Genomic DNA, 60948 nt, shown 5'->3' with positions numbered 1-60948 from the left:
TCAGAGCCTCCCAGCAGCCACGTGATGCCCATGGGAGAGACACAGCTGACCCGCACAGCAGATGATTTACCAGCTAGCTCTGGTTTACAGCAAGAGAAGATACAAGTGGCGATGCTGAATGGTGAAATACTGCGAGTGTGTGGCATGGGTATAAGATTGGTGAGCCTGAGGATGTTCAAAGTCAGGCTGGACAGGGCTCAGAGCACCTGATGGAGCTGCGGTGCCCCTGTTCATTGTGGGGGGTCCAACTAGCTGACCCTTAAGGGTCTCTTCCCTATTTATGAGATACACGAAAGCTGATTCTGCAGTAACCAAGCTACCAACAGCAGTTGTTTGTCTTACAGTTTGCCAGCACAGATTTTAAAATAACAGCATTGATTACTCATTTGATAGTCACATTACAGTGCAAAGCACATGGAAACGTCCATCAGCGAATTCAATTAATTCTGGGGGCAGACCTGCCAGTACGAAATATTATGCTAACATGACTGAGAGAAGAAAAGCAAAATTAAGACTAGCTGACAAGCCTTGGCAGGCAGTTCTTTTCTCCATAAATTTAGTCCCATTATTCAATTCTGTTTGGAGCTGTCTCCATGTCTCTCTGGAGTTTGTTCTTTGAGAAGAAGCAATTAAGTAAGCTCTCCAATGCCAAAGTGCATACACTACTCTAGGGCTTTGTTGTTTCTCCATGGACCAACAAGGGTGACAAGCCAGCAGAATATGATGAAGAGCCTCATGCATACTCACTGTAAAAAAAAAAAAAAAAGGCAATTGTTGCTGGGAAGAAGGTGCATTTGCATTTGTGTCATCTGCAGAGGGTACTGCAGAAATGGAAAGTCTTCCACTGGAGGAAATGTGGTTGCATTCTGCTTTCCTCTTCTGTCTCACACCAGCCCCGTCAGAGGGGAGGAACAGCCACGCATCCACTGAGACGTTCCACTTCATGCACAAATGAGCGTGCACGGAGCTGTGGACAGTGCTGGGGCGGCACACACGTGGGTGTGCACAGGTGTGTCCATGCACTGCAGAGATTTGTGCATGGATGTGGGAGGGAGTGCAAGGACGAGGTGGTATGTGTGTGTGTGTGTGTGTGTGTGCAGGGATGGGGTGGTACGTGTGTGTGTGTGTGTGTGCAGGGATGGGGTGGTACATGTGTGTGTGTGTGTGCAAGGATGGAGTGATACGTGTGTGTGTGTGTGTGTGTGTGCAGGGATGGGGTGGAACGTGTGTGTGTGTGTGTGTGCGCAAGGATGGGGTGATACGTGTGTGTGTGTGTGTGTGTGTGCAAGGATGAGGTGGTACATGTGTGTGTGTGTGTGTGTGCAGGGATGGGGTGATATGTGTGTGTGTGTGTGTGTGCAGGGATGGGGTGGTACGTGTGTGTGTGTGTGTGTGTGTGTGCAGGGATGGGGTGGTACGTGTGTGTGTGTGTGTGTGTGTGTGTGCAGGGATGGGGTGATATGTGTGTGTGTGTGTGTGTGCAGGGATGGGGTGGTACGTGTGTGTGTGTGTGTGTGTGTGTGCAGGGATGGGGTGGTACGTGTGTGTGTGTGTGTATGTGTGCAGGGATGGGGTGGTACGTGTGTGTGTGTGTGTGTGTGTGTGTGTGTGTGCAGGGATGGGGTGGTACGTGTGTGTGTGTGTGTGTGTGTGCAGGGATGGGGTGGTACGTGTGTGTGTGTGTGTGTGTGTGTGCAGGGATGGGGTGGTACGTGTGTGTGTGTGTGTGTGTGTGTGTGTGTGTGCAGGGATGGGGTGGTACGTGTGTGTGTGTGTGTGTGTGTGTGTGTGTGTGTGTGTGCAGGGATGGGGTGGTACGTGTGTGTGTGTGTGTGTGTGTGTGTGTGTGTGTGCAGGGATGGGGTGCTACACGTGTGTGTGTGTGTGTGTGTGTGTGTGTGTGTGCAGGGATGGGGTGGTACGTGTGTGTGTGTGTGTGTGTGTGTGTGCAGGGATGGGGTGGTACGTGTGTGTGTGTGTGTGTGTGTGTGTGTGCAGGGATGGGGTGGTACGTGTGTGTGTGTGTGTGTGTGTGTGTGTGTGCAGGGATGGGGTGATATGTGTGTGTGTGTGTGTGTGTGTGTGTGCAGGGATGGGGTGGTACATGTGTGTGTGTGTGTGTGTGTGTGTGCAGGGATGGGGTGGTACGTGTGTGTGTGTGTGTGTGTGTGTGTGTGTGTGTGCAGGGATGGGGTGGTACATGTGTGTGTGTGTGTGTGTGTGTGCAGGGATGGGGTGGTACGTGTGTGTGTGTGTGTGTGTGTGTGTGTGTGTGTGCAGGGATGGGGTGGTACGTGTGTGTGTGTGTGTGTGTGTGTGTGCAGGGATGGGGTGGTGGCCATTTGCACGAGCACAGAGGTGTGCAAAGCGGTGGGCGATTGCTCCGTTGAAGCAAGAAGCAAGCGTGACAGTGCTCCAGTTGTAAGGAAGTGCATTGCTGGAACAGGGCAGAGCTGAGCCTGCAACTGCAGCCTCCTTTGCACAGCCCAGCTCTCAGAGGGTGAGACAGTTGTGCTTCCTGAGCAGCTCAGGGACGTTGTGGACAGAAGCAGCCGAGTCCAAAGTTCCTGGTGTGAAGTGCTCCGAACATCGGGCTCTCTGGGCGAGCTCCCGGCTGACAGCACTGCTCCCCTCTGCCCTCGCCCGGGCCTGCTGGGAGCTGCAGGGCCTGCTGGGAGCTGCAGGCCCCGCAGGAACTACCACTCCCAGGATGCTGTGCGGCAGCACCGGGCGCCGCCATGACAGTGCTGTGTGCAGTGCTGTGCAGGGCTGGGCCTGTGGGCTCAGGGCACCGGGTGCTCCTTCCCTGAGCCTGCCAGGAGGTAAGGCACCGTGAGGGTGGTTTGGGGGAGACCAAAAGACGTAGAGAGGACGTAGGTGGGACATGGAGGTGAGATAGATGGGGCATGAACTGGATCTAGAGAGAGGGGTGAGAAGGCAAGGTGGATATCCGACAGGTGGGGACAGGGGCCTGTACAGGTCAAGGGCCAAGTCCAGCTCTGCAAGCACAGCAACATGTCGGGGACGCCGGGCTGCGGCTGGGGATGGAGCAGAGCAAGATGGAGAAAGGGGGGAACATTCAGGGAGCGAAGAAATCTCCAAGTGGGGCTTTCTCCATAGCTCAGCCTGCAGCGCAGCCACACGACCTAGGCAGGCCTCAGACTGGGATCCTGCTGCTGGGTGCTGCAGGGTGCAGCCTGGCTCAGTCCTCTCTGCACCTGGGGACTGATGGCTGTGTCTGGGATGGCAGTGAGCCTCCTCCACTCCAGGCTGAGCCACTCAGCTCTCCCAGAATTCCCGTCCATCCCCCTTTCTCATCCCTCCATTCCCACGCAGAACTGACTGAGGAGGGGAGGGATGGGTCCAATGGTGGTGGCAGATCTGGGACACTGCCCTTTCTGCTGCCCTTTCACATTGCCCTGAAGGTGGGCCCGGGGGCCTGGGGAGGTGGGCTTTGTAACTGAAGGAGCGGCTGCAGGCAGGCAGAAATATAGCAAAGACATTTAATAATTGAACATAGCAAACAGTCAAGAAATGACAGTATTCCCAACCATTTCCCACCCTAACAATCCTTTCTGATCCCACCCTCTAAAACTCCCACCCCCAATCAACTTCCCTCCCTCTGCCAAAAACCTCCCAGCCCCCTGTTGTAATCCAAGAAGAATGGCAGCAGCCATGGATCAAGAGAAGGACTTGACAGAGCAGCAGCTGTGGAGCAGGATAAAGAGCAAACCGTGTTGGTGGTGGATGCGGCAGGAAGTGCCAGCAGGGCGTCCCCTGCTTCAAAGTGCACCTTTCCTCTTTCACCCACCACACATTCTCTCCTGCATTCAGGGTCTGAGGGATTTCTTCCAGTTTTACTCCATATCCGCATGGCCAGTGCGTGATACAGAGCCCAAGTGGAACACCTGCTTGGAAAATGAAATCAACTCCCCCATTCAGTTCTATGAGCGTGCGCCTTCTTCTCAAGTGATGCGTAGTCATATTTGAAAAATCCAAATTAGTTGGATATAAGAGAGGTAATAGCATCATAACCGAGCATTGCTAATACATTCAATGATTATCCCGCAGATTCCAGCACCATTGGTAACATCAGACCCCATTGGATTCACATCCAATCTATTAACATAGTAGAAGCACAAGATAACCTGGATAATGCCTAATAACTCTGGTTCCTGAGACAGTAGTTGGCAAACCTGAAGGCAAAAGGTCAGCGTGCTAGGACAAACAGCCAGACAGCAGTATGGTTAAATATGGCTGCATCCATCGACTGCCCGAAAAGCCATGCTTTTATAGCAGACAGACGAGGGCGTTTAAAAACCACAGACACCAATTGGAGGAAAGCTACTGCAATAACAACCCCTGGTCAAAGATCCCCCTTGAAAGCCACAAGCTACTCATTCTTTTCCTAGAGGTGTCCTTGGTTCTCATGCTGTTTCTCCCTCCACAGCTGCTGCTCTGTGAAGCCCTTCTCTTGATGCATGGCTGCTGCTCTGTAAAATTCTTCTGGTATTACAATGGCCCCCCAGATTCCCACCCCAATAATTCCTTCCTCCAAATTGCAACACTGAATTTCAGAGTGTAACATTATCAGAGTACAATTTCTCCCCCAGAATTGCCACCGCACCAAGTTCCTTCCTCATCTCCCTTTCTGCTCTTCTCGTCTGCGCGTCTTCCTTACTTTCATCCTGTCCTTTTTCTTCTGGTGATGGATATCTTCAGGCTGGAGGAGCTCTTGTCTTGCTGCAGCCACCCCAGCATCCCTTGCCAGCTGTGCTGTGCCCAAACTCATCCTCGCTGATCCATGCCAGCCGATCATCAATGTCTGCGATGTCCTCCGGGCTGCCTGCGCTTGTTGTCACTGCTGGAACAGCAGTCTGGAAAAGGCAATCTGGAAAAGTAAGTTCTTTGTACTTGAAAACTTCTCAGTTCTTTCTGATCTCGATATACAAAGAAGTTCCAAGTCCCTGTAGCTTTTGTGTTTTCTTTTGCAGAAGGATTCTGTGATTCTGTGTGATTCTGGATGATCTTTGAGATCCTTTTCAACCCAGGCCATTCTATGACTGTACAGTTCCATAGTGGAAAAAATATAAAATGCTAACTATGTAAAACATGGAGTCAAACCTGTGTGATTTGTCCACACCAGGAGGTGATTAGAAAACAATTTGTAAGCTACAAAGCTGCTTGCTGGAAAGGAAAAGAAAATAAAACTACAAGAATAAGGGAAAACATTTCTTCCTGAAAATAGGAAGAATAATGGACCTGCCATGAAATTTGGGTGAAGCTGCCTGATTTTATGAAGCTATTCACATTATTTTCTTGGTGCTGTGTTTCCCAAATGAGTGGTTTCTGGCTCTGCTTCAGCACCAGTCTGCATGTGAACATCAACTCTATTCACCATCTGGGAAGATTAGGACTTCCCTTCTCCCACCAGCACCACTGAATTACAGTTACTCAGTGGTTAAACAAAGGAATCCTTAAAGAAGGGTTTACAGCTGTCCTGTTATCTGAAGTGCTTGGGGCATTCTGATACTATTAAGCTCTATGTATTAACAAGTTAAAAATTAAAGGTAGGCATCTGATTGTTGTGACAGTTTCTAAGTTATTTGGAAAGCTGTACCACCCAACCACATCTATTTGATGGAGGTGACAAAGCTCAGTTTAATTTCTGACTGCTGTTTAAATTCTGAAGCTCGAGCTGGTTCCTGGAGCAGAAAAAGCTCGGAAGCTGTCCCTCCTACAAGCAGGCACCTCTGAGCAAAATATGACATCTCAATTTCTGATGGTAAGGTCAGGAGATCTGATACCAGCGTCTAGCTTTCGGCTTCATGCTATGTTAGTGGGACCTTTGGCATCTAGCACTTAATGATCTTGAAGGTTTCTTCCAACCCAAGCCCTCCCATGATCCTATGATTCTGTGATTTCATTCAGGTTTATTAAGATGAGATGAGTTCTCCTAAATGTGCTGTTCTCCATATGATTATAATTGGAGTCTAGATGGGTGACTGAAACCAGACACCAAACTTTCTGATGGCCAAAATGAAATGAAATCAATCCTTTACTGTGTCAGTAGTCTGTAACTAGAGCCCATCAGGTAATTCCCAGCCTCCTGCCTGTATCAGTGGCTGCACACAGTGAAAAAGTCTGATGGGATTTTAACCTGTAAAATGTTCCAAAGCAACCAGAGGGTGAATATATTCACTATGCAAATACCTACAGGGATAAGCTTGTCATGTATGTCCTCAGGAAGCACAGTAGTTAATGGTGGGACTCAGTAGGTCATGCTGAAAGTTGAGTCTGCTGATCTTGAAGGTCTTTTCCAGCCTAAATGACCTTATGCTAATATTTCTGTATTTATTTCTGCTCAGCTCCCAGAAAACCTCCCACCCAGCCCCCAGTTGACCCCGTGGTGAAAAATAAAACAGAAACCTCAGTGACGCTGGCATGGTCCCCTCCGAAGATGCACCTCCCCATTCCAATCCATGGCTACATGTGGAACCCAATAAACTAACTGGCTTCACGTGGGTGAGGTGCCACGAGTCTCATGTCCCCGTCCCAGAGTTCACGGTGAGCAATCTGTCTGAAGAGGCTGATGATCAGTTCCGAGTGTCTGCAGTCAATGCGCATGGACAGAGCCCGTCTCTGGAATTCCCAGGGAGCGTGCACCTTGGTAAGAACAAAAACCCCAATGGAAATGGGTCAGTGTGTGCTGAGCAGCTGTGTTGGCTCCCTAAAGATGTTTCCTTTGACTTTAAGGATAGTAGTGCATTAACACACCAAAGGCTTTCCTTTATTCCTAGTTCTCCTATCTCATATCAACCTCCAGCTACCACTAAAGTGATACAAGTTATGTTTCTGTGACAGAGAGATGAATATCCTTATCTTTTGATATCTCACATGTGCAAGAGGCAGAACTTTCTGTAACAGACCTTAAGCACAGAAGTGCTTCTTCCAGCACTCATGCAAAGGGAGAAGTAGAAATGTACCTATGATTTAATCTTCCATCTCTAAATGAGATACCAGACTTGCATCTAAAGAGCATTAAGACAAACATGTTGTTCTTCCTCAGACCCAGTCCTGGCTGTGAAATCCCCCCTAACAACTGGTGAAGCTGTACCTGGAGGGGATGCCATGTTTACTATTGACCTTACAACAACGTGTTGCGGCACTTGATGCCTCAATGGTAAAGTCTTACAGGAAAGTGAGACCTGCATCATCAAGAGAACCCAAACTACTCACAGCCTAATCATAAAGAACGTCACCAAGAACGATGATGGAGCAGAAGTGAAATTTGTTGCCAAAAATGTTGATGTCAGCACCAAGATGAGAGTGAGAGGTATTTGCTTTGATCCTTCTCCTTTCCTCTTACAGTCAATGCATAGTTGCTGTGATCTGATGATTAGAACTGGGGCTGCAGGCATTCACTGACTGTACCAAATACCTGAAATTGCATCCCATGGACTGACGTGAGTCCTGGTAATGACCTAAACATGATAGCACTGAGTGTAGGGTAAGCCAGTCTACCCAGCTGCTTGGTATCTGAACCAGATTGCTTCATGCCAGCTGATGAATGTCTGCAGTTCACAGCTCTTGGCCAGTGCATTCAGTCAGCAGGTTTACCACTGCATCACCATGGAGCAGTACTTTCAGCTCCAGGTTCAGACAGCCTTTCTGATTGCACTGGAATAGTTTAGAAGTAGGGGAGCAATCATTCCAATAATAACTCTTTCAATCAGATTTGCGTGACCAAATAGAACAAATAAACATTCATGATGGGAGGAGCTGTTTGTCATTGGGTGGAAACCTCTGCAGAAGCATGTTTAGAGCATTCTTAATCAGTAGAAGGAGATGTTTGGTTGATTTTTACTTACTAAATCCTGCAAGAAGACCAAATGAAATATCTTGAATTGCTCAGCACTGACACAATGATGAGTGCAGGAACAAAAGGTGATACTTTTTCAGAGATGTTGCAGCAAACATTGACCACGTTAGCCTGATATCAATTGAAATAACGAGGCCTTTGCTCCTGACAGGTGCTGCAGTGAGATTTACCAATAAGGGCAAAGATGTAGAAAAGATCTCCGCTCAGCTGCGTGAGGAAGCCAAACTGCAGGCTGAGCTTTCAGACACAGGTGCTACTGTGGAGTGGATGAAGGATGGGAAGGAGCTCAAGGCCAGTGAAAAATATGAACTGCACATTGTGGGGAAGAGACACACCCTGAAAATTCACAATGACTCAATGGATGATGCTGCAAGTTATCAGTGCATCTGTGAGGGGGATAAAATGCTCTATCAGCTTTCAGTGAAAGGTATGTGACAGTCTGGGCTGTCCTCTTCCAGCCCAGGGCCAGCAGACTGCATTCACCTGACTCCCCGACAGTCCAGCTGTTGTCAGACAGCATCTGGGGTGTTTTCAGTGGCTGCTTTGACTTGAACTGGCCAATCTGCTTTGTAGAGCCATTTGATTTCTGTGTTCTGTCCTGTGATTCGTCCCTAAGATATAGAGGAAGTCAAGGGAAAGATAGGAAAAAGAACATCCCAGCCTTCCTGCTCTTCTGTCAGGGTGGCCATGAGAGATGATGTCAACAGCTCTTTTTGTAGCAGTGATCCCAAACGTAGAAGAGACCTGTGAAGAGTCACAGGGATGTTTACTTAGCTGTCATTCCATGGTGGGCTTTTTCTTACACAGATGTAGAGAGAAACTGAACTTTCCCACGCAGGGAAAGTCTGTTTTGCTTCAGGGTGTAGGTCTGATCTCTGAGATCCACACGCTTGGCCTTGATTGCAATAAATGAGAGCCCTTTGTTTGCTCCAGTGGAAGACTTTCCATTTCTGCAGTACCCTCTGCAGATGACACAAATGCAAATGAACCTTCTTCCCAGCAACAATTGCCTTTTTCTTTTTTACACTGAGTATGCATGAGGCTCTTCATCATATTCTCCTTGCTTGTCACACTTGTTGATCCATGGAGAAAAAACAAATCCCTAGAGTAGTGTATGCACTTTGACACTGGAGAGCTTACTTAATTGCTTCTTCTCAAAGACCAAACTCCAGAGAGGCATGGAGACAGCTCCAAACAGAATTGAATAATGGGACTAAATTTATGGAGAAAAGAACTTCCTGCCAAGGCTTGTCAGCTAGTCTTAATTTTGCTTTTCTTCTCTCTCTTTGTCATGTTAGCATAATATTTCATAATGGCAGGTCTGCCCCCAGAATTAACTGGCACAGGCTGCCCAGGGGTAACTATCACATGTTTATGTGTTTTGATGTTTCACAGTGGGTCTTAAGTAAAAGGAACTCAGGTTTTGGTTGCCTGCAGGTCAGATGTTCTTTTGGGTTCAATATGTTTGCATAGTGACTTGCAACCATGGGACTGGTGTTCAAGGACCCTCTTGGTTCCTTCAGTTCCTAGGTTCTTTCTTGCCTAGATTTGACACTTTGTTTCAACAGAATAGCTGATATTCTCTAGTGAAGGCTATTAGTTTGGGCACAAGTGGTAACCTAAACCTGTTCCAACCTGTGCATACAAAGCTGCAAGATGGTCTCATTTCAGTCCCTCAGTCAATACTTTTTCTTTTTTTCCCTCAGAGCCAAAACCTGTGTTTATAAACCAGTAGCAGGTGCTGAAAGAGGTGAGTGTCAGCTGTCCAGGCTCAACGTGGACGTCAAGTGGTTCAAGGTATGGCATGTAATGGTATTTTCCTTTCTGACTTCTCTGGAAATGAATGAGAGGCTTTAATTTCACTTCCAAGGGATGCGAGTCTGAGCTTTTGCTTGATAGCTTTTGCACTGCCCTCTTCTCTTTATGCTCTTTTACTTGCCCAGATCAGCACTCTTTGTTATTATGTCCTGAGTTCATTTATCAAGTTGAAATGGAAGTTTGTTTTGGGTTTCTTGTGAACTCCTGAGGTCTTGCTGCACAAAATATTGTTGGTTGGAGCACAGTCTTGAGCTTCAACTCTAACACAGAAATTCTCAGCCAGGATTTTGTAGCCTTGTTGTGAACTGGGTTTTTGGGTGAAATCTCAGTTTTCTTTGCACCTGACAGTGTGAGAATTTGCTCTGGCACTTTGTGTACCTCCCCAGTGCTCAGCTGTTCCTTCCCTTACTTGAGGATAACGTCATTTATTCAAGGTGATGTCCAAACGGGCTTGTTAACAGTCCTCCGCAGTGCTTTAAGCTGTCATAGGTCAGCCAGAATTTCTGCATGTTCTATAGCCATTCCTACATGTTGAAAACACTGCACTGTGCTTAAGCTTCAGCATATGTTCCAGTAAGCACAGTTCCATTAATTCTAGGGGAGTGGGTGAATTAAGCATTGATCTGAAGGCTGCATTTGCTCAGTGCAGAGATGGAAGGACTAATGGAGATCTGACTTTGATATTTTCCCTTCTAGGATGGGAAGGAGCTCCGTCAAAGTAAAAAAGTGAGCATTACTTCCCAGGGAAATAAGAGAAGTCTCATTATTCACAAGTGGTGAACTCTCATTTTCTCTCTCAGTCTGCAACCAGGTTGGTTTGCTGTTTCAGTCCTGGCTGTTTTATGCAGGAACTCTGCTCCTGAGGTTAATCCAAGTTGTATCCAGGCCCTTCAGAAGGAAAGGGAAATAGTAGAACAGAAATAAGTTCTGATTCTGACATAAATAAGTGCAGACCTGGAGAGTTAAAAGGGATTGTGTGATGTTCAAGGGATTTTGAAGCAAAGATGTCCCCTAGGTAAGATTTGTGGCTGACATTCCCCATACATTGTGGGCACACAAGCTAAGGAGAGACTAGTGATGAGCATGCAGAGAAGCCAATGGTTCAGACAGGTTTGTAGTGACACGACATTGTAGAGTTCTGTCTAGTTCTCCTTGGCATAGTTTGGAAAATAAAGATGAGGTGATTGGTGGTAACCAATATGGCTTCCTCAAATTCAAGCCATGCCTGACAAACTTGGTGGCCTTTCATGATGGAGTAACAGCATCAGTGGATAATGGGAGAGCAACTGACATCATCTACTTGGACTTGTGCAGAGCATTTGATCCCGTCCTGCATGACATCCTGGTCACCAAAGTGGAGAAAAATGGTTTTGATGGATGGACCAGTTGCAGGATAGGGAACTGTCTGGATGGTCACACTCAGAGAGTTGCAGTGAGTAGCTGAGTGTCCAGGTGGAGGGTGGTGTTGGGACCAGTGTTCTTTAACATTTTTGTAGGCAACATGGCCAGCGGAATCAAATGCAGCCTCAGCAAGTTTGCAGATGACACCAAGCTGAGCGGTGCTGTTGATGTGCTAGAGGGAAGGGATGCTACCCAGAGGGACCTGGACAGGCTGGAGAGGTGGGCCCTTGGCAGCCTCATGAACTTGAGTGTGGCCAAGTACAAGGCCCTGCACCTGGGTCAGGGCAATCCCAAGCACAGGCACAGGCTTAGAGGAGAATGATTTGAGAGAAGCCTTGACCCTGAGGAGAAGAGTTGGTCTGGAGGGAGGTGTCCCTGCCTATAGCAGGGGGATTGGAACTAAATGACCTTAAAGATTCAGTCAGTTCTATTGTTTTTCTACTCTTAATTTTGCTTGGAAGGTTTTAGAATAAATTAGATTCTGGTTTCCATGAAGACTGTTTGCAGGGAGCTCCGTTGTAGCTAGTAAGTCTGTCTTTAAGTTCAAGGGCAATAATGCATTGACTGTGTTGAAGACAGAAAAGACTCAGGAATGGATGATGGTTTAGAATAAAACAAAATCCTACTTATTTTCTATGCAAATATGTGTAAGGAAAAGATGCTGCACTCAGTTCTGGAAATACCCTGACAAATATATCTCTAGTGCTTCACAGCTGGAGATATCAAGATTGTTAAAGCACTGGAAGATGTGGAAGTGAATGAATATGGGAGTGCATCTTTTGTCTGTGAGATTTCACTCGATGAGGTTCAGAGCCAGTGGTACAAAGAGGACAAGCTGAAGGCTGATGACAACATCAGAATGCGGCAAGATGGTAGGGTGTAAGAGGGGGATCTTTCTCCTGAGTGGGGGGTGGGTTGGAGATCAAGCATATAAGACATCTGAAATGAAGTGAAGATTGTTCAGAAGGGAGTTCCCCTTTTGTTTTGGGACTGAGGTTAGGGTGGAACAAGTGACAGGTGGGAAGCTTAGTGTGGGAAGTGTGATGCTATCCCACCATCCCACACTGCCAGGAGCAGGTAGGAAATGAGTGCAGTTCTTTCCAAAGTGGGGGTGACCAGGGCAGTCAGTTCACCTCTCCAAAGAGGTTTTGTCTGACAGTGAGTGTGATCCTTCTGTCTCAGGTACTTTAATGGTGACGGTGGCCGCATTTGGTCAGTCCTTGTAGAAGCCATGTTTAGATTCCGCTTTGGTGGGGATGTGGATGTGGGGGAATGGGTGGTTTCATTGACATGAGAGAACAGGCAGTGATGCTGTGAAACCAGATGGATGATGCTCAGCCTGGCCATGTGCCTCAGAGCTCTTTGCTCAAGGAAGCCAAGTGTAGTTGTGGGTTTGCTCTCAAGAGCACAGTTTGGTAGGGATGAGTTGGAGGTTGGACTAGATGACCTTAGTGGTCTTTTCCAGCCTTAGTGACTCTGTGGTTCTCTGCTTCAGGAAAGACCTACTCGCTGACTTATACACGTGTCCAAGTCAAGGATGCAGCAGAAATGAAATCTGTAGCAGAAAAAGTGCCCATCTTACAGTGAAAGGTACTTATGCTTCTGATGACGATTTTGCTTAAATTATCTTATGTTATAAACCAGCCAACAACTTTTGCTTTAATGTCAAGGAGGTTAAACACCACCAGAACCTTTCACAGAAATTAAAACTCCTACCTACCTACCTTTCTGCCCACAAAATATGCAGCTTCTCTTTTGGAATTTACTTTTGCTAAGTAAAACAGATTATTTTCTTAGGTAGTGGATTTTCTACCTCTAGACTTCAGATTTGTGTTTGAACGTTGAGGGATAAAAACATAGCTTGACTTTTTCTTCATTTTCTCTGTATGTTTGAAAAGAGCACAGGGTTTGTTTTTTTTTTAATATATACAATGCTAGGTATATATATGATGTTAAGTGTGATAAAGAAAAGGGAGACATTTGAGTTAGCACACTACTCAAGAGTTCAGTCCCCACCTTTGCCACTGTTACAATTATAAGGGCAAGAAAATCCTGGAAAATGAATTTCTCCTAAGTAGAGTTATTACATTGGACCTACAGAGACCTTTACTAGGAGAAAACTTGTTGTTCAGAGCTAAGTTGCTGTATTTATCCAAAATAATTATCAACGTCCGTGTTTCATTGAACCTGTATTCCATTTCGTAATGCGAGGATTTTGATAGCGGTATGGGAAGGTCATGGTTTGATTTGGATGTTGGACTGGGAATCAGAAGATCTGGGCTCTCTTCAGGTTGTCAGTCTTATTGTCTGACTTCTTAACAACATTCCTTTCTTTCTATTATTTTTAATGACGTTTTAAGGCATTTTGTGCTGATAGGTGTAGTGTTCTTTTGCAGTAATGCTGACGTGAGTAAGTAGGGTGATAATGTAAGGGTATTTTACATTCCTTCTAAATCTCTGCTTTCTCTTGTTCCATCCTTCTTAAAGAGCAATCCATTAATCTAGTAAAGGAGCTGTGTGATGAGGATGTGACTGAGCCTGAAGAAGCCAAATTTGAATGCGAGATATCCATTCCTTCTGTGAAACCTCCCAAGTGGTATCTACGTGGGGAAGTCTTACAGGCTGGCAGAAACTTGATTATGCAGCAAGAAGGCACCATCCTCCAGCTGACCATACTGAAAACCACCACTGATATGACAGGCACCATTCAGTTCTCAATTGGCAAATCAAAATCCACAGCAACTCTGCTCGTCAGAGGTAACATATCCTGGCTTGGTTTACATCATGAAGATGAAGAATTAATTAACGTACAGCCTTCCTTCACTGGGGTCTTTGAAATATTGTGTGTGTGTCTGGAGGGTCTGCTCCATTTCCAGTTCAAAGTCGTTGGACACTAAATGAGACAGCTGCATCTCAGTAAAAGATCTGTTTGAATAGCTGTGATGTGCTTACTATTCAGATCTACAGAGCTGAGGTTTTGTCCTTGGCTATACCAAAGAGGTCAAATCAGGTGAAATTAATTGTATTTCAGAACTAGACAAGTTGAAGTTTGGTAGGACATAAGTTTGATGCCATTTCTCATTGATTTCATCTGAAAGAAACTTCCAGGCTTTTTGTCCGCTGTTGTCCCCAGCGTAAGATTATCCATTCACATCCTAAAGTACTTGTTATATTTTTAACTCTCTCTTATTTGAATAAAAGCCTCAACAATTTGGAGCAATTTAATAAGCACAGAACAAGAGCTGGACCTTGCATTTGGTAGATAATATACAGTATTACTTTATAGAAATGTAGTCAATGGCATTCCCTATAGACAATCGTTTTTTTTTTATCTTTAGTTCAAATAGTTTAATATTCAATAATAGTTCAAAAAACCATTGTGAACATGAGATTAATTGAAATGGAGCAGACGCAAGAGACTTTCCTCTTCTTCCAATTGTCCTCATCCTTTCTTCTCTTCCATCCCTGCTTTGCAGATTACCATATACAAATCACCAGGAAGTTGGAGGACAAGACAGCTTTGGAACGTCATTCTGTCATCCTGTCCTGTGACTTCAGGCCTTCTCCAAAGGTTGTGAAATGGTTCAAGGGCCACACACCCATCGTGCCCTCTGAGAAGTACAAGATCAAGAGGGATAAGCATTCAGCAGAGCTCAAGATTCTGAAGCTGAAGCCCGATGATGCTGGTGTGTACAAGTGCAAGGCAGGAATTGCAGAGACTGAAACCACGCTGACAGCTGAAGGTAAGAGCAGGGGGGGTGGTCTCTTACATGTCCTATTTCACCTCAGATTTCTTTTCTTGAGGTTGATTTCTGCCGTTCTCTCCTGCTAACTTTATAAATGTATAATCTTCACTGAGAATACTACACAAAGATCGTCTAGTCCAACCATTCTACCACATCCCAGTATGATTTATAGTAACAGTGGTAACAGTTCACCTTGTTTCCCCACAGCCCGCAATGTAGAAGTAACGAAGCACTTGCAGGATGTAGAAATTGAAGAAGAGAGCTCTGCTGTCTTCTCCTGCGAGCTGTCCCATGATGACGAGGACATGGAATGGTTCCTGAATGGCAACCTCATTTACACCAACAATTACAAGGACATCAAGAACGTTGGCAATTGCTGCAAACTGACAATGAAGCAGGTTAAGCCTGAGGATGCTGGCACAGTGACAGTGAAGTCAGACAAGGTGTCAGAAAGCACGTGCCTGAAGGTGATAGGTGGGTCTGATCACACCCCTCCTGGATATAAGAGATGCTAAGGAGCCCCAGTTCATTCTATTGTGCAGCAGTCCTGCTTCTAAAGCTCACCTCTCTGGGGTGACAAGACATCAGGGGCTTTCTTCCAGTGGAAGGTTCCATTGCAGCAGATATCAACGAAGGAGGATGGTTTTGGTGTCCTGCCATAGCATTCCATTGCTTTTTATCATCATTTTCCTTAACACAAGAAGAGTTACAAGAGCAATTTCTTTTACTGCTTCAGTGCCATGCAGTGTCAATGCTGTTGTCTCCAAGTATTTATGACTGCAGGGAGAGCTCATTCAGTGTGTGTTTTGCCTCTGGGATGACTAATGACCAGGCTGTGAGTAACCTGATCTAGCTGTGAATGTCCCTGTTTATTGCAGGGGAGCTGGGCTAGATGGCCTTTAAGGGTCTCTTCCAATTCTAAGGATACTATGATTCTAATCTGATCTCCCCAGCAATTAAGCTCTTTTACTCTATGCACTCCAGAGTTTGAAGGATTTCATTTTTCTCCTTTCTTTTGCATTTGGTGGGTGTTTTTTCCCCATTATAAACATCTGATGTGTGAAATAGAAGATAGATAAAAGGAGTCAATAAAACAGGAAAATCAAAATTGTTCAGCAGCTCATCCTCTTAATCCTGAGGCCTGCTGTATGAGCTCTGCTGTACGTGAGGGCAATGCCGGCTCTCCAGCTTTAGAAGAGCTGCATCCCAATTACTTCATATGATATCAGTCCCACCCACCGGCAATGCAGGTTGTCCCTCCTGTTCCCTGTATTCTCCTCCTGATTAGTTCAGAATACCATAAAGCGCATTCAGTCAACGGACATGAAATCGCTTTAGGTTCTATCTTGGTGTCGTCAGTACTGGTAAAGATTTATTGATCCCTATTTAAAAATCTGAAAGCAACTGGAAATGTCTCAACTTCTCTATCACGTTGTTCTGTTTTGCCTGTTTAATTGCAGAGAAGCCTGCTGTCTTCATGAAGTCCTTGGATGATGTTTTTGATGAGGAGCGGGGTGTGATTAAATTGGAATGCGAAGTCTCTAAAGAGAAGGTCAAACCAGTGTGGAAAAAGGACGGTGTTGTGCTCGCTTCTGGCAACAAGTATGAGCTGGTACAGTCTGGGAAGACCCTATGTCCCCTTATCCATGACCTCGAGAAGTCAGATGCAGGTTTCTATACCTGTGATATTGGCACTGATGATGCCAAGTCAAAGGTCGGCATTCAGGGTAAGTACTGTGGAAAGTAAAGGAGTGCTGAAAGCACATTCAGTGTGGTCACTATGTCTTACACATATTCCCCCACGAGCCTTAATAGTTTCTACAATAGAAGTGTATTACTGCAATTTAGCGCAGTGATGTCTGGAAAATTCCCATTGCTTTTGATGTAAATGTATCTCATTTTGCCATGAAAATCACCAAACACGTCAAGAATGTCCTGGAAATGTTTCCTTTCTAAATTTCCCTAAAATGGAGAAATGGTTTGAACACCAGTAGGGGTAGGATGGTAACAAATTAGCTAATAGAAACATTTAATTTCTTGTCATAGGCAAAACCCTTTTTCTCACGCAGCATCCTAGAGTTGTCCTCTCTGTTAGGTTGTTCCCTCTGTGGCTCATTGAATCTTCATTCTGCTCCATGGACTGAGCTGCTCTAATTGTAGTTCTTCCAGAGCAAAGACAAGAGATTCACGTCTCTTTTTTTTAATAGCTTTCTGGTAATTCTGAGTGGAGAATGTCTTAGAGAATACATCAGTAAGGAACACAGCCATGTTCTGCAAATCCTGAGTTAAAACACCAGTGCTGCTACTCATGTCAGTCACAAATGCCTTTTCTACATATAAACCTCATACTAACGTATCTCTTACCTTCCAGAGCTGAATAGTGGCATTACCAAACGGCTGAAAACCACTGAAATCCAGGAGGGAGAAGATTGTACTTTTGAATGCATTCTGTCCCATGAAAGCATTGATGAGTTCAACTGGACACTGAATGGAAGCAGAGTGGAAAATGGTGGGCGATTTAAAGCTTCTAACGTGAGTCGGAAATATACTCTCATTATCAAAAGTGTGACTCCTACTGACGCTGGGGAAGTCGTTTTTACTGCCCGTGGTCTAACCTCCAAAGCCTCTCTGTGAAAGGCAATGAGATGGGAGAGATTCTGGGGTCTGATTCCTTCAACTGTCTTCTGATAAGATTGTCGTGAGAGCTAACTCATAATATGGTTAAAGTGAATAGCAACCTTCTACTTGAACCTTGAAGCACTGAGAATTTCTCTTAAAAATAAGTAAAAGGAGGAACCATTTGACACAAATGTGAGAACTACCCAAAGCACTGGGGTAGTGTTGGAAATGGGCATCTCACTACAGCTTGTTCCATTAACAGTAAATCAGGAATGCTCTGTTGAGGGAACTGTGGGAGCAAATATCCTCTAAGTATAAGCTGAAGGGATGGCCTTCACATAATCTAGCTGTACAACAAATTCCTATCTAGAGCATGTGCATCTGAGAGCATCATCCGAGGCTCCCAGTGTGATGAGTGGAGAGAAGAAAGAGGCAGTTTTCAGACATGGTTCATCATCCTCAATTGGGTAGATTTAAGAGAGAATAAATGCTGCCTGGAATTCTATTGTCTGTACTTTGCAGATTACTGCTGGCTGTAGGATGGCGTCTGTTGCAAGTGCCTCTCTAACTTATCTCCAGCATGTAGATGCATGTATTTTGAGAGAGGCATCCTACCCTAAGTGTATGTTACTCAAAAAGCAATGTTTTCTTCCAGGAAAACCTACTGAGGTTTCAAAACAGCTGGAGGATAAGACAGCAGCAGCAGGGCAGGACATCAGCCTGAGCTGTGAGCTGTCGAAGCCTGATGTGAACATCAGGTGGTACAAGGATGGCAAAGCAATCAGAAAAAGCCAGAAGTACGACTTGCAGCAGGAGGGAACTGGGGCCATTCTGATCATCCATGACTCTACTGCCAAGGACAGTGGGGAGTACCCCTGTGAGACAGAGGACTCCATAACAAAAGCCAGGGTCACTGTGCAAGGTGAGTTGAAAAGCACACTGGGGATGGCATGTAGAGAAGTCGAGGTAAATATCTGCAGCCTGTGGGTGATGTTTTTCTCTTCTGTTTCCTTGAGCAGGATCAATTCTTAGTTTTCAGAAAATATGATGGATTAAAATCTTTTCCTTAAAATAATCTGGAAACTGAATGATTCTCCAGTGTGATGTGGATCTGGGCAGCCTGGTCTGGTGGTTGGTGACCCCTTGGCAGGGGGTTTGAAACTAGATGATCTTTGAGGTCCTTTTCTACTCAGGCCACTCTATGATTCTGTGATCATTCTATGATTCTATGATCTTGGGTGTTAGTGAGCCACGAAAAGATGGCAATCTGAATTAGTCTATATTGAATATGTGTAATCAAAACTATATGCAGTTTATCAGATGAGATCCTACCAGCGCATGTATAATGGTATTGAACTTTCCAGATATCTACTGGAATTATCAAACCTATGTAAATGGGTGGACTCTGTGGTCTTCTTAGACTCTTTGCATCTCTATGTGATATTCTGAAATGAGGGCAAAGGAGATTCAGGACACCTCTGTATGCTTGGGACTTGTTGTGGTAACAAATCCCTTTGTCCTACACCCTCATCCTTTTTTTTTTCCTTCCAGAAAAACCTAATTACTTTATCAAGGAACTTTCAGATGTGAAAATTGAAGAAAGTGGAAGTGCACTTTTTACATGTCAGAGCGAGAAAGCCGCATCCTTCGTCATATGGAGGAAAGGCATTGCTGAGCTCAGGCCTGGCAGGAAATACAAGAGGGCACAGAAAGGACGAAACCTGCAGCTGTGCATAAAAAATCTGGAGAAAAGTGGCAGTGACGTGTACACCTGTGACATTGGTGATGCCCAGTCCAGAGCCAAGCTGGTTGTACAAGGTATGTGTGAGAGCCATATGACTGCGCATCCTGTTTCTCCACTACCAAGCCATTATCCTGGTAGAATTTGTACATTTATGGCAGGTCTTTGGGGCTGCAGCTGTCTGACCTGAATAGCGGTTCACAAGCCATGCACAGAGCAAGCTGCACGGAAAGGGAAATGACTACCGACTAGAGCAGTGCTATTGAGAACTTTATGTATCATTTAAAAACCAAAAATGCTGTGAGGCTGGTGACCCAGAAACCAGTGTGAACTTTCTATCTCTGACCTTTCTGAGTTACAAATAGTCCTCCGGAGTTCTAGGCAAAAATTCCCTTCTGCTGCATTCTGGGTAGTTGTCATGGTTTAAACAAAAATCTACCTGTGTCCGTGACAGGGGGGCCACAGGCAAGCGAGGTGCTAGAAGGAGCTGAACCTCTGTCCCAACTACTTCAGAAGCAGCCCAAACCCCCTCGTACATGGCTAAGATCACCTTCTCAGTTGGAGTGTAGCGCTCCTCAGACCCTTTATATGCTCGACTCCAAAGTCCCAGGGGTTGGCCTTGGGTTTCTCCTAAAGCTCTTTGCCACAAACTCCAAGTGGGACCTTTCTCTCCAGCAGCAGTGTAGAGGATGTTCTTCACATCCTGTCCCGTCCGTACTGACCCCAAGGCCACGGCACGGGCTATCTCTTGTTTTCTCTGCTCAAAAGCCTGCTGCTGCTCAGGACCCCATGAGAAATTATTCTTCTTCCGTGTTACCTGATAGAGGGGGCTCACTATGTGGCTGTAGTTTGGGACATGCATTCTCCAAAAGCCCACTACTCCCAGAAAAGATTGGGTCTCTGTCTTGTTGGTGGGAGGAGACATAGCAGTGATTTTTTCAATCACATCTGCTGGGATGTGTCGATGCCCATCTTGCCATTTTACACTTAAGAACTGGATTTCCTGGGCAGACCCCTTCACCTTGCTGCGCTTAATGGCAAAACCAGCTTGCAAAAGAATTAGGATTATCTGTTTTCTTTTCTTGAAAATCTCTGCTGCTGTATGGCCCCACACGACAATATCATCGATATACTGCAAGTGTTCGGGAGCAGTAAAATTATTCATGCTTTATATGATGATATGATGTGGAATACTGATAGCAAAATTACAAAATTATTAAACCATGACACCCTGGTATTTTTCTTTTTTTTTTTCTTAAATATTTTCCTTTTTTTTTTCTTAAATATTTTTCTTTTTACTATTTAAATGTTATGGGCACATCTTATAGAAACACAAGGCTGTTTACAAAGAAGTGCATGCTGTGTTGCTGTATGATGAGCAAGATACATCTATTCTTCATCTAGCAGGAATAGTTGCTGAGCCTTAAGAACAGTTTCAGAAAGCTTTGGGAATTTGGGCGTTTTCCTTGTTTCTGCAACACAAAATGAAAATTTACGCTGTATACAAAGAAAAGGGGAGTCCGAACTTGTACGTTAAATTTGAAGGAGATCAATCTGGGGTAATATTTAAAAAAAAAAAAAAAAAAAAAAAAGGGAGTGTGGTCATCAAATACTATAAAATATATTAGCTGTTACTAGAATGCCACTTATCTTCCCCCCATACGAATCACTGTCGTGTTGTATGTGAATTTGTGAGGTGGGTTTTGAAGCTGAAATTAAAAACTTCTTGTATGGCTGTCTTCATAGTGGCTATCCAGACTATCTGTAGAAATAACAGCTATTATGTAGTCAGCTATTCACCAGTTTTAACTGGTTATAAATTACGTTTCAGGGTGGAGAACATAGCATAGTGCCTGACACCTGTGTTGATCCTGAGGGCATTCTTGATTCTGTGCATTATGATGTCATGGATATTAAAGAGCAAGCTGAGGCAGCACATAGTTCCATTGTATCCCTGGAGGACCCAAAGGAAGATACTGGCTGGTTTGAAAAGCAGCTGGAGAAAACTAACTTTGAACTGATGGAGACCAAAGAAGAGCTAACAGAGAAAAACACCAAACTACTTAAAACTGAAGAAGAGCTGATGCAGAAGAACAGAGGTGAGTTATGCGATGTGAAAGGTAGAAGACAGAAATAGTTCATTAATCTAAAAGAGAAATAACCAGTTTGAGTAGGAATTAGAGGAGATGTTCTACCTTTGGAACCATAGCCTGTAGATAAGTGATAGTTTGTTCCTTGTGTATATTCAGGTTCAGCAATTCCACGGTTTTTGGTTATTTCTTTTCTTTTTTCCCCCCTCTCCTTTAAACTGCAACTAGCAGCTTTACGCTTTCATAAGTATGGGGTTAAATATATCTTATATATCTATATCTTGATTTTTACTTTTATATTGTAATCTCTACTCTTCTTTATGTCTTGTTGATGCAATGTTTTCGTTCCAAGAAATATAGAAAACTTTTGAATCACTCCCAATAAGTGAAGACCACATGCAAATTAATTAATCTGTTCAAAAGCTACCTAAACATTAGAATATCTGGAAAAATTGATTACTTAATAAACTATCTATTGGCTACTTATGTAATACAACCTTTTCTGTGTGTTACAGACTTTGAAATGCAGGTGATTAAATTGGATGAGTCTGTTGAGCAACTTAAAGAAGCAACTGAGGTAACTTTATCAAGATGTTGTGTAAAATTGTTTTAATTAATTAATTAATTAATACCAACTTGTGGTAGCTTAGAATGCTATTCCAGTAGGCTCAATTAATAGATTTCTTACCGAGCTTAGCTTAACTGAATTTGCCTTTAATGCATTGTGTAATTCAGCTACTTAACACTACATTAGAAACTGATGACTGAATTTTTTTTATTTTTTATTTCCAATCTCAATCAAGGTGCAGAAAGATGACATTATTACAGAGCTACGAGACTTAAAATCTCATTTAGAAGAAAAAGTAAAAGATTATGTGAGTTTTACACATCTCCGTATCCTTATACAAAAAAAGAAAAACACTAATTCTATGCTTGTAATCAACACATTTTTGGAAAACTGATTTTCTGTATGTAGCTGGTACTCGCTTGAAATTGTGAACAATTCAAATTTATCTGAAGGTAGTTGTTGTTAACACAAACAACAAAAATATCAGTGTGTTCCACTAACTCCTGCCTCACACTCCTACATCAGAGGAAGAGCAACAGTAAAAGTATGTTGAGTAGAGTTGGAAGTACGAGTATGAATGGTCAGGATATCTCCATGTTCTATGCAGTCCATAAAACTTTATCCTGACTAATGTACCACGAGCTACTGAATATGTGAAGACTAGCTTGATTAAGTATGTGTGCATACCACTTCTGGTGGTTTTTGTTCATTTTTTGATGTTTGGTAGCCTGAAGTAGCTCTGAAAACATTTATAGTTAATTCTGTCACTCAGATCTCTAACCTTGTAAGCTTAGCAACTTGACCCTTCTTAGTCTTTGACTGTCTGCATCACTGCAACTTAGTATTTCCATGGTATTAAAGCTGACTGTGATGAGTAGTCATGTCCTCACCTATTACTTCTTCCAAGAACAAGGCTCCAACTCTATCTGTGAGATTGTGTGGCCTGAACACTTCTGAGGCTTTTCTTTTCATAAGTTACTAAAGATGAATAATCAGTCCTTGGCAGTGCCAGCATGGCTTAACAATCGTCATCTTGTAAGTAAGGAAGCTTCACTTGTGGTCAAGGACACAATCTAAAATATGCGTGACAGAGCTGACTAAGCTTTAAGGTTGGATTATATCTGTCACGATGAAAGTGATTTTAGCAGCTTAGCAGAAGTGTGATGTGATGAACTTGTATGAGAGCTGACCATTTGCTCTTTGACCGTGTTTGTAATTTTGTTGATTTCTTGGAAACAGGAAATTCTTTGATAAACTGGTAAACTCTTGATTGTGTGCAAGTCTTTTACTTTGTAACCTGCTAGGCTCTTGCTTTCCCTTGTATACTCTACCGAGTATTGCACTTGTCATTATCTGAAGGTGTACTTGTTCTGTCTGCTATTGAGATTTGTAACTGATGTCTATAGAGTCACCGGGTAAATATTTTAGCTGTATGGTTTTGTGTAAATATTTGCCTACAGAAGATTACTGAGAGTTAAGTGCTCCTTTTGTTAAGCTTCAATGTAACTGATCTTATATCAATACAGGAAAAGACTACCTACCATTTAACTACCATTAAAGCAGAACCGGCAGAAGAGAACACTAATAAAGGAACTGAAAGCAGCCAATTTTCAGTGCTTTCAGTTAAAGCACTGAAACAAGAGAAAACTGAGTTGGAAGTGGGAAGAAAGCGCAGTACTGATGAGGATAAGCCTACTGTGGAAGAGCCACCTCCAAAGAAAGGTACAGTTTCTTCCATCGTTGAACAGGGTGTCTTCCAAAACAATAAATTGCTTCCTATTCCGGATAGGAAGCAAAAGGCTGTGAAGCGCGTACCTTATGGTATAAGGAGAAAAGCCACTGTGTTAAACTGTAAATAGAAGTAACTGTTCTGTAAATATCCCTTTTTCAGAAGGTCCTATGCTGTTCATTTTTGAATGCTTAGGATTAAAAGTTTTTTGCACTATTTTTTTCCTTTTTGCTGCTTTTTCCTCATCTGTTGATGCACTTGCAGATTTGGTAATAGTTTTAAAGCAGTTTCTTTAGGATTGTTTCAACTGCTGTTGCTGATCTTCTGAGTAGCATCAGCTGCTCAAGTGCTTTTTTTTGTTTGTTTTGTTTTTCCTGAAGCAACTATCAAAATTGTTGACGACCTGCTAATTGCTCGCTCATGGGCAATATTTGAGCAAAATGGTTTGGATAAGCTCTGATGCATTTAACTTCACTTCTGGGCACGGCTGAGCATCAGTGTTCCTAGAATTACGGAAGGCATATACAATGTAGAAGGGAAAATCTAAAACTTAGCTGTAGTCCCTTCCTTTCTTGTATTCCTCTTGCAAAATATGTACAAGGGAGAAAGTCAAGGCCTTCTTTGGATGAGATGCTGTTCTTGGATGATTTGTCCCTGCTGCCTTTATTTGGCATAAATATTGAATCCTAATGTGACCACTGAATGGCATCACATATAAGCATCTTACCAGAGACTGAGGGAGGGATGTGGACTCCTCCATACTCCAAATAGTAGTGGGTTTGTTCTAATCATATGACCAAAGCTCTCATTTAAAAATTAATGACAGCAATGCTCCACATAGGAATTAAAATGGGTAGCTGATAGTCACAATGTCAGCATGAAGTTTTCTGTTAAGAAGTACTGAGTATTCAATCATGTTAAAATTTTCTTCTATTTGTGAGTATTAATAGCATCCAATTTCAAAAACCGCTTAATATATATTCTTTAGCTATGTTAAATATACACAGTAGAACAATGAGCACAGGTATGTTGTGCTGGTTCTTTTGTAGAATTAGTTATATAAGTAGCACGAGCAAAAGTGTTTTAGGAGATGCTAGGTTATCTCAGCTTCAAGTTCAGGGTATTTACACCATTCTCTGAGCTTTTAGGTCTTGTTTCCTATGCTCTGTAATAATGCTTTTTCCCTACTTCCCGTGTAAGGAGCTTCTAGACTGAACATTACAAATCTTCTCCCTAGTCTTATTTATCTTGCTTTAGTGCTTGCTTGTTGTTTTCAGCATAAAGTGTTTAGATTACTTATAAATCATATTCCCCTCACTAGTGTTGCTGGGAGCAGCAATCAAAACCAAAACCTGGTTTGGGGTGGAATATGCCACTTCTGTTTCTTCATTATGACTTTTAAATCAGTTGAGGGCTGTATATAAAACTCCTTAGATGAGTTAAGAGGCTGTTTCCATGCAGTACATGTGAATCTGTATGTAATGCAGGCTGCACGTGGGCACTATAAAATTCTGCATTGTAGTAATAAAAGGACTGTACAAGAATCACCATTGAATATATTGTTGTGGTGACCCAATCCCTAGTAAGTCTTGACTTATATTTATTTTTTTTAATACTTAAAGTATGCATATTATGGAATGGACATAACTGGATTCTAAAGCAATGATGAAATACAGCATAAGTTGCTTTTGATAGAAAGAAAATGCATGTGATTTTAGCTAATTGCTCACCAGTTAAAGAAAAAAACAGCCCCAAGCTAATGGAATATTTATGGAAACTTGAATCTGCAAATTTGTACAACTTTACGAGTGAACTTTATATGCAAAAGAGTAAGTGTGGACAGAAGTAGGAATCCTCATATTTTGTTTAGAGATCAACTGAATAAGAGAGACAGATATCAACACTTAAGTGATCAACTTGTCCAGGGTTTTATCTTTCTTTTGAAAGTAAGAGGACTGTGAGTTTGAATGAAATTTCTTAGAGAACTGTTTATCTACCATTTAGATGTAGATGGAGTGATTCCTGGCTGCCTTATAGGGATTGCTGAAGCACGGAAGATAGAAAGAATATAGCTGTGAATTATCTATCTCGTTCCCATGTTTCTTAAATCTAATTAGATTTTCTACTGGTGTGGAGTGGAAGGTTTGATAGTGCCATGGTAAAAGTGTTCTTCCAGACTGAAAACCTTTTGCTCTTAATTCTGTATAGAAATCTGAGGCACCTGATTACGTGTTCAGAGGACTTTAATTCCTTCACTAGTATCAAATACTATGTGATGTGAGGGCATGGCTTGCATATTACGACAGTGTTTCACTTAGAAGTTGCTACTTGGTGTTGTGAACTGCTATGTAATAATGATTTTAATCAATCTGAGCTACATTCCTTTTCCCTTTTTTTTGTTTGTTTGTTTGTTTGTTTTACAGTAGTTGTAAATGAGAGAAAGAAAAAGAACACTGTAGAGCAAAAGAAAATTGAACACATGAAACAAAAGTGCTCCGCGTACCGAAAGGAAGTACTAGCACTGAGGGAAAGAACTGAAATCTTGGAACATCATTTAACTGTGCTTGAAGAACAATGCAGAAGAGAAAAAAATAAAAAAGAAGATTTCAGTAAGCAGGTAACAAGCCTGCGTATTGAGCTTTCTTTTTCTGAAGAAACAGCTGATGTCCTCCGTGAACAAATTCTGCAGGGTCAAGCTGACTATCGGGAAATTGCTTCTGAACTGGATGAACAGAAATCTATAAATATGACACTTGAAAACAAAAATGCCCAACTAACTAACAACATAGAAGTTGCCAAAGAATATATAATTGATAAAGTGTCACAAGTAAAAGAAATGCGGACCAAATTAGATGAATTATACAAATGTCACTTAGAGTTTCACGCCATCGGTACTGACTTTGTCAGTGTAAAGGATTCCTCAGTGTCACGGGTTACTTAGATTTACCTATGCCCGTGACAGGGGAAGCCACCCCGTGGGCCCCCCCTCCCGGGGCCCAGAAAGGAGGGGGAAAAAGGGAGTGGGATAAAACAGCGACAATCTAAGGAGGAAAAACTTATTTTACTAAATATGATACCAAAATACAAGATAACACAATATAATATAATTGAGGCTAACAAATTGAACGAAACAGAGAGAGAGAGTCCCTGAAAACCGAGAGGCCTACTGTGAACTCTAGGCGACACGGCTGGAACGCTTCCCACTCTCCGAGAAGTTCAAGAGAAGAAGGAGGGCACTCCAGCCTGGGAACGAGATTATACAGCGTCCTGGTCCCGTGACTTATCATTAACCCTGTTGTTCTCTGGGATATGTAGTCTTCTTCTGTGGACTGCACATTCAATAGAAGTATCCATACTTTACATGATGTTATGATGTGGAATACTGATAGCAAAATTACAAAATTACAAAACCATGACATTCCACCCCTTACTCTACATTATTACATCATGGTAAATATATATATACATATATATACACGTATGTAAAATTATGATAGCTAAACAGTAGAATTACATGTAACATAACTAAATGTACAACTATAATAACTAAAATACACTACACATGCAAACATATATATATAAATACATAAAATTATTGACTGCACTCCCCCAGCATCAAATTCCCTTGTGGCACACACTGAACATCCCCATCCTTCTGCATTACCCACCAAGTGCACCCAGGTCCCTGGGCAAAGACAGTTCCACGGATAGGTTTGCCCTTTCCAGAAGCTGGAAGGACCCAAACAGCTTTTCCCAACATGTTCTTTACATGTACAACAGGGACCTTATCTCCTTCTACAGTGTGTAGGGGGCTAGATTGACTAGGACCATCACGATTGACAGATCCTCTAGTATTCACCAACCAAGTGGCTTCTGCCAGATTCTTCTCCCAGTGCTTAAATGTTCCACCACCCATTGCTTTCAACATAATTTTCAACAACCCATTATATCGTTCAATTTTACCAGAAGCTGGTGCATGGTAGGGAATATGATAAATCCACTCAATGCCATGATCCTTGGCCCAAGTATTTATAAGGGACTTTTTAAAATGTGTCCCATTATCAGATTCAATTCTTTCTGGGGTGCCATGTCGCCACAGGACTTGTTTCTCAAGACCTAATATGGTGTTTCGAGCAGTAGCATGGGGTACTGCGTATGTTTCAAGCCACCCAGTGGTTGCCTCTACCATGGTGAGTACATAACACTTACCACTGCGAGATCGTGGCAAGGTGATATAATCAACCTGCCACGCCTCCCCATATTTATACTTTTGCCACCGCCCTTCCTCCCAGAGAGGTTTCATCCTTTTGGCTTGTTTAATTATGGCACATGTTTCACAATCATGAATAATCTGCGCAATAGCGTCCATGGTTAAGTCCACCCCTCGGTCTCTGGCCCACTTATATGTCGCGTCTCTTCCTTGATGACCTGAGGTCTCATGAGCCCATCGAGCTAGAAATAATTCACCCTTATTCTGCCAGTCCAAGTCAATTTGAGCCACCTCAATTTTGGCAGCTTTATCTACCTGATGGTTGTTTTGTTGTTCTTCAGTAGCCCGACATTTGGGCACATGTGCATCCACATGACGCACCTTTACAACCATATTCTTTGTTCGGGCAGCAATGTCCTTCCATAATTCAGCGGCCCAAACAGATTTACCCTTCCGTTGCCAGTTGTTTTGTTCCCACCTCTGTAACCACCCCCATAAGGCATTTGCCACCATCCATGAGTCAGTATAAAGATACAGCATTGGCCACCTCTCCCGTTCAGCAACATCTAAGGCCAGCTGGACAGCTTTTACCTCTGCAAACTGACTTGATTCTCCCTTACCTTCGGTGGCCTCTGCAACCTGTCGTGTGGGGCTCCACACAGCAGCTTTCCATTTGCGATGCTTCCCTACAATGCGACATGATCCGTCTGTGAATAGGGCATATTTCTTTTCATTTTCTGGTAATTCGTTGTATGGTGGGGCCTCTTTAGCACGTGATACCTCTTCTGCTGGTGATGTTCCAAACCTTTTATCTTCAGGCCAGTCCATGATTACCTCTAGGATTCCTGGACGATTGAGGTTTCCCATTCGCGCTCGCTGTGTAATCAGTGTAATCCACTTGCTCCAGGTGACATCGGTAGCATGATGAGTGGAGGGAACCTGTCCTTTGAACATCCAGTTCAGCACTGGCAGTCGAGGTGCCAAAAGGAGCTGTGTTTCAGTCCCGACTACTTCAGAAGCAGCCCGAACCCCCTCATACGCGGCTAAGATCTCCTTCTCAGTTGGAGTGTAGCACTCTTCAGACCCCTTATATGATCGACTCCAGAATCCCAGGGGTCGGCCTCGGGTCTCTCCTGAGGCTCTTTGCCACAAACTCCAAGTGGGGCCTTTCTCTCCAGCAGCAGTATAGAGGATGTTCTTTACATCCTGTCCAGTCCGTACTGGCCCCAGAGCTACAGCTCGGGCTATCTCTTGTTTAATCTGTTCGAAAGCCTGCTGCTGCTCAGGGCCCCATGCAAAATCGTTCTTCTTCCGCGTCACCTGATAAAGGGGGCTTACAATGAGGCTGTAGTTTGGAATGTGCATCCTCCAAAAGCCTACTGCACCCAGGAAAGATTGTGTCTCTTTCTTGCTAGTTGGTGGAGACATGGCAGTAATTTTGTCGATCACATCTGTTGGGATGTGACGACGTCCATCCTGCCACTTTATACCTAAGAACTGAATTTCCTGGGCAGGTCCTTTTACTTTGCTTCGCTTAATAGCAAAGCCGGCTTGTAGAAGAATTTGGATGATCTGCTCTCCTTTTGTGAAAACCTCTTCTGCTGTATCACCCCACACAACAATGTCATCAATGTACTGCAGGTGTTCAGGAGCACCACCTTGTTCCAGTACAGTTTGGACCAACCCATGGCAAATGGTTGGGCTGTGTTTCCACCCCTGGGGCAAACGGTTCCAAGTATACTGAATGCCCCTCCAGGTGAAGGCAAACTGTGGCTTACATTCTGCAGCCAAAGGAATAGAGAAGAAGGCATTGGCAATGTCAATGGTGGCATACCATTTGGCTGCTTTTGACTCCAGCTCGTACTGGAGTTCCAACATGTCTGGCACAGCAGCGCTCAATGGGGGTGTGACCTCATTCAGGCCACGGTAGTCTACTGTCAGCCTCCATTCTCCACTGGCTTTACGCACTGGCCATATGGGACTGTTAAAAGGTGAGTGAGTTTTACTGATCACTCCCTGATTCTCCAACTGGCGAATCAAATCATGAATGGGGAGCAAGGAATCCCTGTTGGTGCGATACTGCCGTCTGTGCACTGTCTTTGTAGCAATCGGTACCTGCTGCTCTTTTACTCGTAGCAGCCCCACAACAGACGGGTCCTCTGACAGGCCAGGCAAAACAGACAGCTGCTTAATGTTGTCCATATCTACAGCAGCTATCCCAAAGGCCCATCGATACCCCTTAGGATCCTTGAAATGCCCCCTTCTGAGGTAATCAGTACGCAGTATACATGGAGCCCCTGGGCCAGTCACAATAGGATGTTTTTGCCAGTCTTTGCCAGTGAGGCTTATTTCAGCCTCCAGCACAGTCAATTCTTGAGAGCCCCCAGTCACTCCAGAAATATGGATTGATTCTGTCCCTTCATGACTGGAGGGCATTAGAGTGCACTGTGCACCGGTATCCACCAGCGCCTTATATTCCTGTGGTTCTGATGTGCCAGGCCATCGAATCCACACAGTCCAATAAACTCTATTATCCCTTTCCCTCCCCTGACTGAGGGCAGGGCCCCTCTATTGGTTACCTGTGATGACTGGAGCAACTCCACTGGTGGTTGGTATGTCTAGTAGTTCTTTCACCCGTGCTCATAGTGCAGACGTGGGCTGATCATGCCACTTTCTCATGTCTTCTCCACGGTCACGTAGGTAGCGCCACATGGAAACACGCGGTGCAATCGTACTGTTGTTCTTTGCTCGAGCTGGGAAGCGTGTGCGTTTAACAGCTGAGACTTTTGATGATGCAGGTGAGGAGTAGGACTGGAATACTTTGATCAGATCCTTCATTAGACCTGGTGGCCCGTACGAGGATTGACCTTCATCAGTTGTTTCTGATACTTTTACGGGATCATTACAATTAGTTGATGGAAACAATTTCTTGCACATTTCATCTACTCAGTTTTCTAGCCGTGAGATGGCAGAAACTGCGGCATGCAGTTGAGGGAGCTGCTGATCGGTGGTTTGAAGCATTATAATCAGCTCAACAACTCGGGGCCATCTGTCCACGAACCCTTTAGAACCTGTTACCAATGACTGTGCCATTCTCTCTGGTGCTGTACTTGTGATTTTCTGCCACATGTCAGGATCGGCCCTCACTCTCTCAGGGTCAAGTTCGCTTGGATCATGGCTGTACAACATTTTCGCCACGGCCAATTCCCTCAAGCGCTGAATACCTTTTTGAACGGTATTCCAACTATCAAATTTAGGCTTCAAAGCATCCTTATAGGGGTACCTTTCTCTCACGGCTTCTAACAGCCGCAACCAGAGAGTGGCAGCTCCATCCGAACATCTGCTAATCCCTCTGTCGATACCTGCATCTTGGGCAATGCTTCCTAGTTGGCGAGCTTCATTACCATCTAGAGACAAGCTGTTGGCCCCGTTGTCCCAGCAGCGAAGCAACCAAGCAAGGATACCTTCATCTTGACGCCGTGTGAACTCCTTTCTTGAGCCTTGGATTTCAGTCAGCTTCAGAGGTCGACAATAGGTGATTTCCTCCTCATCATCAGTCTCTTCTTCATGCCTCTTGGTTTTTGCCTTTGCTTTTTTCGGTACTGCTCCATGCTCGGCACCTGGGTCTTCTGCAGCCCCCCCCTGTGCTTCTCCTTCTTTTCGTTCTAGACGCGTGTGGAAATCTGAGAATACAACCTAAATAAAAAGGGTTTTTTTAGCCTGTACAATGAATTAAACATGGTGGTGTTTGTAAAATTGCCTGTTCCATCTGGGATGCAAGTACTTGTAAGATTCGCAATTCCATCTGGGATGCAAGTGTTTGTAAGATTCACAATTCCATCTGGGATGTAGGTGCCAAAATTCTGACCATACCACATCTCATAAAAGTACCAGGCAGGTGTCTCCATCAGTATCCACCTTATTAGGCTATATACCTGCACAATTCCACAACACCAAATTATGGTGTTAATAGTTGACCAATACTTTAAGAAGATCATAATTGCTTTCAATCCCTTAAACAGAGCAACTGGGATGAAGAGTGGATTCATAGCTGGCAGGCTCTGTAAAAGTCAGAGCTAGCTAGCTTTGCTCTAAGGGAGAAAGAAATCCCTTTGTTTTCTACACAAAAGTTAGATAGCAGTGCTGAGAATGTACAGCAGCCCTTAATGTTGACAATTTGTCTGGTATTTCAAGGTCACGTTCTCAGTGAACAGCTACGAAAAGATAACACTCCCCTAACGAAGCTCTTTAAGAGTAAAGAGAGAGTCGTTCTAAAAGCTAAAAAGCTCTATGCCCGCATTCTCCACCAAAAAATCTGTCACGGGTTACTTAGATTTACCTATGCCCGTGACAGGGGAAGCCACCCCGTGGGCCCCCCTCCCGGGGCCCGGAAAGGAGGGGGAAAAAGGGAGTGGGATAAAACAGTGACAATCTAAGGAGGAAAAACTTATTTTACTAAATATGATACCAAAATACAAGATAACACAATATAATATAATTGAAGCTAACAAATTGAACGAAACAGAGAGAGAGAGTCCCCGAAAACCGAGAGGCCTACTGTGAACTCTAGGCGACACGGCTGGAACGCTTCCCACTCTCCGAGAAGTTCGAGAGAAGAAGGAGGGCACTCCAGCCTGGGAACGAGATTATACAGCGTCCTGGTCCCGTGACTTATCATTAACCCTGTTGTTCTCTGGGGTATGTAGTCTTCTTCTGTGGACTGCACATTCAATAGAAGTATCCATACTTTACATGATGTTATGATGTGGAATACTGATAGCAAAATTACAAAATTACAAAACCATGACACTCAGACTCTGAAAAAGATGAGACAGGGACATCTCAAATTAGTTCTGCATGCATTCAGTCACAGACTTCTTCCATCTCAGATCTTGTGCAGGACCTCTCCTTTAACTATAGTCTTGAAAGGATTTGGGAAGTATGCAGAAATATTGTTGATGTTTCCTCACAAAAAAGTCAGCACATCAAAGCACTGCTTCAAGACAATGAAAACCTAAAGGCGGGACTGAATAATGCTGAAAATCATAATCGTCAACTTGTAATGAAGCTATGTGAGATTACAACTCACACTAGTCAGGAAGAAGATCTTGTGAATCAGTTACATGAGCAAATACAAAAGAAAACTCAGGAGTTTGAAGAAAAGACTGCAGAAGATCAGAGAGTGATTGCACAACTTCAGGAGGAAGTTGCCAACTGTGAGGTAAAAATAAGAGAGTTGAATATCGCCTGGAGGCTTCCAAGACAATTGAAGACAATGTGTCAAAACTCAATGAATTACTTAAAGAAAAAGAATCTATTATTGTTAATCTAGAGACAGTTACAGCAACTCTGCAGGAGAAGTCTGCAAATGCAGACAAAAAGTTTGAAGAGTTAAGTAGCAAAGAAGCAAATCTGATTCAAGAAGTTCTGCAGCTTAAAAACAGCTTGGAGCAGATGAAACACTCTCTTCGGGAAAAGGAAAAGAGTGAAATGGAGAAAGTGCAACGTATAGAATCGTAAGTAACCACTGAGTTAACTTAGAGCCCTTTGAGAATGAACTAGAGTTAAAAATAGTTAATGGGAACATCCCTTTGACTTAATGCATTTGCATGCTTATCAATGGCCAAACTACTACTTTAGGATGCTTTGGTATGCTACTTGAGTTCCAAGGGAAAACAGGAGTGTGCAAGGAAATAAAGAATAATATGGGGATTTCTGGTGGTTTTGTTGTCCATCCCTCAGAATAGCATCTGAATAATTTATTGCTTCAGAATCTGATTATGAGAAGCAAGCTGAAATTCAAAAGTAATTGTTTAAATCTTGTCACTGGTCTAGATAGATTTAAGAGTCTATTTACAAATAGAAACCAACAGGCAGGGCATGGATTAAGCTGTAATTGCTGTTTCCATGAGATGTGTAACAGTAATGTTCTTTGTCTCTTTATTTTTAACATAAGGCTAGAAAATATTCTTTCTGAGAGTTCTGCCCTTGTACTGAATTTGAAAAAAGATTTGCAGAGGAAAGAAGAAGAGTATGCAGATCTAAAAGACAAACATTCTGATGCCAAGAAACAAATTCAGCAAGTACAAAGCGAGGTTTGTAGTCAACTGAGATATTTTTTTCTGTAAGATTATGCTTGGCTTTCTGCTGTTAAAACTTCTCAAACTTTAACTATGAAGCTGGAAATTTCACACTAGTGTGGCTAGCAGCAAATCTTAGGTAAAGTTGCCATTGAAGCTCTAGAGGGGACCAGAAGTTAAAACATGGTTTTGCATAGATAATGAACAGAGGAAAGTAAAGTTGGTTGGTAGTCTGGAATAAGGTTTGTGAAGAGAATAGCTAATCTGCCTCTGGAGGGGACTTGTTATTATCTCTACGTTACTGGTGACTTGCCATTGGTATCCGTGGTAACTCCAAAGCCTAAAACCTAAGTCTTGTGAAAAAACGCTGATAACTGGGAAGAAGAATGCTATTTACTTGAAGAGAAATAGACTAATTTCCAGAGGCTCTTTAATATAAGCATGTATATTTTTTTCTTCAATTTCAGCTTCAGTGATGTTAATAGTTAAAATTTAATTATTAAACAAGTAGATATTTTAAAACCCATTTTGCAGGTACTTAGTCTGAAAGTTTATTGGGTGTGCTTGGGGTGGAAAATTGAAGCTTAAAAATGAATTCATGTCTTCCTTGGTAACCTTGCACTTGCTGTCATTTTCCTACTCAGCACTTGTTTGTGAATTCCTCTTTATTTAACAAAGAAGTATTTGGCCAGGTTGGATTACAGAAGTCTTTTAATGAACTGTGAGCTGTGCTTACATTACAGGTGTCCACGATGCGTTCTGTGGAGGAATCCCTCAGGAACAGGATGGATGAACTTGAAAGGATTAATAACCAGTTTAAGGATGAGCTGGATTATAAAGACTATACTATCCAACAACTTAAACAGGTATTTTTCATGCTCTTAATTTTTATTAAATGAATGATGCAGGTTTTCCAAGCAACAGGGAAAAGGTCAAAAAAAAATAAAAAAATTGGAGCAAAATGAAAGTGGCCAACTGAAATTAGTGGTAGACCATGAAAGGTATTCAAATAATTAGTCACTACAGAGCACTGGCAGATTGCTTTAAATACAATAATCTGCATAGTAAATACATATGTAATACATGCATGTAACCTGATCTTGTTGAGTGACATCATGATATGTTAATTGAAATGTCTTACCATAAACTCTTTTTATCAGCTTGAGTCCTTATTTATGCTGTATGAAAAACTTATTAATTCTAGGCTGTCTTAAAAATTCTGCTTGTTTCTACTGTGTATGCTTTTCTTTCAACATGAAATATAGGAGCTGGAGGAAAAGGACCATAATATTCAAAAGTGGCGTGAGGAGAGAGATCAGTTAGTAGAAGCTTTGGAAGAACAGCTCAAAACTTTGGCTTCTAATGTCATACAAAAAGAGACAGAAATAGCAGAACTGAGACAATCTGCCTTAAAGGATTCAAGCAAGGTCAGCTCTCCTTTCCTCCTACCTGATTAGCTAACCATAAATTCTGTAAAACTCCTGTACCTGCTCTTTGTATTCTGGGTGTGGTTCTGTTCTTGAACACTGTGGTATTGACATCATGTGCAACTAACCAAAAAAAGCACCAGCTTTTATTTTTGTTCTTCAGAAACAGAATTTCTGTTAATTACTAAAATTTCAATTTTTTCAGTAGTTCAGATAAGCAGATGTCAGTTTGATGCTTATGATCCTACAGTCAGACTGGACATCTGTAGCTTTTTCCGATAATTCACAGCATTTCCGGATCCCAAGCTAGGCTCAATACTCAGACAGTAGTTCTGTCTCAGGTTTCTTACTTTCTTTGCTTTCTCTGAGGTAGTATCTCCAATGGCATGAAAAGACAGAAGGGGACGTGGAGAGAGATTAAGGGAAACATCAAAAAGCAGAGGGGGGATGATCTCTGGAAGTTGCATTTCTTATTTCAACATCCAGCTTTTAATCAGGATAGCCAATCTAAGCCGTAGCATAGAATTTCAGAAGCTAAACAGAAGACTAAATGAGTTGTGCTCTTTTGAGAATGTTTGGATTCACTTTCTCTGAGAAGAAAGATGTTCTCATAGCAAAACTTCCCCTACAACTGCCGACTTTCTCACAGTACCGAGGATTTGGGAACAAATAAAAGCTCGGGTTATTATATCTTAAGGGAGATGAAGGCTGAAGCACATAAGTAAAATAGAAGAATCAAAATATATTGTATTACAACTTCCCAGGCAATTCTGTGACTACTGCACTTGTAACAGTGACCGTACAAATCCGTGAAATGTTACTGTTCTTGAATAGTTAAGTGTTCTAGCCTGCAATTCTAAAACTGATGCTACTAAGTAATTGCAATACTGCTTGTGTGTGTTAATTCCTTTTGCCAATCCCACAACTCAGCAGTTTTTACTGTTTATTAGGATAATGCAACTGTGATAGAAGAGTTAAGAAAAGAACTGGCTGACAAAGATGACTTTATAAAGGAATTAAAACAACGCATTAACCACAGTAGCCCTCAGTGTTTGCCAGAAATACCTTTACTTGAAGAAAGACAAAGTAGAAGGAATGACTCTGTAAATGAAAAGGTATGATTATATTTAAAGAAAGTCAGTACTTAACATCTTGTTAACCCCTTTTGTTTTCCTAGGAGATACTGGAGCTAGAATCATTTTTCTTAGCATATAGTCCTTTAACTACATATTCAGTGATGAGTACTTGTATGTTCTTTTTGTCTTCCACTCAAACATGAGTTCTCATCTTCTCAAAAATATTTTATTTACTAGAACACCATCTCTCTGTGTACATTATGGAACTTTTCCATGCAGTTTTCCATGTATTCGTATGTGGATGGTGAAGATTAGGCAGAGGTTTAGCCTTTGGTGTTCTAACATAGCAGCTGTGAGCGTGCAGAGTATGGGGAGAATGGATGACAAAACGACCAGCGTTACAGATTTTGTCCCTAAATAATGTCTCGCTTTCTCTCTTTTGGAGGCAGAATACTGCCTGAGACTGTTAGTGAGACCCAGTAGGGTGTATCTGAAGATCACACAATGAATAGATGTTACTACCTTCCCACACTTGTGCTGTGTTTCAGCTTACGTGTTCATGTGGCGTCTGAGCTTGAGGTTTTACACTGTAACTTTAGAAAACTCGAGATATTTTGGAGGTCTAATGCATAGCCTAATCTTTACTCCTTTTAAATATTTACAGCCTAGGAAACAACAAAGCAAAACTAAAACTGGAGAAAGTATTCCATTAAGATGCAAAGCTGAAGACAATTATTTGTCACGTCGATGTACTAGGAGCCTCACTTCATTAAATGAATCTGAGGTTAGTATGAAACTTCAGATCTGAAAATGTTGTGATTGTATTGCTTTTGATAAGGAATGAGTAGGAAAAGATCTCATGTTCTCTAAACAATTCCCAAGTTTTAATTTATTTATCCCTTTCAAGGTGATCAGATCACCTGTTTTTATAGCCTTTGATAGGAATAAAAGCTGTTGAAACAATTGTGTGATGAATTTTTGTCAGGTGCTGTTGAAAACTCTCCTCATGTTAATGCTTATGAAGTGGCTCATGATTAGATAAGTTACTTGGAAAAAATTCATGGAGCCACTGCAACGGGCACAGCAAATTGAACTTATTTTCTTCCTCTGCAGGATTTCTGGACATTGTTTTGTTAGCAGATGATGTTAATCATTCCTATATAAGTTTTTAATTGCTAACTTTCATAAAATGGCAGTTACATATATTTTAAAAACAAAGTATTTATTAACCAACTTAATTCTTGGAAATACAGTGGGTGGTGATACTCCATTCAGATTCTTAGCAGAGCCTGATAAAGTGGCTCTGACTACTTTTTGTCTTTCTACAATCTTTGGTAACTTTTTGAGAGAAGACTCCCCTCAGGGGGTTGGAACAGTGTAAGTAGTAAAAGCTGCTAGTCTGTGTTTGGGACACTGGAGTTTGCTAGTTACTAGCAGCAGTAGAAGCAGCCATCTACCATTTTCTGATGTCCCCAGCAGCCTGTCTTCCATGTGTTCAACCAGCATCTGAACTCATTTTTGATATGCTAGCTGAATTCCTGCCATAGAGAAGGAGGAGTCCAGGTGATCTCAGTTCTGACTTTGTTGTTCCTGTTGAGAAAAACAGGATTGGGTGGATTGTGGACAGTAAGTGCTGCTGGGGAAATGCATACTGACATTTCCCTGTCACTTAGCTGTGCATTTGCTGCCATTTGACCATGAGCAGGTACATGATAGCCTTCAGCTTCAGTACGGTGTCATTGCTTGAATGTCTGTATTCTCTCCAGGGAAAAGATAGCAATGGAGTTCTTTAATGACTTGTACTGGGCTTGCACCTTGCCAGTTGGACCTTACTTATGTAAATAACATCTCTAGTGTAGAAGAGGAAGGGCAAATTCCCTAAGATTAAGCTGGAAGTTAATTGAACACTTGAATCAAATGCTCCTGTTCCTGCCCAGTTCTGACGCAGCAGAGTTGAGAAGAAGAAAATCGTGTCAGTTCTACCACCATTCTCTATTAAAAAAAAAAGTGTAGTTGTCTGTGCCCTTGAGAAAAAATGACTTGTAAAGTATCAGGCTCAGTTTGACATGGAGAACTTTTTTTGTGATCATAGATTGGAAATAATTTTAAATGTAACAAGTTCTAGGAAAGAGGGGTAAAACTCTGCTGTAACTGAAATAGACTCCTTCTGTTACAAGTGTTCTTACAGCAGGAAAATCGAATGCTTACATATCCTTTACCAGATGCTTTATAGCTTTTTAATCTCATGGCTACCTTAACACTTGCACTTAAAATTCTTCTGTGCTATCAGGAGCATTTAGAAACTGTCCTCGACTCTTCTGGAGTGTCCACAGAAAATGGCAAAACTAGTCGGTTCCCAAAACCGGAGCTGGAAATCCCACTGACACCTCTGCAACCTGATAAGACGGAGATAAAGCAGCACGGCAGCATGATACCTTTAGGAGTGAAAATGCCTAAGGCAAAAAAGAAAAGAAGTGATGACATGGATGAGGTATGACCTAGACCCAACAGAAAACAAAATATCTGGTGCCTTTTTACCATTCTCATTTAAGCATTAAAAAAATGCTATTTCTACCTCAGTAAAGTAGTTGAAGAATTTAATCAATGAACTGCTTTAATGAACAAAACTAATAGCCAAGCTCAGTGATAATGGTTTAAGAGAAGGGAAATTCTCTTAACTCCATTGTGTATTTTCTTTGAAACCTGTAGACATAAATCAGCTTTTTAGACATCATGAGATGTCTAATACTGATATCTTAATGTCCTGTTTTTATAATTGAATGCTTATTTATTATTTGATTTACAGTGGAATAGTTACCACTAGCAGATACTTCCCTACTATTAGCAAAAGTGTTTAAAGTGTTCACTTTTGTGACATCAATTGTTCTTTCCAAAAGAATCATGGCTGAAACGTGTCTTATTTTCCCAGGATTTGGTGAAAAAAGAGAACACGAAAAATACAAAATCTGTCATGGCTTTTAATTCACCCTCTGCAAGTGACGAGAAAATGGTTGGTTTTTGTTCTAGTTTTGAAGCTAGCTTGGCACTTCCTGTAATTGCTAATTAATTATTAATTAATTGATCCTGTAACACGAAAGAAGCAGTGTCTTATCCTTATGTGTATACCTGAATGGGAATCTTACATGCTTATGAGCTCTTCCTATTAAATTCCATAAGCTAACCAAAGGGCAAGTCAGTCTGTCCCCAGAGCGTGTAATGGCTGTACTGTGTAATGATTTGGAGGGAAGGATATTGCACACTGAATAGTTGGGAAGAGAAGCTTTAGTGTATTATCGTGTGCTTTTGTAAGTGAAGCCCTTGTATTAAACTAAGGTTCATATCATTAATATGCATGGCAGTTATTAAAAACAGATGCTCACATGTGATAGCAGTATCCTTGGCATGGTCAGAGTATGAGTAGTAGATTTTTCCCATCTGTTGTCTTCTGTTTTGTATGTTTGTTTATTTTATGTAATTAGAACAGCTTATGTAAGAAACAACTCCACAGCTTGGGAGCTACTTTTAAAGAAACTACTGCCTTATTAAGAAACTTTAAGAAACGTATGCCTTGAAATAGCTGAGATTTTGACAACTCCCTAAAGGGTATAAAATTGTCTACATTACTTGCCGTTGTGGTATCATCAGCATAATGAACAGAGGTGTCAGTAGTAAAGCTCAAAATGTCAACTTAAAATAACGTTGAACTAAAATGAAGTTTAAACAATGCTCTTGTTTCACATGTTCACATCTCTGTTGAACAGAAATCCGGAAAAGACTACTTCCTGAGAAAGCGAGTACATGCTTCAAGACTGACTAAAAAGAAGGATGAAACACTGCAAAAAGTTGGAGATTTTATTCAAAGCTCTCCTTCTATTATACACTCTAGAGGTTGGTGTAGAATAAGTTTTATTCCATGTCTTCTAGACATTGTAGAATGGCTTGTTTCTGCTGTAGGCTATTAATGTATGTGTTCTTAGAGAACTTGTCTGCCATGTTAAGTTGTCCTTTGATTTATGAAGTAAATGCATTTATTCGTCTCTTCAGAGATTCATTATTACATTTGTGAAAACCTACAAGTATACAGAGAAAGTTGGTTCTGTCTTGTGCTTCTGTCAGCACGAAAGTTAGGCCTGTTGTTTAACTCCTGCTGAAGTTTCTGACTTCCAGCGACTTCTGAGCCATGATTGTCTTTCATGCTCCATTTTAATGTGTGCTTTAAGCTGCCGTACCTGAACCTATAAACAGTTTCTGCTATAGAAGCAATAAAGAACCTCGATGAACAAATACAATTTCTGAGTATTTTCACTTAAATTTTAGGTGTCATTTATAAACCAAGTTTGTTACGAAGCTTTTTTTGCATTCAGTGATTTAAAGACTCACAAAACCAGTAAGTTGATTGGTTTACGTATCAAAACAAATTTCTTCTAGCCAACAAGCTGATGTCAGCAGTAAGTTCTCCTAAATCAAACGAACCTGAAAGTCTCGAAGAAGAGAGCAAGCCAAAACGATCCAAAAGGAAGCTGTATTCCACTGCCGTTTCTGGCCCTCTAGATATACCTGCTTCTTCAGTAAGTGATTATACTGTAGTCTTGGCTTAAAATAAACTACTAAGGAGTCCAAACAGACTGGAGGTTTCATCTATTTGCAGGGGGAGGTTGAAAGTACTGAGGTATTTCTTTATTCTACCAAGTCATTCTTGTTGGTCTTCCTGCTGTTCTGTTTTAGTTTGTCCTCAAAGATCTCTGTGTTTGGCTGGCTTACAGTTTACTAAGTAGGTGATGTAGCAATCACGGAGATGTCTTCTAATTTGGAATCATAGATAATTTCAGTGTGTCGGAGTGGGATTATTCTACTACATGCTTTTCTAGAGCACAACTTAGACAGCTTTTTAGGTATGCTTAAACTATGATCTCCTGTCTAAGCCAACTTGCAAAGGATCTGATGTGCCAGTTTCATGACTCTGTCGGCAGCTATTGTGCTAAGAACATTCTTGCTCTGTTGGAACTGCATCTTTTAATTATATTAGAGTCCTTTTTCTGTTCAGCATAGTGATCATTTGCCCATACTGTAATATCCCTCTGAATTTTTTGATGATTTGACGAATGATAGGGGCAGAAACCAAAATGTTATTTTTTTTTGTTAGAGGATGAAGAAGATGAGAATTTCTTTTCTCACTGTAGTTCTGAGAACATGGAACTGAACCGAGAACTGAAATTCTGGGCAAGTCATAGCTACAGGGATTGAGGCTAAAAATGTTTTCTGAACGCTTCATGTTTCACAAAACAAGTATTATAATACTCTTTTGAAAACAAGTATTTCAAAATGAAAGCTGCCTTCAGGCTTTCCTCAGATGTGTGTGCTTTTTTAAGATAAACAGGATTTTGTACATTCTCCATATTTGTTCCTTGTGATTATGCTGCATTAAAATGATCTCGGTATCCCATAGTTTTCTGAATAAAATATAATAAGCAAATTCCATTCTGAAATCCATTTAGGGGAAGAAATATGTTTGCGTGGGTCAAGAAGAGCTTGTCAGTCTTGTGTGAAAACATGAGTAACTTTTGAAATGTTTTCTTCAGGAATCTGAGGAACAAAAGAAGGAAAGTGATCATCTGATCATCAAGCGACGGCTGAGATCCAGAACAGCTAAAAGACCTTGAAGAAGCATGTTTGTTCCCCTTTCTCAGGACATACTTTTATCGTATTATTAAAACTGGTTGTTAATAAACAGTAACAGTTACTGCGTTGTGTTCTTAAATTTGTATATAGGTGTTTGTTGCAGAATGGCGGGAGAAAAACAGACGACCACACCTGTCATTGACATATGATCAGCGAATCTCATTTATTCCTTGGCTGCGTGTACCTTTATAATACGGATAATTAGCTCATACATATTGCAAAAGTGGAGCTCATCATTGGTTCCCAATTACATACTATCCCCGAGTATCTTAACAGCTTGTTGTTATCAACTGAAAGCTACTCCCTTGCTGAGTTCCCAGAACCATGGCTAGTTTCTCACCATCCCAGGGCATCCTGTTGTTCTTGCTGTCCTTGCAGGTGTTATGGCTGCTTGCTTAGCTGCACCATGTTTACAACCCTTCTCAGCTAACTAGCTGTAAAAAACACTCTCTACATTTCCCCTGTTTTCTTTTAGGCTGAAAAAGGGTTTGATTTAACGACCGATCAATCATATTTAACAAGCAGTTCAGTTCATTTGTTCAATCAGTTCTCATGTAGTTTTATCCTGCTTCGTAGCTGCTGTTCTGTGAACTTCTCATCTGGATCCATGACGGACGCTCCGTAGAATTCTTCTTACAATACTGCCTATAGAATAGCAACACTACTTAAATTAATAACATAACTATTATAACTCAATCAAGACCTTGATTGACAATACTCTAAAAGTGAAAAAAGAGACTAGTCAAATACAACATAACAACATTACTGTTAAACCCACTAAAAAGAACAAACATGTTTGTACTGCAACCTAAGTTTCTGTAACCTGAAAATAAATCCATGAGGGTCCCATTGTGTTAATCTGTAACTGATCAGGAAAAGTCTTCAATTTTAATATACTCTGATATATTGATTTTAATGACCACTAAAATTTGTACAATAAATGCTTTTAAGATGCTCATAACCATGCTCTACCGACTGAGTTATCCGGGCTAATAATTGATTAATGATCGTGCAATTTTATGAAGTAGCATGTCAAATAGAACCAATTTTAGAGGACAAACGTACTAGAGTATCACTAGGGGCATTATTACTTATTGACCCTTGAGAAACAGCAAGCCATGTTGGTGGTGGATGTGACAGGTAGTGCCAGCAGGGCGTCCCCTGCTTCAAGGTGCACATTTCCTCTCTCACCCATTACAGATTCTCTCCTGCATTCAGGGTCTGAAGGATTTTTTCCAGTTGTACACCACATCCGCATGGCCAGTGCATGATATAGAGCCCAAGTGGAACACCTGCTTGGAAAACAGAATAAACTATCAAATTTAGTTCTATTAGCGTGCACTTTCCTCTAAAATGATGCATGGTTATATTTTCAGATCCCAATTAGTTGGATGTAAGAGAGGTATCTATTCTATGATACAGGGTCATCTCTTTGTCTGGGATTCCTTTCCAGGTTTTGTCTTTGCAAATTAAGAAAAGCTAATTAATAGGCTAATAACATCATAACCAAACAGTACTAAAACATTAAAAGAGCTATTCCTGTAGATTCTAGCATTGATTAGATCAAATTCTGTTTAATATACATCTGATCTATTACTAAAATAGAAGAAGCACACAACATCCTAGCTAATGCCTTAAACTCTAAATCTTGAGACTGCATTGGTAAAACAGAAAATCACACACTATGTCAAACTATTACTAATATTATCTATAACACAGCAAGTTACAAAGCAATACCACTAAGTAAGAAACACACAATTACAATTACTATAAAGGTTGGATGCTATTTTCTGCCTTCAGATGAGACCGAAGATATCATGCTGGAACCCACATAGGGCCAGTCCCTGTGGAAATACGAGCATATTCACGACCCCAAGTTGTCAGTGGTAGGGGACAGTCCCAAAGTCCTATGGCCATATTCCAAACATTAACCATAGGCTGTTCCTTTAGCACTGGGGAAGCCTCAAAATGACGATCCACATAAGCTGTATCTCTGTGAACACGATTCAAAAACTTCAGCACAAACAAAACAAGCAAAACCTTACATAATATTTTCAAAAAATTCAGCACAAGCAAAACAAGCAAAACCTTGCATAATATTTCTTGTAGTGTGTCTCCCATATTCCCCCTTTTTTGTTTAATAATAAGAATGGATTTCAATGTTTGATAAATGTGATCAGTGATAGCTTGTTCAGTGGGAGAATGAGCAATGGCTGTAGTATGTTTAACACCCCCTTCTTGGAGGAAAGTTTGAGTGGCCTTAGAGTTATATGCAGGCCCATTATCTGTTTTTGTAGTATGTGGGATTCCCATAGCAGCATAAGCAGATAACCAGTTTTTACGGGTGTCATGACTGCGTTCACCTGTATGTGCTGTGGCAAATACGTAAGAAGAATGAGTATCTATTGTTATATGTGCATATTTTAGACAGCCAAATTCAGGAACGTGAGTGACATCTGTCTGACACAGTTGAAGAGGTGCTGTGCCACATGGATTTGTCCCAATTTGAGGCAAAGAGGTATCAGTCAAATTATGTAGCTGGTATTCAGTCATAAAGATGGTGTATTGCATAAGAGAGAGGATCATTCTTAACACAATTTTCCAATCATGAGGGGTCATAGCGTAACTGTCACTGTTTGCAACCAAAAGATTGTATGTAAAGGCTGACTGAGCTCCGTATGTTCTCACTGACTCCCTTAGCTCCTTCACTGCCTCACAAGGCAGGGATTCCCAACAGGGGACCTGATTCGGCTGATACAGCACAGGAAAGGCTTGTAACGTGTCAGCATCACCCCTTAATATTGCTTCTTTTCTGCACTGCTCTAAGACATCACAGTACGCTGTAGGGAAATTTGTCATTCCTGCTCCAAACAAAGTATCATCAGGAGGAAATGTGTCCGATTCTCTTTCTGGATCTATTGGACCGGGGTCACAACGATCCCCTGCTTTCGGTCCGTCCGTGTCTTTAACCACGTTACTCGCGGGCTGCACAGATGCAGCCGCGCACGACGAGGGCGGGGCAGCACGGCGAGGCGCAGAGAACGACGTGGGCGGAGCAGAGGGCGGGGGCGCGATGAGCGACGTAGGCGGACTGAAGGGCGGGGGGGCCATAGAGGCCGACAACGCGGCCAGCGACGTGGGGGGGGGGCGGCAGGCGGCTGCTGGCTGGGAACGGCTGGTTGTGTCGGAGCGCGGCCGCTGTTCTTTCTCCCGCTGGGCTGGAGGTTTCTTGACCGGCGACGGCAGGTGACGGTGTTGTGGTTGTCCGAGCGGCAGTTCTGGCACCACACATCGACAGCTTGGCAATTCCGTCGCAAATGTCCCTTAACGCCGCACCGGAAACGTTTAAAAGAGGTGCTTGGGCCTGCACTGGTTACCGCAGATGCTTGTAAGGGTGCAAGAGCTGCTGACACTTGATTCTGAGAAGCCTCAGCCTGTGCCTTTAATCCTGCCCCTAGCTCTTTAATAGCCTCAACTATGAAAGCCTGAGCCCCTGTGGGAACGCTTGATAATCTGTGTAACGCCTCCTCTATTGTCCAGTTACTCCTCAAAGTACTTAGAATGTCACGAACTGTAGCATTACAATTCTGAAGTGCACAATGTTTTAGCATTATTTCCCTCATGTTCTCTGGTACTCCAGCCTTCTCTATGGCTCCGGCTACCTTATCTAGAGGCGCTCCAAAATCCTCATTTCTTCCCTGCTGGGAAGAAACTTGTTTAGCTGTATCTTCACCCTGTTCATCAATATACCATGAGAAAAGACCTTTCATCTCATCTCATTTGATGTATGTATGTTGCAGAACGGCGGGAGAAAAGCAGACGACCACACCTGTCATTGACATGATCAGCGAATCTCATTTATTCCTTGGCTGCGTGTACCTTTATAATACGGATAATTAGCTCATACATATTGCAAAAGTGGAGCTCATCATTGGTTCCCAATTACATACCATCCCCGAGTATCTTAACAGCTTGTTGTTATCATCCTGAAAGATACTCCCTTGCTGAGTTCCCAGAACCATGGCTAGTTTCTAACCATCCCAGGGCATCCTGATGTTCTCACTGTCCTTGCAGGTGTTATGGCTGCTTGATTAACCGCACCGTGTTTACGACCCTTCTCAGCTAACAAGCTGTAAAAAACACTCTCTACAGGACCCCACAGATTACCTTCAGAATTCAACAGTTAGTTCTGTTTCCTTTCTGAGTTCATAACAACCTGAGCAAATGAATTGAATGACGTGGCTTGTTAGTCTGGTAAAAACTCTGCTGTACACTGGAACTTGGTCCATTTGTAAGCAGGACTTCGTCCATCTCTGCAGGACAGCAGAAAACCCTTTGTGCTAATCATGATGCCAAGAAGCAGAATGCGGCAAATGGCAGATGATCCAACTGCTTCAGGTGTTCATTTCCTTGAAACTGCGAATAATTTTGGACTGAGAGTTTGTAAGCAGAACGGAGCTCTTAAAGCAGTCAGAGATTATTTCTGCACTGTTCAATTCTATCTGCATAACATACATAGGATCTCAGAACTGCGTTGCTTGAACTGGTGGAACTTGTTGAAGTGAACTGGGATGAGCAAGTTTTAGAACATAGTCAGAATGCTGTAAAAAATGGATAATCTCATGAGTATTAAGGTACAGGATTGCTATTTCTGCACTGAATTTGTTTTTATTTTACATGGCTGTGATCTGAAAATTCCTAGCCTTTATTCTGATTCTAAAATCGTCCCTAACTCCAAATGCAACAACAAAAATGATGCTAGAAATTTGTAGCAAAAGGAACCTTAACCCTGATCATAATCCAAAAAACAATCATTAAGGTAACAATAATCTTTACCTTAAGAGTAATATTAATCAGAGCCCAGATGATACCTGCGTCCATTCAGAAGCATGCTTTGTATTATTTAAGAGTTGTATTTTTTCCAATGAACTCTCTCTATTATCACGTTTATAAAGTAACAGAGTCTGTTCTTTTTCTCCTGACACTGTGCCTTACTCCAGACTTCCCCTGGAAATGACCCAGATAGGGCACCATCAAAGTAATGCTAATAGTAATGTCAATCCTAAGGGTATCTCTAGCCTCAGTGTTAATGGGACGCTAACAACAATCCCAACAGCCTTAAACATTCTGGTGGTGTGAAAGAGGTGCTGCCTTGCACATGCTGGGCAGTCCCATTGCCTGTTAAATGCAGGCGGCAGCGTAGAAACATGATGCCCGTGGTCAGAATGCCCTGTGGCAGATCCTGGCACCGGAGAACTGACCGGAGAACCATGAGAGAACTGACAACAAATCACTCGACATCAGAACCGACCCAGTGGTTATTTACAAGCCTTGGGAGACCCAGACAGGATCTCAGAGTGGTGAATGTAGGTACAGAAGTTGTTACTACTCTGTTTTCTTCTAAAAGCTGCTCAGCTGCTTTGCGTTTCAGACCATCCCTGGCTTCACTGTGTGCATCTGTCCAATTGATACCAGGTGTTTTTTCATCTCGGAAGTTGGGGGGAGCGGGGGGGAGGGGAAATGGACATCAATTCAATTACTCATTTATTTATTGACAGACATTCATGTTTGCTACGTTTGGAGAAGTTTTATTTTTTTGCTGTGGATTGATTTTTTCTTTTTTTCTTTTATTTTTTCCCCTTCCCTCCTCTTCCATCTTTGTGTTCTGCCCCTATAATCAAAAGAGAACGGATCCCCAGGGTCTGTCCCGCAGACGTTCTTTCCGTGGTCTCTGCTGCCACCTGCTGGCCAATACACGGAACTGCCACTGGTGGGCGTTTGGTGCCGCAGGAAGCACAACGCAGATCTGAGCTCTGACCGGTCTACGCAGCAAATCCGCCAATCTTTATTGTGATAAGCCCTCCACATGGTATTGCGCATGCACTCGAACAAGCAGCAGGCACAGATTTCTCCAAACTCCGTGAGGAGCAGGCAAGCAGAACAACTGAGCGCACCACTGCTTGTGATTGGGCCACCCCCATCATAGAGATGTGTGTTAGATCTTTTACCCACCCCTGGACTGGCTTTGTTGTTTAACGATAACCTCTGAAATCTGAGTTACTGGTTCTACCACCTGTCGTGTAGAATAGGTAGCCAATAAATGCTTTTCAACTGTGATGTATCTTTATTCTGCTCCATGCCAAACCTGTAACCAAAACCTCATAGGGGTTCACAAAGAACTCTGGTTCTGCCAGAGCCCCCATCCAGACCCTTCTTGAGTTACATTCACATCTAGTTTGGCTGAAAAGGTTGGACAGAAAATACTCAGTGCTTGGGCCTGTTTAACAGATATTTTTTCCTGATTATGCTGTCCATCGATCTTTTTAAACTGAACTCCTGCTCTAATCTGGTCTTTAAACATTTGTTGTCTCAAGACCCTAATGGGTCCAGACTGGATTACCTTAGGGGCTGGACGCCTAAGTCATGGCAGCAGATGGTTCTCTGACCTTTCCACCACCATTCAGAGCCTGCATCTGGCCGTAGGCACTCTTGTCTCCCCATCAATTGGGCAGCCTGTTGTATTACAGCACCTGAGTGCCACTGGGGGGTTCAGTATGGATAACATAGACCCATACTGATGTAAAGGTGATGGCTGTAGGATGAGATCCCTCGTTCCTGATGAAAAATTTATTGACTGGGCTCTCAAAATCATCTTCATAGATTGCCTCTTTCATGCCTAATTCTCTAATATAATTTTGTTAGTCCTCCATAGAGGACCACAGGCTGATATTTAATGGTATGTCATTCTTATTTGGCCATGTTATATGACACACAGCCATAAATCATTCACTGATCAAATGGCTATCCTCATTATGTTGGACAGAGCATACAGTCTTTGCCTGAGGGCAGGGTGAGTAGTAATGGATGTCAGTTTTGAAATTTCCAGTCCATTCACCACAGCGCTTTCTGCCTCCATGTCCCATAACCAGAGCAGCTATGCTGGCATGCTCTCTTGGTTCCTGTCTAAACCACTGTACTATATCCATCAGTTCAGCTGCTGTATTATGGGCAGCAGGGTTTGGGGGGTTGGACACTGGTCAGGGCACTCCCACCAGCCTATCCTGCATTTATTTTATTTTTTTTTCATTTTTGGGTTACAATCAGTCAGATCTCAAATAGATCTAGTCCAAATGGAACCTCAAAATCTGACCTTTTAGTGCATTCATTTACAGAGTCCATTTTATACAGATTCCCTTGTACAGGGTCCCCATGGTCTTCCAGAGAGATGTTCCTGATCTTCCATAGGAGAATGATTGAATTAGCTTTTTCCCCATCAAAACTGCCACCTGTCTTTCCAGTTTTTCAACACTGTCATTCAATAGATGATTTGCATCAGCCTGAGCCTCTTCAGTTATGTTCAGACAGTTCAAGGCCATCAGCAGTGGCCATGCCACCATGAACGCAGCTAATTGTCATTCTCAAGTTGTAACTATGTCTTTGCTAAGACCATGGAAATACTCAGTCAGGTGGGCCAGGGACTCATGGACCCTCCCTCCGTCCCACACAGGGCCCCATTTTTCAGTGACAGAAGCAATGCTGCATTTTGAGGATCCTAGGAATCCCAGGACATGCCCTGACAAAAGGTCATTCAAAGGGGTAGTCTTTCCCCATCCAAACCACCCCATGATATTCACAGAATCACAGAATTGTAGGGAATGGAAGGGACCTCCAGAGACCATTGAGTCCAGTCCCCCTGCCAAAGCAGGTTCCCTACACCACGTTGCACAGCTCGGCATCCAGGCAGGTCTTGAATATCTCCAGAGAAGGAGATTCCACAACCACCCTGGGCAGCCTGTTCCAGTGCTCTGTCACTCTCACCATAAAGAAGTTATTGCACACATTAGTGCAGAACTTCCTATGGTCCAGTTTCTGTCTGTTTCCCCTTGTCCCTCCTCCACACACTGCTGACAAGAGTCTGGCCTCACTACTTTACCACCCACACCTCAAATATTTATAGACCTGGATCAGGTCCCCTCTCAGCCTACTTTTCTCAAGGCTAAACAGACCCAGTTTGCTTAGTCTCTCCTCATAGGTGAGATGCTCCAGGCCCTTCACCATCTTTGTGGCCCTCCACTGGACTCTTTCCAAGAGATCTCTGTCTTTTTTTTACTGGGGAGGCCAGAACTGAACAGAATATTCCAGATGAGGCCTCACCAGGGCAGAGTAGAGGGGGAGGATCACCTCCTTCGACCTGCTGGACACGCTCTTTTTAATGCACCCCAGTATGCCATTGGCTTTTTTGGCCACAAGGGCACACTGCTGGCTCATGGCCAATGCGTCGTCCACCAGGACACCCAGGTCCCTCTCAGCAGAGCTCTTCTCCAGCAGCTCTTCCCCCAGCCTGTACTGGTGCATGCAATTATTTCTACCCAGGTGCAAGACTCTACACTTGCTTTTGTTAAACCTCATCTGGTTTCTTACTGCCCAGCTCTCCAGCCTGTCCAGGTCTCGCTGAATGGCAGCACAGCCTTCAGGTGTGTCAGCCAATCCTCCCAACTTCGTGTCATCAGCAAACTTGCTGAGGGTGGTCATTGATGAAGATGTTGAACAAGACCGGACCCAGCACAGACCCCTGGGGGACGCCGCTAGTTACAGCCCTGCAGCCAGACACTGCACCGCCAACGACAACCCTCTGCACTCTGCCAGTCAGCCAATTCTCGACCCACTTCACTGTCCACTCACCTATCCCATACGTCCGCAACTTTGTTATAAGGATGTCATGGGAGACTGTATCAGTTATAGAGGTTATAGAGTTCAATTCCTGTAGTCAATTTGGCGGCCCAGGTGGGACCAGCTCTGTTCGCTGCAGGACCAGCTGAGAGGGAGACACTTTTGGCGCACCCTGAGATTTCTCTGAAGGACTCCCTTCCTCACCTGATCACTGCAGGGACAGACAAGGACCACCCATAGGTGGACCAGGTATGTGTATGGTAAGTGGAGCCCATATGTCTTGAGGAGACATCCTACACAGTTTACAGCCATACGTGCTGCTCCCAGGGAGGTGAGCTCATGGCTTTGGTTGCCAGCTGGGTAGGAAGACTCCTTGGGTGAGTTCCTATGAAAGGGAACTGTATGTCATATGAATGGAAACAAGAACAAATACTCTCTCCCAGGTAGTTGACAATAGGAGGGACCTAGGTTGGTCTCTCCTACAGGTATGGGATATAGTGGATAGCCTGTCAAATGGTAGCCTGGGTTCTCCAAGTTGTAATCACGGGGCTTATAGGTTGTATGTTCAATATTATCATCTGCTTTAAGTGTTTGGTACCGTGTGTCAAGCCGACTCTGGGAAAAACATTAACGTTTGCAACTGGTCGACCAGAGTATGAGTGTTATTAAGATTCCAGCTAGAAAACGTTGTCAGCATTGTGTAGTATGAATAAACCATGGTTTTTGATCTAAATGTCAGAGTGAGTGTGGTGTGAGTGAGACACAGAACAGCTGCAGGGTGAGTGCCGAGTCCCGATCCATGTTTCCTTCCTCCTGTGAGGGAAATGGCCAGACACGGACAAAGTGAAAGACTGTGTTGTCTGTCCACTCATATGTACTTTCTGCTTGTATGTAAGAAGATGGGAGTTTGTACTCTGTAGATTAGTAAGATTGTCCCGAGGAGAGGTGTACATTCCACCACCAATGAGTGTCAACCCATTTATGTAATACTATGTACTGCTTGTGAGGAAGTGAGTGAGGGAGGTGGTTCAATCAGTGCTGGTTCTGTGGCACAGTGTTTATAGCTGAAGAATACAGACTGTATTAAGGGAGTTTATGTGAACTGAAGAAATGTACTGTTTGACAAACTGTTTTGATGGTATAAGAAAGTGTAATTGTTAATGATATATGAAAGTGTACTTGAGGGAATGTGGAAGTGTATCTGAGCATAGAAACAGAGGAAGCATTTACAGAGGAAAAAGGGTTAAAGCGAGTTTACCTGCACTGACATGAGAGCAACACCCTGCACCGCTGCCCTGTGAGCTGAGCAGAGCAGAGCAGAGACACAGTCCCCATGTATCAGGTAGTGTTATTCTGCTTACCAAATGAATGAGTTCACTACAGAAGAGGCAAATCTTCCCCTCTGCTGCATTTGTGGCATACTCTGGAGTTCAAGGCATTGCAAAGCTATGGCACATCTACTTTCTTTCAATGATGACACCTTAGTGTGCTCTGGGCTCTCATTTCAATTGCATCTAAAGAAGTCTAGGGTCATACCAGCTGACAGGAAGCTGGCAAATGTTGTCTTGTTGTAAGGAAGACCAAGAAAGATGACACGGGCAATTATGGACCTGTGTTATGGTTTTGCAATTTGGTTGGTGTTGGTATTCCACATCAGAACACCATGCTAATAATGGGAGTAAAGGGGACAAGTTTTTTTTCTATGAACTGCCTTAATGAGCATGTGGGGAGGGGCACCGGAAGGGAAGTGGGGAAGGGGACGGCGTGGCTGGACCCGGCTCCCTGCGAGGAGACAACGTGGTCAGACCTTCCTGCCTTCCACAGCTCCATCGGTGAGATTTGGGACTTGGTATTCTCTTTGTTGAAACTCTCTTGTTGTTGTTTAGTGTTATTAGGTTATTAAACTGCCATTCGTTCTCAGATCACCTTTTTCCTCCCTCATTTTTTTGTTAGACCTAATCGCAATCTCCCTTCCCTTCCCCGTCTCCCTAAACGCACGTGGCCGGGCCGGGCCACGCCGCACTCTGCCGTACCGTGCCGTGAGAGAAAAAGCGGGGGGGGGGGGTTTTGTTCCTGCTGCCCCGGGTTGTGCCCACTGTCCCGGAGTGAGCTCTAGAGAGAACTCCGTGACATTTTTTCGTGGAGAATGCGGGCAGAGCTCTGGGCAATGTTTTGGGCAGTAATTAGGTGGTTTTTTTCAGCAGCCCTGTATGTAGGACTGATAGTCCGTAGGTTCCTGTGGTCCTGGCTTAAGGACTTCCTGATGTTGGGGGTAGGGGTAGATTTATTAAGCCGATGGCTGGCAGGGATAGAGATATCTGCCTGGCTCCCTTCCAGACTAACGAACATCACAGGCACCGTGCTTGAACTGGCTCACGAATGCTCTGAATTCCTTAAGTATGACTGGGGTGTCAATTGGAATACTGTGTTGTTAGTCTCTCTAATTGTAGTAGTTTACTATAAATTGCAGAGAGACTTGCAAAGAATAGTGCAGAGAGACTCAGGAAAAGGGCCAGAAGCATCGGGACCCCCAGTATCAGGTAATCTCACCCCTGAACACCAGAGGGACCTTGGGAAATTAATAGAACCCCTGAGTGAGTGTGGGAGATCAGGGGGATCTCAGATCGAATGGCTTATGAAAAAGATAGAGAGTCTCGAGAATGAGATCCAAACCCTAAGGGGAAGGCAACAAGTTAATCCCAGCCGACCACAGGAAGCACCAGCATCAGTGTCAGTCGCCCCAGTGGAAGGCCAGAGATGGGAACGTGTGTCCTCACGTCTGGAACGGATGGAGGAAGTAGAGGAAGATCCGGGCGAGGGACCCTCCCCAAAACCACCAAGGAAGGCAACTCAGAAGACTAACAGACATGGAGAAGATAGTGACGATGAAGGCCAGAGATGGGAACGTGTGCCCTCACGCCTGGAACGGATGGAGGAAGTAGAGGAAGATCCTGGTGAGGGACCCTCCCCAAAACCACCAAGGAAGGCAACCCAGAAGACTAACAGACGCGGAGAAGATAGTGATGATGAGGGAAAAGTCACTGCTTTCTCTACTCGTAAACCTCTGAAAATTACTGAAATCCAAAGTGCAAGAAAGGAGTTTGCCCGACTCCCAGGTGAACGCCTTGTCACTTGGCTGCTCCGGTGTTGGGACAATGGGGCCTCCTGCATGTCCCTAAGCTGCGATGAGGCTCGTCAATTAGGAAACATCGCTCGAGACTCATCTATTGATAGAGGGATCAGCAGATGTCTCGATGGAGTCGCCAATCTCTGGGAGAGGATTCTATCAGCTGTAAAGGCAACCTGTCTTCTCAAAAGTGATTTGGAGCCTGTACTGGAAAAATGGAGTACAGCTGAGGAAGGTATCCAGTACCTGAGAGAAATGGCTGTGGCAGAAATGCTGTTCGATCCCACGTTTGTCCCTGGGGACCCAGAGGATCACCATGACCCAGAAAAGGTGAGCGGTACTCCGGAAATATGCAAGAAACTCATACGGTCAGCACCAGTGAAGTATTCCAGTGTACTATTAACGAACTCTAACAGGTATGATGAGCTGGATAGGAGACCTGAAATTTTTGAGCTCATCCTTTCACTGCAAAATATCGAATACTCACTACTGCCACACCGTACCACCATCGCAGCCATCTGTAAAATGGTGGATAGACTGGACCGAATGGAGAAAAGACAGGACAACATGCAGAAGAGCTGCTCTGCGGCAAGGAACCACAGTGAACCTGTGGCAGTCTCAGCTGTCAGACGCAAATGCACACCTGTCCGAGTGAAGGACCACAGTGAGCCTATGTCACGTGGTGCCATGTGGAACTACCTGCGTGACCATGGAGAGGATATGAAGAAGTGGCATGACGAACCCAATTTTGTACTGCGAGCACGGGTAAGAAAATTACAAAAGAGGTCAGCCACTACTGAGGTTGCCTCTACCGCCTCAGACAACCAATAGAGGGGCCCTGCCCTCAGCCAGGGGGGGGAAAGGGATAATAGAGTGTATTGGACTGTGTGGATTCGGTGGCCTGGCACATCAGAACCACAAAAATATAAAGCACTGGTGGATACTGGTGCCCAGTGCACCCTGATACCCTCAGGTTTCGAAGGGACAGAACGGATACATATACATGGGGTGACTGGGGGTTCGCAGGAACTGTCTGTATTGGAGGCCGAGATAAGCCTCACTGGTAGAGACTGGCAGAAACATCGTATAGTGACTGGCCAGGGGGCTCCTTGCATACCTGGAGGGGTGTTCAGTACACTTGGAATCATTTGCCCCAGGGGTGGAAACACAGCCCGACCATCTGCCATGGGCTGATCCAAGCCACGTTGGAACAGGGCGGTGCTCCAGAGCACCTGCAGTACATAGATGATATCGTTGTGTGGGTGATACAGCGATGGAGGTTTTTAAAAAAGGAGAACGGATAATCCAAATCGTCCTGTCTGCTGGTTTCGCTATTAAGTGAGACAAAGTGAAGGGCCCTGCCCAAGAAATCCAGTTTCTAGGGGTGAAATGGCAAGATGGGCGTCGCCATAGAGTGGATCTATCACATCCCCTATCACGCACCAGCCGCTGGTAAGATCGAGCGCCACAACGGTTTGCTGAAAACCACGCTGAAAGCGATGGGTGGTGGAACATTTAAGAACTGGGAGAAACATCTAGCAGAAGCCACCTGGCTGGTAAACACCCGAGGATCAGCCAACCGAGACGGCCCTACACAGTCCAACTCCCTGCGTACCGTGGAGGGAGACAAGGTTCTTGTGGTGCATGTAAAGAATATGCTGGGAAAAGCAGTTTGGGTCCTTCCAGCCTCTGGAAAGGGGAGGCCCCTCCGTGGAACTGTCTTTGCACAGGGACCTGGGTGCACCTGGTGGGTGATGCAGAAGGATGGGGATGTTCAGTGTGTGCCACAGGGAAATTTGATGCTGGGGGAGTGCAGCCTGTGATTCCATGTGTGTATATATATATATATATCTGTATGTACATATGTAATGCATGTTAACTACTGTTTATATGTTGATAAAAGTTAGGCATGATGTGATGATGTGTAATAAGGGGTGGAATGTTATGGTTTTGCAATTTGGTTGGTGTTGGTATTCCACATCAGAACACCATGCTAATAATGGGAGTAAAGGGGACAAGTTTTTTTTCTATGAACTGCCTTAATGAGCATGTGGGGAGGGGCACCGGAAGGGAAGTGGGGAAGGGGACGGCGTGGCTGGACCCGGCTCCCTGCGAGGAGACAACGTGGTCAGACCTTCCTGCCTTCCACAGCTCCATCGGTGAGATTTGGGACTTAGTATTCTCTTTGTTGAAACTCTCTTGTTGTTGTTTAGTGTTATTAGGTTATTAAACTGCCATTCGTTCTCAGATCACCTTTTTCCTCCCTCATTTTTTTGTTAGACCTAATCGCAATCTCCCTTCCCTTCCCCGTCTCCCTAAACGCACGTGGCCGGGCCGGGCCACGCCGCACTCTGCCGTACCGTGCTGTGAGAGAAAAAGCGGGGGGGGGGGTTTTGTTCCTGCTGCCCCGGGTTGTGCCCACTGTCCCGGAGTGTGCTCTAGAGAGAACTCCGTGACAACCTGTCAGTCCAGAGCCTGGTAAAATTATGGAGAAAATGATGGTGGGACTTATGGAAAAACAGCTTAAGGACAATTCTGTCATTGGTCACAGCCAACACAAGTTTGTGAGGCGAAGGTCCTGTTTAATTTAAGCTCATTCTGTGACACAGTTATCCGTTTAGTTGACCAAGGGAAGCCAGTTGATGTAATCCTTGAGGATTTCAGTGGAGATTTTGATACTGTTTCTCACAACAACCTTCTGGACAGAATGTTCTGCATACGGCTAGACAGAAACACAACGTGGTGGGTGAGCAGTTGGCCAGTAGGTCAGTCCCAAAGGATTATAGTCAGTGGGTTCCATCAGGCTGGTAGATGGTCACTGTCGGGGTCCCCAGGGTTCCATTTTGGGGCCACTTTCCTTTCATATTTATGCAGATGACTTGAATGCAGGACTAGAAGATGTTCTGAGCAAGTTTGCTGATGAGACCAGATGAGGAGGTGCTGTTGCCTCCACTGAGGGTGGAGAGGACTTGCAGAGAGATGTGGACAAGTCAGAGAAGTGGGTACCAGTTGGTACTAAGCACCAAGTGCATAAAGTATAACAAGAACAAGTGCCTGATTGTGCACCGCAGAACTGAAAGGACATCAAACTCTGGGAGAATGTGCAAACGAGGGCACTGGAACTGAGAGATCTGAAGTTCAGAGTTTCACAGGGATTGACTGCTTGTTCAGACTGGGCCCTTCTCACATCCCTTCTCACATCCTGCAATGAAACATAGGTCTCATATGGGACATGAACCTCACAGCGTCCTTGCACCACATGTAGAGCCTGGGATCTTCTGTCCCCATGTCTTTCATTTAACATCATACAAAATTCCAACCCATTGCCCCAGGAAATGCCAGGAGCCAACATGAGAGACAGGATCTCTCTACCACTGGTCTTGTAATCAGGGCTTGACCTGTCTGCTTCGTAAGGCAAAGGAGAGGTTTCTTAGCATGCCAGTGCCTTTGCCTGCCTGTAGTCATGGCTTCCAGTTATCTTCTCTAACAAGTCCCTTGGGAAGCTTACTTGGTAATGGCCCTCACTGGGCCCATTAATACTCCAAGAAACTTCACTGTTACTTCTGACTTTGTCTTGTTGAGCACTTTGTGCAAACTTCTCTCTGCACTGGAGGCTGATGCACTGGAGTTTTGATGAACTTTGTTCAGCAAAAAGGAGGGATATCTGGAGAGAGATTAAAGAATCCATTATAAATTTATTGTCTATTTATTTATAGTTGGGTTTAAAGAAGACATTAAAGCAGCACTGTGCAACTGATACCAATCCAGGTTGTCCCAATGAGTTCTGTACTGTTACTGTGTTGACAAAGGTCCTTCTCAACCTCCCCACCCAATTTCTGCTCACAATGGACCTATGGGACTTGCATCACTTTTCTTCACATCACTCTTCTCCTCTGCATTCATCCGCTCAGTGTTAAAACTGCTTTGCACCAACTCCCACTGTCTTTCCTCAGAGAACCTGCTGCACATGGAAAAGGAAAGATTTCTCTTTTTTATCTGGCCAGCAAATGGAAAGAAAGGTGATGCAATTGAATGAACAGTAAAACACAGTGATCAACTGCATGCCATGTTCAAGCGGCATCTATTGAAGTTTGTCTTTCATATGGAATATTTTTAAAAGAAATGATTTATACTGAGGTAGCATAGGATAAATTGAATCACAGTGAAGTAGTTGACAACAGAGGCCATCAGACTCTGGGAGATGGAGCAAATTCCAGTAATCTTCCTGGGATAGATCAGCCAGGTAGTTGAGAGGTATCAACTTAAAATTGATCAGGACTTGTGAGTATTTCACACATTGAGATGGGTTAACACATTCTCATTTATTTCTATCTTTGTCTCCAACTCTGTTTTTCACTTTTACTGACATTAATGAACATCTTTCAGACTTCGTGCCTTAATAAAAAAGAGACAGTGATTGAGAAAAAGAAAAAGTATAAGAAGAAAAAGAAAAAGAATAGATAGGAAGGGATAGATCAAATCACAGTGAAGGAGTTGACAACACATTCCATCAGACTTTGGGGAGATGGAACAAATTCCAGTAATCCCCCTGAAAGTCAGAAATCAGACAGATAATTGGGAGGTATCTGACTGAACAAAGAGCAAGGGATGGAGAAATCTGGAGGGCAGTGGGAGTAGTGTGTGCCCAAATGGCCTGCTGAAAACATGCCCTTAACCATGGCCATTTCTTTAGGAGAGCTGAAAACACTTGGAAGATGAGACACATCAAATAGGCAGCAGGGAACAGTAGTGCTGGGCACCGGGCTATAGTCACAGGGTATTGGCACTGGCACCGCTGTCTGTGTCTCTGAACCTGAAGACATTTGTGTCCAGCGAACACAGTTATGGAAAACGTTGTAGTTTCAGAAAAAGAAAAAAAAAGACATCAAATCACCTCAAAGATTCATATATACAACTTAAAATGGAACAAGACTCACGAGAATTTCTCATGTTGAGAAGGGTTAACACATTTTCATTGATTTCCATCTTTGTCTTCAATTATTTGTTTCAGTTTTATTGACATTTATGATCAACTATTAAGCTTACAGCCTCAAAATAAATAAATAAATAAAAAGAGATACATTTGCATCTTGCACATGGCCTGATGCCCCTTTGACCTTCACAGTTCCCACAAGTCCTTTCATGCCGGTGAGTATGAGATCCAGCAGAGCACCTCTCCTCTTTGGTTCCTCCACTGCTTGGTCAAGAAGCTGCCATCTGTGCTCTCCATGGATCTGCTGGATGGCACATGCCCTGCTGTGCTGTCCCTGCCGCAGATAATGGAGTGACAAAGGCCACCAAATGGGACAAGGGACAGACAACATCAGATTCCCATCTGTCTGCAGAGGGCACCTTCCATTGACTGTCCCTGATCAGGAAGACAGGAAAAGACACTGATGGTCTCCTCTGTTGGCCATTTCCATTAGCTCTGACCTGTCTGCTCTTCCATCCCCAGGCAGAGCTCAGTGCACTCTCACAGAGGGCAGTCGCTCTTCTTTGTCTCCTCGCCCATCCATCCTAAAGACTCGGTATCCCCCTTGTGCTACAGTGCAGTTGTGGAAGCCATTAAACTGTGTCCCCGTGGTCCAAACAGGAGCTCAGGCCAGCAGCTCTACCAAGATTTCTAGCTTCTTGTGTGTTGGTGTTTGCATTAGTGCAAAAGCACAGAAGTAAACATCCTAATTGAAAAGCATCACTGGACATAGCCTGACTGGATAGCTCATCTATGGTATCAGTGTGCAGAAGGTGGCACACAAACATTAGACCGATCGTGTGTCTTGGAGGTGACGTAGCAGCACGGACACACCATGGTCATGGCTTTCCTGAAGGCCCTGTGCTGCACTTGCAGCTGCATGTGAATTCACCAGACAGCCGGTGCTATCCCCTCTCTGGCCCTCAGCTGATGCCCAGGAAGGAGGTGTCTGTCTCAGGGACTTACCACACGGTTTACAAGCACTGGCACACATCAGGAGCAGCCCAGGCATGGTGGGCATCACCCAGTGTCTGTGTGTAAGCAGCTATGTCCCTGCTGAACGGCCGAGGACTCAGAGCAGGAGCTCACATGCAGGCAACTCCTTGTGCACTTCTGAACGGAATCAGAGGAATCCCAGCTCCTGTGGTTCTGTGGGGAGCTGAATCTCATTTCAGCTCCAGGATTTCTGTCAAGGGATGAGACTCCTGCACTGCCTCAGCTGGATCACTGTCCTGCACAGGGAACGTCCAAACCTCCTTGTCCTCGTCTGGTTGCCCTTTGTGCTTCATCAAACAAACTATATTAGTACTCGCTATATGTCTCCAATCAGTCACTGACCACTGGACATGTGGTGGTTAATTGAGCAGATTTCAAAGCACAGTCATGACGCTGTTGTCTTTCAGGAGCTGTTGGCCATGAGGACCCAGGGACATGTCAGGGGAAATGAGAGGAAAGGATAAAAATGACATCATCTGTTGCTGAGCTGGGCCAGGCTCCTGGGACACAGGGAGCTCATAAATGAGGGCAGAGCTGCAGAGAGACAGCTGTGCCCAGGAGAAGCTCTCGTGCACAGCACAGCCTGCAGGTGACAGAAAAAGAAGAGAGAAAGTGAAGAGAGCTTGCAGGATGTGTGCGGTGTGAGCAGGCTGTGAGCTCTCTGCAGGAGCATTGCTCACAGACCATGACAAGGTAAGTCTCACTGCAGACCATGAGCAGCTTTTCATAGAGGGTTAACTTAATTTGGGATATCCCATAGCAGATCTGGATGCAGGCACTGCATGTTTCTTTACTGTGGAAAAAGCCTTCTGCTCCAGCTGAGGGCTTCCATACTGCAGTGTCAGAGCACAGCCCTGAGGGCTGCGTGTCCCAGCTCGGCTGCAGGCTGTGCAGCCGGGGCTGCGGGCGGGTGCCCAGCGCTGTCCTGCAGAGCAGGGTCCCTGCTGTGCCCCAGGGGCTGTGTGCCAGGTATGGGACTCTGCCGCCTGCCAGGCTCAGCACTCAGCCTGCCCGGGGAGCTGCCCAGGGCGCTGCGGGGAGACGTGTGGGGGGAAGGAGCCCCCCGGCAGGACTTGTGCTGCCACAGCTGCTGCCTGGGGCAGGGGGATCACAGCTC

The 60948-nt window shown here is 43.6% G+C and overlaps 3 protein-coding genes across 6 annotated transcripts; all 3 read left to right on the top strand.

Moving 5' to 3' along the window:
* Positions 1-7939: 7939 nt before the first annotated feature.
* LOC146759375 (obscurin-like) lies at positions 7940-17568 on the top strand. Of its 4 annotated transcripts, XM_085510250.1 has the most exons (10): positions 7961-8309; positions 9589-9679; positions 10397-10511; positions 11805-11973; positions 12597-12691; positions 13589-13858; positions 14578-14844; positions 15055-15321; positions 16308-16574; positions 17219-17568. In XM_085510250.1, the coding sequence occupies exons 6-10, from the start codon at positions 13741-13743 to the stop codon at positions 17479-17481; spliced, it is 1182 nt and encodes a 393-aa protein (XP_085366376.1). In that variant the 5' UTR covers positions 7961-8309; positions 9589-9679; positions 10397-10511; positions 11805-11973; positions 12597-12691; positions 13589-13740; the 3' UTR covers positions 17482-17568. The 4 variants fall into 4 exon arrangements, with proteins under 4 accessions (XP_085366375.1, XP_085366378.1, XP_085366376.1 ...); XM_085510249.1 differs by having other exon boundaries at positions 7940-8309; positions 9589-10511; XM_085510251.1 differs by lacking the exon at positions 10397-10511 and having other exon boundaries at positions 7963-8309.
* A 558-nt stretch (positions 17569-18126) lies between these two features.
* LOC146759374 (kinesin-like protein KIF20B) lies at positions 18127-26535 on the top strand. The gene is made up of 7 exons (XM_085510362.1): positions 18127-18388; positions 19018-19284; positions 21039-21306; positions 21813-21874; positions 22101-22172; positions 23392-23587; positions 26018-26535. The coding sequence occupies exons 2-7, from the start codon at positions 19252-19254 to the stop codon at positions 26533-26535; spliced, it is 1149 nt and encodes a 382-aa protein (XP_085366488.1). The 5' UTR covers positions 18127-18388; positions 19018-19251.
* An 8128-nt stretch (positions 26536-34663) lies between these two features.
* LOC146759373 (kinesin-like protein KIF20B) lies at positions 34664-42168 on the top strand. The gene is made up of 8 exons (XM_085510253.1): positions 34664-34750; positions 35150-35311; positions 37052-37171; positions 38678-38878; positions 39317-39397; positions 40149-40275; positions 40816-40955; positions 41967-42168. Exons 1-8 carry the CDS (start codon positions 34670-34672, stop codon positions 42045-42047), a joined length of 993 nt encoding a protein of 330 aa, XP_085366379.1. The 5' UTR covers positions 34664-34669; the 3' UTR covers positions 42048-42168.
* Positions 42169-60948: the final 18780 nt, after the last annotated feature.

Source organism: Coturnix japonica, chromosome 10 (assembly GCF_054131305.1).
Source record: "Coturnix japonica strain WE chromosome 10, WE-NBRP24, whole genome shotgun sequence".
Classification (NCBI taxonomy): Eukaryota; Metazoa; Chordata; class Aves; order Galliformes; family Phasianidae; genus Coturnix; species Coturnix japonica.
Note: the sequence above shows the minus strand (reverse complement) of the source record. Positions and strands in the feature narration are given on the sequence as shown.

What these genes read in the sequence shown, in the direction of transcription:
- LOC146759375 (XM_085510252.1), top strand. Translation starts at nt 13,741, where the DNA reads ATGCAGCAAGAAGGCACCATCCTCCAGCTGACCATACTGAAAACCACC. An exon ending in AACCACGCTGACAGCTGAAG is followed by an intron (nt 14,845 to 15,054) that starts GTAAGAGCAGGG and finishes GTTTCCCCACAG; the next exon opens with CCCGCAATGTAGAAGTAACG. An exon ending in CACGTGCCTGAAGGTGATAG is followed by an intron (nt 15,322 to 16,307) that starts GTGGGTCTGATC and finishes GTTTAATTGCAG; the next exon opens with AGAAGCCTGCTGTCTTCATG.
- LOC146759374 (XM_085510362.1), top strand. Translation starts at nt 19,252, where the DNA reads ATGCCCAGTCCAGAGCCAAGCTGGTTGTACAAG. An exon ending in AGCCAAGCTGGTTGTACAAG is followed by an intron (nt 19,285 to 21,038) that starts GTATGTGTGAGA and finishes ATTACGTTTCAG; the next exon opens with GGTGGAGAACATAGCATAGT. An exon ending in GCTGATGCAGAAGAACAGAG is followed by an intron (nt 21,307 to 21,812) that starts GTGAGTTATGCG and finishes TGTGTGTTACAG; the next exon opens with ACTTTGAAATGCAGGTGATT.
- LOC146759373 (XM_085510253.1), top strand. Translation starts at nt 34,670, where the DNA reads ATGGATGAACTTGAAAGGATTAATAACCAGTTTAAGGATGAGCTGGAT. An exon ending in CTATCCAACAACTTAAACAG is followed by an intron (nt 34,751 to 35,149) that starts GTATTTTTCATG and finishes CATGAAATATAG; the next exon opens with GAGCTGGAGGAAAAGGACCA. An exon ending in CCTTAAAGGATTCAAGCAAG is followed by an intron (nt 35,312 to 37,051) that starts GTCAGCTCTCCT and finishes AAATATTTACAG; the next exon opens with CCTAGGAAACAACAAAGCAA.